At 45.5% G+C, this 72,089-nt stretch overlaps 1 long non-coding RNA gene across 1 annotated transcript; it reads right to left on the reverse strand.

The window, feature by feature from the left end:
* Positions 1-12,895: 12,895 nt before the first annotated feature.
* On the reverse strand, positions 12,896-33,142 carry LOC111770575 (uncharacterized). Its single transcript, XR_011432448.1, has 3 exons — positions 32,875-33,142; positions 14,599-14,854; positions 12,896-13,180 (listed from the first exon to the last, which is right to left on the reverse strand). It is a non-coding gene; the product is annotated as an uncharacterized lncRNA (long non-coding RNA).
* Positions 33,143-72,089: the final 38,947 nt, after the last annotated feature.

A 72,089-nucleotide genomic window follows, 5' to 3' on the forward strand; every position in this document is an offset into this window, starting at 1 on the left:
AGTGGAACCCCACTTTCACCCCCTCATCTGCAACTCTTCATTTCTTAGGGGAATCAGACCGTGAGTGCCCTGGCAGGAACTCAAGCTTTCAGGCTTGACTTAGTTAAATTTTAGCAACCACTGTGTGCCATGGTAGCCCAGATTCCAAGACTGTGAGGTGTGTGTCCTGCACCCGCACACCGATTTGCTGCTCGCACTGGCAGGTGTAGGGAAGACCAATGTGATGCAGCCTTCCCTAATATGCACATGTGTACGTGATGCACGCGTGCTCATGAACACACACATGTGCACATGTACAGAGCACGCACATGTGCATATGCACACATGGATGCATGCACACACACCCATGCACGCATGCATGCTCACATCACAGAATATATTAGCACAAACACATACTTGCATATGCACACACATGCATGTGCACATACACACTAAATTCACAGGCATATATATGTGCACAAGCACACCCACTCTCACACACACACAGACACGCATGCATCCATATGCACACATGTGCCTGCACACACACTCAGGCACACACCTGCACATACACAGACATCTAGAATGGGGCACAGCATCCCTGTCGCTGCCTCTGGGAGTTCTGTAGGGGTGCCTGGGACCCTCTGGCTTCCTGAGCAGTAAGCCCACTCATCCACCTGGCTTCCCCTCTATCACTCTTCCCCAGCTCTGCTTTACTCATGTCAGCAAATGTCTCCTTTGATAACAGCGTTGGCCTTCTGCATTTTCTTCTAGGTGTCCCTGCAGACGGCCGGGTGATTCATGCACACACACCAGGAGCACCGCTCTCCTTTCCAATGCGGTTTCTCTCGTTTCCTTTCTCCCAACTTGGTGTCCTGTCTCTAAACTGTGGCGATGCAAACACTCAGGAGTTCGCTAACTTCAGGGCTCAGTTCCTCCCCCTGCTCACCTCAGGTCCCGTCGGATGGCGACGGCTCCTCGTAGGGGTTCCCCATCTGATGGAGTCACCTTCTTGACACCTGACCTCAGGGCTTTTGTAAACCCAGTCATCTTAATCCGGAGTATTCAAAACTCCCAGTTATAACCCCAGCTCTGCTACTGGGACAAAGTTCTAACCTCTCATAGCACACATTTTCACCTCTGGATAACGGAGATGATACTCTCCATCCCATTGGGTGATGGAGAGAACTGAGCGGGGCTCAGCACAGTGCACGCGCCCAGAGCAGCGTCTGGATGCTCAAAGGGACCAAAGCCTTCCTGCTCTTCAGTCCCCTCCAGCCGCGCCAGGGCTGGGCTGAGACCTGAATGCCTTGGGAATGCTGGCACTACGGCCATCCTGTCAAACAACAGGCTTTAGTATTTATTTGACACTTGTTCAGAGAAGGGATGGGGTGGCCGGGCAGGGGCAGAACAGACCCTCTGATGGAAGCCATGGACTAGGGTGGAACTGAGGAATTCAGCTCTAGCCCAGACTTGCATATCTAACTTTTCTAGACCATTGACACCCTTGAGGAGTGGTGACTGACTCTCCTCTTACTTGAGAATGTTCCTGGAGCATCATCCTCCACCCAAGTCGTCTCTCAGAGTCTTCCTTCTAAGCTGCTCTTAGAGTTTGTGTCCAGGAAGCCGCCCGGCTGGCCCATCGTTCTGGGCTGTGGAGTGAGTGTAGCAGGAGCATGGTCAGCATATTCTGGGGACATCTGGGGGTGGGGTAGACCCACACCTGAACAATTTTGTTTCTTGTCTATAGTACAGCTCTGCGTCACTCCCCTCCTCAAACACCTCCGGGGGCTGCCTGCTGCCCACAGAATAAAGTCCTTAGGTTGGCATTCAAGGCCCCATGACCTGGGATTGGCATGACATTTTATGCTCTTTTTCAGCCCCTGGAGGTTGAAGATCAGCTGTCACCACACCTGCCTGACTGTGTCTCTACGAATGCTGTGCCTCTGCACTGGGCCTGTTGGGGCCTGTCCTCATCTTCTCCCCCCACCACTGCAGTGCATATGTCTGACTTCTGGAACCTGCATTGCTTCCCCGAGTCTTTCTGAGGCTGCCGGGGCCCACTTTGCCTGCCAGGATGGACAACAGGCTTGCTGAGAATTCATGCTCCCCGTACCACCACCATAGCCCTCGGTCAGTGACTGAGGAAGAGCTGGTATATAAATATGCCAACTCCCTTGCCCTTTGATGGGATAAATGTGAGGCTGTGGACTACACTGGCTCTGGAGTTCCCCAGGGGGATAAAGCTCCAGTTACTAACAGCGCAAAGGAGCTTGAGAATGATACCAAACCTCTTAATCTCAAATTCATGTGCTCAATGTGCAATAAGCCAGTCACTGAGGCACAGTGCTTGGAGATGGAGAAAGGTTTATTCGAATTGGCCAAAACCAGAAGGTGACAGGATAGGTTCTCTCAAATCTACCTTAATGAAAGAAGACAGCAGGGGGTCTTTATAGAGCTAAGGGGCTTGGGAGGAGGAGTTTTGGAGAAACAAATGGGGAAATCCGTTTCTTTCACTCCAGATAAGCCCTTGGGCAATCAGACTTCTGGATGTCTACGGCAGCTGTGGGCTGGTTATCTGGCGATTGTAACCTCCTTTAAGGCATTCTTTTTCTTCTGCAAAACAAGCTCATAAATCCTTGTGACCCTTGAGTCACCCCTCAGGTTAAACACGAAAACAGCAAATTAACAAGATTAACTTCTTTTCATCTAACTTCTTTTCATCATTCATGTCTGTCTTGGCAATCATGTTCTTATTGGATATTTACAGTGACCCCCAGGTACCGGGCTTCAAGAGCACACCCGTCACGGGCTGCGTTCTCCTCTCACTTCCCCGCTGCCTGACACTGTCTCCTTCGCCTCCCCAATAAACTACTTGCGTGCAAATCCTTGCTTCAGGGATGCTGGGGGAATTCCACCAGGACAGGCCCCCAGCAGGCACCCTTTCCCCTCAGCCAATGCCACATAACGAATGCTCAAGGCCCAGCTCCAGTGAAGGCCCCATCGAAGGATGTGCAAACAATAATAGCTGAGACTAAGTGCCAGACACTGTTCTAAGCACTTGACCTGTGCTGAATCTCCTAATCCTCATGCCACCCTACGAGGAGGGCCCTGTTATTACCGCCATATTACAGATCAGGAAACTGAGGCACAGAAGGGCTAAGCAACTTGTCTCATGTCCTAGAACGTAGTGGAGTTGGAACATTGTGGAGATAATACCTAAGTTTGTGGGGACAAAACCAGGGTGAGCTGGCAGATTGGTTAACGCCTTTGCGTGCCGACATGCCATGTCTGCTTCCTTATGTCACTTCTCCCTTTGGGATCTTGGATCAACTCTATCAAGCGGAGCTTAAAGGCCTGGCCTGGGGCCCAGCATGTCTTAGGCTGGAGAACATCCATTAAATGACTCTCCCAAACATAATTGCTGCTCGCATCACGCCTCTCATGGCAACTTGCTAGTTTCCTTCATGGCTCTTATCAAAAGCTGTATTTATTTTTCTTTTGCTTTGTTTATTTGTTTCCTTTACAGTCAGTCTATTGCACATGTCAATAAGGCACAAGAGAGCAGGGTCCTTTCTACAGTAATTCCACTGTATCCTTAGCACCTACTGCAGTGCCTGGCAAATAGAAGGTGCTCAAAAATAGATCTTAACGAGGGAATGACTAAATGAATAGTCAGAGGGAACTGGAGCCTTCTCGGTTGTGGGAGGGTCCGGGCTGGATCATCCTTCCCTTGACCCGGTTCATCCTCCTAGAATATGGCTCAGATTCAGTAGCCACCTTGCCCAAGTCACTAGTGAATTAGGGGCAGAGAGCAGTTTCCAAATGGGGGCTTTTCATCCGGAATGCGCTTCCTGGAAGGTGCCCCCAGATTTCGGCTTTGTCAATCCAGGGGCCAGACTCCCAGGTTCCCAGTTGAAAAACAACAGCTGTGAATCCTAAACGAGACGCATGCACCAAGAGTCTTCGATTGGCAGAACGTGTATAAATTTCAATAATAATGGGGATGCATTCATCAGACCTATCCATCATTACCCCCGTGCTGCTAGGACATTTCTCAATGTCAGACACACGCCTTGCAGATAGAGTCTCTAGGATCCAGCTGCATGGCCAAAGGCCCGAGGCCCCCACTGCGGGCACTCCCCTCCCCTCCCAGGCCTCAGTATTCCTTTCTCCCAGGGCGGGGGTGTGGAGTGGGGAGCTTTGCTTTGACAATCCAGGTTTCAGAACTGAGTACCGAGGTGGTACATGATGAAACACTGATTCTTTGCTCTCTGTTCGTCTAGTTCCTACACATGCCTGCATGTCTAATTCTGTCTCTCCTCTCCTAAAAATGCCTGCTGGGGTTCCCTTTTGCCTGCAGAATGGAGCTCAATCTCATTACAGGGCGTCTGAGACCTTGCTTGGTCTGACATTGAATCTCTTCTCACTCACTCTGTGGTCCCTCCGGGTAGGAGCCCCCGTCATGTCCCCCTCAGCCCCCCTGCCTCTGCTCCTGCTGCCCCCTGGTCCTCACTCATCTCCACCCTTCACCTCTCCCCACTGTACTCATCCTGAGCGCCCGGCATAGTGCCCGTGACACAGCAGGGGCTCAGACACGTGTTTCCTCTTCCTGTTTAGGAGACTGAGAAAGGCTTCAGGGGCACGGTGACATTTAAGTTGTTTCTTGGTGGTGAACATGGAGAATCTGAACAGGAAGACACTGCGATGACAAGAGAGCAGGAGGACATCTCAGATCGTGGACATAGAGCGGAGTGACCACCGTGTAAGAAGCGGGAGGGAGGGTGGAGGTCGGGAAGCGGGGATCTCCTGACTCGGCATTTTAGGAATCCACCTGTTAGCACTCCCAGGACTGGATGGGTCCTCACGGCCACCTCTACGGTTTCATAGAAACATTCTCTGGCCGTCTATTCTGTGCCCGGCTCTTGGTGAGGCACTGGCGGTGGAACTTATAAAACGTATATAAACAATCAACTACAGTAAAAGGCAAATGAACTGTGTGCTGAGAAGAAGGATGGGGACCAGCATGTGTTGGGCACTTGCCACGGGCTGGGCACTCTGCATTCACTCCTCTTGTCCAAAGATATTGCAACGATATCCCATTCCACATGCTCTTTTGCAATGTCACCATACCACTTGCCCATCAAGAATGGGTGTATATTTCTCCTCCCCTTGAATCTGGGTTGACCGTGTAACTTCTGAGACTGGGCCTTAAGACAATGGCAGCATGTCCACCTTCCTGCTGGGAATGCTCTTCTTGAGGACCATCTGTGTCTGACCACCAGTGACCATGCTCTGAGGAAGCCCAAGCCAGTCACGAGGGGAGAGGCTGTGTAGACGGGCCCTAGTGTCACGTGCGCTGAGCTGTCTTGGGCCTTTTAGTCCAGCCCATCCACCAGCCAGGAGAATGAGCCCAGGGGACCCCTGGTGGACTAGGACCATCCAGGCCTGAACTCCTTACGCACAGAATGATGAGCAAATAAAATGGTTGCTTTTGTAAGTCTGGGATCGCTTGCTGGGTTAAAATAGTGAACAAGAACACCTCTTCAGTCCTCCTGCACAACTCCAAGAGGTGAGTGTCGTTGTCTCCACTTCCCAGATAGGAAACAGAGGATGGGAGAGCTGGAGTGACTCGTGCAAGGTCACGTGGGACGCCAAGGGCAGAAGCAGGAGTCAAGCGCAGGCCTCTGTGACCCGGAGCCTTTGCCAGCTCCCTGAGTCATGGTGCCCTCGGAGAGCAGGGGATGGAGGCCGTTCCCTCTGGGGTGGGGGAGCTGGGGGCGAGCAGGGGGGAGGAAGACTTTCCCTCTACCCTTTGTACCTTGAAAATTTTTTAATATATTACCTACTCCAAAGTGAACAAATAAAGGTAACATTTTTATTTCAAAGAAAAATAATTGTAGCGTGTATGTATGTAGGTTAGGGTGGGAGCAGATGAAATTAGAGGCCACTTTAGAGAACAGAAGCATTGGAGCTCGGCTTAGAATTGGGTGGTCCCACCCCTGGCGGCACATGTTGTCACCTGTAGAGGTATAGCAGCCCGCTCCCGCCCCACCCCCAAAGCGGCTGGTTTAATTGGCCTGGGGTGAGGCTGAGGCCTCAGGACTTTTAAAAAGCTCCCTAGGTGGTTCCCACGTACAGCCAGGCGTGGATGGAGGACCAGGATTCCGCTAGGCGGTGAAAGGCTGAGGAGGGGTGGGGTGGGCTGTGCAGGGCTGGAGTGGATGATTTGTGTAGGAAAAAATGGAAAAGAATTGTTTCGGGGTGTAGATGCTTAAACAAAACAAAACAGAACAGAATAAGACCAAACGGAGCGGCCCTGGTGCGGGGGATCCCTGAGTCGCTTCACAGAAACGCTCAATATTTGTGGCCAAATTGATCAATCTCAGATGGAGTTAATTTGAAGGATGGTAATAATTAGGTTTGGTTGTGGGGAGAAATGCTAAGCGGTGCAAAATCCATTACCACAGGGGTCTCCTTTCCTAGTCCCAGCTTTGCCAGGATCCTCACCCCGCCGCCAGCCATGGCTCAAGCATCCTTACCTCTAGGGGGGTCTGGGGCTCCCGATGAAGCAGGTGCAGCAAGAGGCTTTCCTTGAGTTTCCAGGGAAGGAAAGTCTGGTGCAGGCCAGGCCCTCAAGGCTTCAGGCTGGACCCACCTTCAAACCACCTGGGAACTTTGCAGACAGACCTCATCCTGGGTCGGGCGCCTTGGGTTGTTTGCGGGGCAGTGGGCTTGCTTGTTGAGTGGTGGTCCTCTGGAGGTCCCAAGCAGATTAGAGCTGTGGTTCCCAGACATCAGTGTGTCAGAATCACCTGGATGGACAGAGGTCCAGGATGGTTGAAAGAGGCCTGGGCCTCTGCAGGTTGACCAAGCTCCCAGGTGATTCTGGGGGACACCGAGGTTGGAGAACCGCTACGTGAGAGCAGCAGTTCTCAGATTTGGGGGGTTAAAACTGCTGCCACCTTGGTGGCACGCCTAGAGATTTTGATTTAATTAGTCAGGGTGTGGCCTCGGGGCGGGATTGTTTTAAAAGCTCCCCAAAAGGCATCGAAGTTTGAGAAGCACTGCATCAGGGGATCTAGAAACTGACTCGGGAGATGGGGGAGTTTAGGATATGATAAGAATGAAATTTTAAGATCACTGAGGAGATGGTGGGTTTTCAGTAATGAGGCTGGGCCAACTGGCTATATATTTGGGAGTAAAAACAGTTAGATCTTTCCCCACGTCACAAACAATAATACATTCTAGATGGATTAAGGACATAGATATAAAGGATAAAATAAGAAAAGTGCCATATAGACAAGTACTTCCATAATTCTGGGGTGAGCAGGTGCTCTCAATACATGATACAAATCCCAGAAGCCACAAAGGGAAAGATTGACAGATTGGCTGCCCCCCAAATTTAAAACTATATTTGGCAAAATGAATAATAAACAAAGATCAAGACACATGACGTGCTAGGAGAAAACATCTGTAATCTGTATAACAAGCCAAAGATTGATATCCACAAGATATTAACTATACTTACAAATTAATCAGAAAAATACAACAGCCCAATAAAAATGGGCTGATGACATGAATAGGTAATTCTCAAAAATAATCCAGAAAGATACAGATTTATATGCCTATATGTATATAAAAAGATACTCAATTTCATTAATCATCAAATAAATATAAATTAAATAATAGACATCTTTTTCACCTATCTGGGAAAAAAATAAAAAAGGTTGATATTGCCTGAATCGGGAAGGGTGGGGAAAATGGGTGATCTCAAATATTGTTGGTAAAAGTGTAAATAGAAATTTCGGGGAAAGCAACTGGCATTAATTATCAAAATGTTAAACGTGCCTCCCCTTGCCTAACAATCCCACTTCTAGGAGTCTGCCCTGCAAGAACACTAACAGCAGGGCATGAGGACGCTGTACAAGTGCAGCTCTGGGTACTGACACAGTGAGATGTGCACATAGGTTGGTAAAGCTAAGAAAGCAACTGAAGCCAAGATGAGTAAGAAAAAGCTCTGACTACATGCAGCATTTTGGAGTAGCCATGGGTAGAGAGGGATTGTCAATGATGGTTAGCAGTTTCTACTGTTATGACACACTTTTGGCAACACTGTCACCACGTGTCCACTAGGACCGGTCAACCTGACCCCATCTTATCGACAGAGTAACTAAGAGTTATTTTCCAGGAGCTGAGAGTTGACCACTTGCCCATTTCAGGTGAGTTGAGACCACCAATCCATCCACTGGGCCTGCGTGAACACCCCGTAGGTGACCCTTTGATGTCAGGGGGCCAAAAACTCCACCCTCAGATCATGCTAAGTCCGCCATTTTGTGCATGTGCATCCTACGAAGAGCCATGAAGCTTGACGATGCTTGCGCAGATCAATTACCTCCCCTCTCCTCGTCTCCAATCACCTGTCTCCACACTCCAGACCACCCTGCCCCTTTATCCCATAAATTTTGCCCCAAATCCTGGATCAGGGAGACAGACTTGAGAGCCTTGCCTCCTGTCTCCCTGCTGGTCAACCTCACAATAAAGCTATTTGTTTTCTCCAAAGGTGGTGGCATAATCATTGGCTTTTTTTTTTTAATGTGCATCAAACAGAGAATTCCCTTTTTTGTGGTAACAACCCATCAACTTGAGTTTGCAGAATAATTGAGGTAACTTTTGGGTGACAACCACAAAGAGTGTTTTTAAGAGATCACACTAGGAAGACCCAGGAGATCCTAAAGCTTATGTCTTAGGCTTTGAAGTAATAATTAATAATAATAATAGACAGTGTGGTTATAGTGCTTGCTTGTGTGCCCGGCACTGTTCTAAGTCCTTTACATGTGTTAATTTAGACAGACTCAGGTTCAAATCGCAGCTTTGCCACCCACAAGCTCTGTGCCCCAGGGTCTCGGTCGTCCTGTTGGTAAATAAGGACGCTGCTTTCCAGGAGGTGAGCTGGGTGCGGGCCTACTTCGTGCACACAATAACCCTCCACAATTCACTGCCAGCCTAAGGGTCACTTCGTTTCACTAACCCTCATAACTTGGATTCAAAGTTTAAAGCTGGCTTATTTATGGGCTTCCTTTCTTTAAAGCTGTGCTATCAGCTTTCCTAGGATTTATTCATGATTTGGTTTCAGATGTTCTATTCCTGACCTCTTAGGCAACTCTCTGGGTGTTGAAGTCATTCGGTGTCAATTTTATGACTCCCCAGTATAAACTGTCCAGCCCTCCACGACCCACCGAGACCTCTGGCTGCACGTGACATTTTAAATGCTAACTTTGGGGTTCTTGTCTTAAAGGGAGGAGGAATTAGGTTCAACCTGTGACTCTTTAGAAATACATAAAACATGAGCCGGGCTTTTAATGGAAAAGTCACTTTCTTATGATCTCTGCCAGGCATGGCTGGGACGGGCAGATCCAATCCCCTCCGTTTATCAAAATCAATGCCAAATATTGGTTGGCCCTTAACCAAGATGACCTCGGTTCCATTCTTGTTGCAAAAAAAGTGCAGAAGATACTCAAATGCAAAATGGAGTGGTGACTGACCCCGTGATTTGGAGTCATCTTGTGTAGCTAGTTAGGCAAACGAACGCTCTCCAGTTAAAATGGTCTCAGGAAAGAATCCTTTAGCCAAAGGAAGGAACACAGAAGTGTGGAATGTCAGGAAGCTGGGGAGTCCTGGAAGGAGGGACCTCCCCCACGTGTTTATAGGTTTAGCGCTGGGCTGACCACAGGAAGGAAATGGGTGGCTGAATGAATTTGGATTGTCACATGATTACCCCAATCTGGTTCAGAAGGTCCCCCAAAGTGCATCCTCTGGAGGACACAGGTCATGTGGCTGACTGTTTAGAAACAAACACTGAAATTCTGGCTGGACAGAACCAGCTGAGACGCCATCTTAGTGTTAGAGTGTCAACCGTGAGGCCAGGCTGCCTGACTGTGTGAACTCGGGCAAGTTACTTAACCTCTCTGTGTCTTATCTGTAGAAAGGGAAGAGAAATAATAATACCTCCCTTAGAGAACTGTTGTGAGGATCAAATGAATTAATTTTTTTTTAAAAAATGAGAAGAAATCTTGCAATATGTAAACAAATAAAGCCAAGGACTAGGAAAACCTCACGCTGGGCACCCTTGTTGAGGCGACTTATTCCTATTGAAACTCAGTAACCCTTTCCCAGCTCAGGCCACATGAAGTCAAATTCCCCTTCTTACAAGAATTGCGATTCTGGTGGGAAATCTTAAGATGGCGGCCTTCCTCTCCAAGCACCACGGAGAACTCGATGGCCTGGCTCATCGCTGCACAATTTGTGGGCAGAGAGAAAGTTCTCCAGCTCCCAAAATGGCCCCCTCACCTGCTCCTGGACGCTGGACACCCCTCTCGGCGCCTCCGCCTTTCCTTCCACCTTCAAGCACAAAGGATTCCCACACCAGCAAGGACCACGTACTGCGAGGACCTCAGTCTTCGGCCCTCTTACCCTCATCCCACTCGTGTTTACTTCCTCAGCTCCCACCTTCCCTGTTAGGATGCTACGGTTAATTGTACGTGTCAGCCCGACTAGGCCACGGGACCCCCGGATATTGGTCAAACACTATTCTGGGTGTGTCTGTGAGGTGCTTCCGGATGAGTGTAACATCCAAATGGGCAGCAGCTTGCCCTCCTAATGTGGGCGGGCCTCATCCCAGCTGCTGAAGGCCTGAGTAGAACAAGGCTGACGTGCCTCCAGCAGGAGGGAACTGCTCCTGCCTGACTGCTTGAGCTGGGACGTGGGGCTTTTCCTGCCTTCAGTCTCGAACTAAAACATTGGCTCTTCCTGGGCCTCGAGCCTGCCAGCTTTCAGAATGGAACTGACACCATCGGCTCTCCTACGTCTCCAGCTTGCTGACTACAGATCTCGGGACTTCTCAGTCTCCAATCACTAGGGCCAATTCCTTATAATCTATCTATCTATCTATCTCTATCTCTCTATTTCCTATTAGTTCTGCTTCTCTAGCAAACCCTAACACAGGCTGTAAATTCAGTGATAACAGGGGGAAAAAAATCTGTGCCTCAGTTTCCCCATCCTTAGAGCCTAGTGAAGGGCTGGGATTCAATCAACATTTGTAGAAGGGAAGAGTGCCTGAGGGAGAAGGGACCCTGGTGGTAATGCCGCATCCCTGAACCCTGAGGGTGCTGTCACAGGATCTGTGAACTTGGTTACTCTGAGCTTTGGGTCTTTTCGGCTTTCCTCTCAGCATCCTTCTCTCTGTCCTGGTGGATCCCTGGGCTCCTAGGTTCTAAATCTATTCTCTGGTGGAGATCCACTCCACACGCTAATCCACACTAACGCGTGAGTGATGAGAAGTGGGCCTTCAAGGGATGAAGAGCTAATGGGGGCTAGAAAGCACTTCCCCTGGTGCTGGACACGTGGTGGGAATGCAACTGTTATTTGTGATGATCAGTCGCCCAGGGATCCCGAGGGAAAGGTTTCAGCCCCATCTTACAGAAGTGGCTGCGGAAGTTCAGAGGGGGAGAGAGGCCTGACCAGGTTAGAGCTGGGATTCGAACCACCATCTGTGGGACTCTAAGCCCCATGCATTTCCCAAAGAGCTGGCATGGTGATTGGGTCATTGCTCCAAATCTTTCCTTCCTTCCTTCCTAGAACTGTACGTCCTCATGCCTGCCATGGCTTCATGGTGGGCAGAGGGCACCTCGCCATCCTTGACTTTGGGTTTGGCCAATGGAATGTCAGCAGATGTGATGGCACAGAGGCCTTCCTGGGCTGGCGTGGTTTGGCCTCATGTGCTCCTCTGAGCCACCGTGAGAAGAACACACCCAGAACAGCTGCTGATCCAAGGAGCAGACTGAGTCCAACCCAAGGCCTGTGGCCAATCCAGGCCAGCCTGCAACCTGGAGCACAGCCACACTGGTCAATCTGCAGACTCATGAGCAAGAAAAGGGAATGCTTGTTGTTGTAAATCACTGCGTTTTGGAGTGGTTTGTTATGCAGCATCAATGCAGCATTGCTGACTAATACACTTCCCTAGATGAGTATCTTTAAAAATGATTCACGTGGAGGGGAGATGGAGAGAACCCCAATGTTTGGGTCCTTGGAAAGAGTGTAATGGACATCCCTGGTGTCAGATGCCCTTTTACCCTTGCCATACGGGAAACTTCCCAGCTTCCTTGCAGTTGTCAGGACGATGTAATGATTTCCAGCTTAGGAAATAGGAGCAGAAGTGCCATGTGGCACTTTCAGGCTGTGGTGGTGTAATTCCAGCACAATTTCCTGTGCAATTGTATCTGCCTCTGCCACAGTGATCATGGAGGGGGCCTCAGACTAAGATGTGAGCCACAAGATCAAAGTAGCCTGTATCACGGGGTCACTTCACTGGGACCGCAGTGGACGTTCATGAACAAGAAATAAACTTTTGTAGTGTTAAGGCATAGAGATATGGGGATCGTTTGTTACTGCATGACCCACCATCCTGACTAATAGACACAGAGAGCAAAAGATGAGAGGAGGGGCTGTAGCTGCCACCTGCTCAGAACCCCAATTCCAGCTCTCCCAATGAGGGAGAAAGTCTCCACCACAAGCTTGCTCCAAGACCCAGGAGCATCCGTCACCCCTCTTCCTCGGCTTGCTCAATGGTCATGGGGGGTCCACTGGCCCCTTCCTGGGAGCGTGAGCTGGCGGACCCCTGGCTTCCTGCCGGCCATCAGGTGATGTGAATGTCTTCCGTGTGAACGCACCCAGGAGGGACCGCACTGGTGCCAGCAGGCTCTGGCTGGGAGGTGTGACTTCATTGGCTTTCATGAGGGCTGTTTATGCAGGAAGCCAGGCTCTGCAGACTCGCTGCAACACTTGACAAACCTGTAAATATGTATTTGGAGTCACTCAGGGCCCGGCCTTTCCGTGAAATCTGCATTGCAAAGCCACGTCCAGAGAACAGAACTTTTTAATCAGCCCAGTGTGGCCTGGGCCTGGCTGCACTCTCTCTCCCGCAGCCTCAGTTCTCTCGTGAAAGACGGAGATCCTCTCCGCCCTGCTTACTCTTGGGCCATGTTACAGATCGAGAGGGAGAATGGACTCGAGGGTACCCTGGAAACTGTGAAGGATGAGGTGCTGGCTCCTCAAAAATGCACACAGTGTAGATTCTGTCCTCTTGTTGCTAAGGAGCCAGGCAATGAAAGAGACGACCCGCCACCCAAGGCAGGAGAGAGAGCTGTAGGATGCAAAGAGAGAGATCCTTCAGCAAGGGGATTGGGGGGACTTCCTGGAGGAGGGGTAGTTGTAGTAGGTTCTGAGGGTGGGGGTAGAATGCCAACAGCAAAACTGGAAGCAGCATGAGAGACTGCATGCCCCTATCATCCAGGTGCACAGGAACAGCCAGGGGTCGTTGTCCCTGCCTCTGCGGCTGGAATACTCTGCAGGAGCTAAGAGCAGAGCCTCTGGGTAGACCAACCTGGGATTAAGTCTTGGCGCCATCAGTTCTTGCTGTGTGACTTTGGGTAAGTCACTTTACTTCTCTGAACTCTGGTTTATTTACCTGTAAAACTGGGCTAATAATGCCCACCTCACAGGACAAAACCATGAGCAGTGGGTAAAGGCCTTGGTGCTCTGTCACACGGTTTGCACCCCATGAAGCCTAGCTGACGACAGTGGCCTGGTCCAGGAGGCTAGACTGATACAGGAGAGAAGGAGCCGGTATCGCTGGGTGGCGCTGGCCCCTTTGGGGAGCTGGTAAACCCTGTGCTGAGCTCCAGAAAGATCACGGCTTGTGGAATCAGAGGGTTCTGGGTTGAGGTCTCAGCTGTGCCACTTCCTACCCGTGTGACTTTGTTTTGAACCTCCCAGAGCCTGTGTTCTCTCATCTGTAAAAGGAGGTGTGTTAGAACCTTGGCTGCAAGGACCGGATACCCCCGGGTCATCTTGAGAAAAGGAGGTTTATGGAGTGGGAGGGCATGGGGATTTGAAGGAGCTTGGGGATGAGCCCCTTGGGCCCGCCGTGTCATGGGTGCAGCCTACGGGTGGGCCCTCCATGGAGCAAGCGCCCCTTGGACCAATCCCCTCTTAGGGAAGGAACTGTCTCGTTTGGGGAAATGCCCTGTGAGGTCCTCTTCAGGAGAAGGGGAGCCTGTGGGTGTGGACCTGGCAGGAACCAAGCTGTCAGAGATGGGGGGCTGCTCTGTTGGTGAAGGCATTCGTGGTTTTGGTTCTGGGGGTGGGGAAAGGAGAAGGGGAGAGGAGGGAAGAAGTGAGAGAAGGGAGGGGTCACAGGGAGGAAGAGATGCTAAGACAGTTAAGAGAAGGTGAGTGAAACCCAGTATGGGGGTGCCGGGATGAGCAGTCCCAATGCAGAGACTTCCTGCTCCACTTTCCTATGCTCACTTGTGCTTTCTCCGTCCCCCCACCTCCTGGACTTAGGAAAGTCTCCTGCAGTCATCAGTGCTGTGGGGGGAGAGTCTGATGGGAGTGGGGGGCTGGAATTCTAAGTAGGGACAGACTTTCACAACTGTGGTAAGCGGTGAAGATCAGCAGAGGCAGCAGGGATGGCTCTGGAACTTGCTGGAATCTTGAGCAGGCTCTGGGTTTGCACAGCTCCCTCTTCCCACCCCCTTTGGGAGATGAAGCCGAGTTTACCCTGAGGAGCAAGGGGGTACCCAGCCAACATCCGAGTTCCACTGGTATGTCTGTGTCAATAGCAATAACATCTCCATTATCGAATCCTTGAATGTACCAGGTACAGAGCCAAGAACTCTACACACATCCTCCTCCTGAATCCTCAGAACTGAAGTTCAGGGTTTAAGTGACTTATCCAACTTGGAGAGCTTGTCAGGAGGGCGAACAGGCTCAAGACTTGAGTCCCTTCAGCCACTGCAGTGGACTGGAGCTGGTTCTGTAAATGAATGGACAAAGTCACAAAAACAGAAAGCCAGAAACATATCTATATAGATTTTTCACATGCTAACTATCATTTCCATGGGCAAAGGATGGGGTATGACTGAGAACAACTGGCTACGGGGAAAAAACCAAAATCTTCTATCACACACTAAAATAAACCCAAATACTTATAACATTTAAATGCAAACAAATAAATGATAACAAATGAGTAATTTGATCTTCATTGTGTAAGATCTTTCTAAAAAGATGTGCAAAGTCAAAGACCATGGAAGAAAAAAGACTGATATATTTAACTAAATAAAACTTTTAAAATTCTGTAAAGCAAGAATACCTAAACAAATTTGAAAATGTAACAAGAAAATAGCCAAAATATTTGTAATCTATATGACACAGAGCAAAAACTCTTTGCAAATTAATAAGAAGAAAGGAGAAAAGGTATAGGATATGAAAAGGCAGTCCAAAAAAATACAAGTGACTGATAAATGTATGAAAATATTCACCTTTGTTAATAACAAACTAATTCAGATTAAGATAAGCATTTCTTCTCCCACCAATAGTCCAAAAGTAAACATACTCAGTACTGCCGAGGGTAGATGGAAACAGGAACTTTCAGGCTGAGGGAAAATCACTGGGACAGCTGTTTTGGGAGTAAATGAGAGATGGTGCACCAAAAGTCTTAAAACCACACTACTGCTATCAGCCCGCAATTCCATGACAACAACTTTATCCCAAGGAAATAATCGCGGAGGCATGCAAATGTTCAGCAACAAGAATATGCATTGCAGGGTGTGTGTGTCACGAGAAAATAGAAGAAAATAACCCAAATGTCTAATAAAAGGTAATCGGTAACATAAATTATGGACTATCCACACAACAGAATAAATCCTTGACTGCCATTAAAGTTGACAATGTAACTCTAGTCCTAATAACAAGGAAAGATGTTCTAATTTTATTATTTAGATAAATAAAGCATATTACAAAATGATAGGTGTGACCTCATTTTGTAAAAATTTAAAAATCCATATGTATAAGTTGGCAAGGGAAAAATCTAGAAAATGTATGCTAAAGTATCAGTAGACTCACTGGGAAATGGGATTTCAGGTGATTCAGTTTTTTCCTTTCATGTTTGATTGTTTTTAGTTTTTTGGGTCTTTTTTGTTTATCATTATTTTTCCTCTAAAATAGTTCATTTCTCTATAAAAACATATCTGAACCAATCCCAAAATAATAAATGGATGATTTCACAGGATGCAGACATAACAGTATTTACAGGAAAATTCATAGCTTTAAACAATGTTATCATCAAAAAGAGAAAAGCAACCACCTTAGCCACTAAAAAAAGGAAGAAGAATAACCCAAAGGAAAATGGGAAAAATAATATAACAATAAAGATTAAAATTAAAGTAAAAAATTGGAGAACAAAAACCAGAGGAACTAATAAGTAAGACCAAGAATTAGTTCTTTAAAAAGATTCACAAAATATTCAAACTTCTGGCAAATCTAATCAAAGGAAAAAAGGTCACAAACAAAATGAGAAAGGGGCATAACCACCCATTTAAAGGGATTCACACCAATAAGAAAATGCCATGCACAGTTTCATGGTCATACATTAGAAACATCTTAATGAAAATGGCTCATTTTTTACAAATACATGAACTACCGTGGGCCTCCAAAGATGCACCTCATTCGTAGGACAACAATCGGCCACCAGGGAGGCCCAGGCAGAATGAACCAGCTTTCCTGTGAAACTGTTCTGAGCGTCAGCTTTTCTTTCCTCTTGACAAAGTAAAAATTAATCAACTTAATAAATAGAAAGGGAATCAGCTGCCGGAAGCTCCATCAAGCTCATCAAGATCAGCCTTAAAATATTAAGACGGATCATAGTTGCAGGGCAAGATGACATCATTTGACAGAAGCTGTGATTTCCTTCTAAGCCACAAACCAGCTCAGCCATTTCTGGGGCGCTGGCTCCCCCGGGGCCTCTTGGGTTACATGAGTGGCCTCTTTCGATTGGTGAGGTTCCAGACCTTGGAGCGATCTTCTAGGCAAGGCTTGTGTGTCCAGGCACCTAAGTTCTGGTGAAGCTGCAGGCTTTAAAAACGAGCCTTCTCTCCTGGAAAGACCCCGTGCTGAGGACCGCTGACACGATGGGCTCCTTTGGTGCGTGGGCTTTTTCGTGCTTTAATGATCACGAACTCGCCCCACGAGAAGCGCTGAGCCCTGAGTATCCAACAGGTTTGTGGACGGAACTAAAAACCGAAGGCTGTGGGTATTTCCTTGTACATTCTTTGCTCTGACATTTTCTGACTTAATCTGGGTCCTCTGTAAACATTAACAGCTGTTCATAATCATCACGGCAGAGTAAGTCAAAGTATGTCTTTTTTAACATCTATGTACAGGAAACTATTGTAGATGCTAAAACCCAATGATAGTGATCACATGTTACTGAAGCCTGTAGACTCCTGCCCAGCACACCGTACTTGTTGGGAAAGAAATATTCATTTGTCATACACCATTTTTTTTAACAAAGACTAATTTCAAAATACACTACCAGGAAGGAAATCAAAGAGAAAACATGAATTAGGCTCTCTGGATTTAAAGTCTTCTCCTGAAGCTCATCTTATTCCAGGGAGCCTGAGTTACGAATCTTGGATCTTATTCTGTCCTACCCTGTCAGCCGAGCCAGGGGCACCTGCATGGATCCACAGGGCGAGGGAGCCCATAGCGACTGTGGAGATGGGGTCACCAGTCACGGATGAGAAGACAGAGTCCCAGAGACGTACAGAGACTCCCTCGGCACTTCAGTGAATTAATATAAATGACCCTCGGGGAGGTGTTTCCCACTGGTAGTTGGCAGGTCTTACTTTGGGTTCCTGGGTGTATTATCATGGTTCTCCAGAGAAACAGAACCAACAGGATGCATGTGTGTGATATAGTTACAGTTACAGACGTAGATAAAGATGTAGACATAGATAAATTTATTATAAGGAATTGGCTCACGAGATTACGGAGGCTGGCATGTCCAAAAGCCGCGGGGCAGATGGGCAGGTCAGAGACCCAGGGAAGAGTGGATGTTGCAGCTCGAGTCTGAAGACAGTCTGGAGGCAGGATTCCCTCTTCTTCCGGGGACCTCAGCCTGTTTTCTCTTAAGGGCTTCAATTGATTTTATGAGGCCCACTCATGTTATGGAGGCTAATTTGCTTTAGTCAAAGTCTATTTATTTATATGTTAATCTCATCTAAAAAATAGCTTCACAGCAACATCCAGACTGGTGTTTGACCAAATATCTGGGTGCCACGGCCACGTTGACACGTAAGATTAACCACTGCATTGGGGAATAGATTCTGAGCTGGGGAGAGGCACGCAGAGTGCTTACAGGGGAGCGCTCTTGGAAATAACACCTTGGGTGAGTGAGGAAAACAGCACAAAGAGGAAAGTTGGGTTGCAAGGCAGTTGCAAGAGAGGCCTCAGCCCAGCCCCCTGGGAACTCTCAAGCGGGCACGGCTCTCGTTCCAACTGAGTCACAGCAGGGAGGCATGGCTCCATCCGGCTGCACAGACGCCTGGCGCCCCGAGCATGAGTGCCCCCGCCTGGAATGAGGCGGCTGGATGAGGCTCACAGCGGCCACTACACAGGCAGGATCTCACTTTACCCCTTGAAGAACCTTGTAAAGTGGGCTCGATTATCCCCATTTTACAGATGAAGAAACTGAGGCTCAGAGCAGGGGAATAACTCGTTAAAACGTACAGGGCTGGTGGGGAGATTCAAATCCAAGCCTGACGGGCTCTAAATTAGCCCGAGCTTTGCAGTCACTCAGCTCCGGTGTTCGGCCCTCCATTAGGATAAACGGATTCTCATGTCGGGGACTTTTCCTCTTCTCACTGGTTGAATTGGCGGGGGGTGTGTGTGTGACGCATGGCAGCTGGGTTCAGGGACGTATACGGCTTATAAGAAAGAGGAAACCGATAGGGGGTTGGAAAAGAGGAGACCCTCTTTTTAGCTCCATTTCAATACTTTTTGCCTTTAGCCCAGCTGCCTCTGTTGGCGAGTATGCCCTCTGACCTCTCTGGGGTAGGGGTCCAGGGCGCAGCAGCTTTGTCCCCCAGGGCCCATATGTAAAATATCTGCAGTGCGTCACCTCCCTCCGGGCATGCCCACATCCTGCAGGACGTCCTCGGCAGCCCCAAAGTCAGCTTCCACAGGAGCAGCTTCTAAAGCGTATTTCTAATCACTTGTTGAAGAATTTCGCAGCTTCTATTAAGTGGGGGGGTCCAAGAGGGCCGCTGGAAGCTGCTGCTTTGGATACAAGAGCCAGCCCATCCCCTGGCAAGTATACATGAGCTCCTACTGTGTGCCCAGCACTGTCCGGGCAGCTTTCAAGTCCCACAGCTTTGGGGTGGGAACTCCATCCTGCCACTCCTATGCCCTGATCTTAGGCTGGTTGTCTGGTAATACCATTCAAGGACCTCCTGTGAGTGTTAGGGAAAATGTACATAAAATGCCTAGGATAGTGTCTGGCACGTGCAAGGGCTTAACAAATGCCAGCTTTCTTCCAGTCCCTGCAGGGGGCACGCATGGATGCGCAGGACGCAGTCCCTGCCCTTCGGGGGCTTAACGTCACCTACTGATTAGTTTCAATAAGTGGAGCAAGGGGACAAAGACACCGTCAGAGAGAACCAGCTGCTAACATGTCCCAAGTTCCCCCGGACTGGGTATACAGGGCGTGTGACCACCGGACCACAAGCCTGCAAGCCCCGCTCTTCCTCAAGCCGGTTGCGGAACGAGCTGTCGCAGATGTCCGGCTCTCTCCTGGTTACTGTCAAGTGACCTTCATCAAAGGCGGCACACAGGATTATTTCCAGAACTGCACTGGAAGCACAAAGCACTTGCCTGTCCTCAGGAACGACTCACATTGGAGAGGGAAGCTCTGCTGTCGCGTGTGCACACAGACACACACATATGCACACAGGCACACCAGACAAAAGTCCAGGAAACGCGGACTTCCCGAGTAATAGCGGCTACTGAGCACTTCGCATTTGCCAGGTACCATGCTAATACTTCACAGGCATCGTTTCACTTAATCCCCACAGCGGCTCCATGGGGTAGAAATATTACTAACAGTGGTTAACAGATGAGAAAACCAAGGCACAGAGAGGTTAAGTCATTGCCGAGACTGGCTGCTGGGAAGTGGTGGAACTACAGTTTGAAGCCAGACAGGCTGAATCTGGAGCCTGGGCTTCTAACCTCTAAACTCTTCTGTCTGCCTCAGGTGATGGATTGCAGGTGCTTGCGGGGAGGAGGGAGGTTGGGAGAGGCAGGGAAGGCTCCCTGGAGGAAGTGGCAGTTAAGGAAGCAACGGCTAAGAAGGACTGAGCACTGACTTGATGCAGGCTCTGAACATGGAGTAGGACGCGGATGGCAGAGAGCCCTGGAGAAGGCATCACAGAGGATAGCTCTGCAGAAGCAAAGGCAGGAGGTGGGACCCGAGTGTAAGTGCACTGGGTGCAATGAGGAAAGGGAGCCAACTGGCACAGAAGGTACATGTTAGGCCTGGGAGCCTGGCAGGGCATCCGAGCTGTCATCCCCTCCCCTCCATCACTGCTTGTCCCTTAGCCATGGAAGCAGAGAAGTGAGCTTCCTCCTTCTTGGCTCCTTTCTGACTTTGGCGTCTGACATACTGACCCACATCCCAAGCAACAGCACGCTCTGTTCCAGCTGCCTTGGCAGGGCCTGTTGGCTTCATGGCTGCTGTCACCGAGTCTTACACTTGGGCAGGCAGAGAGGAAACCATCCGGGCTAGAGAGCTCCGTGCTCCCCGATTGGTCCTTTCAACTGAGGTTTCCTCAGAGCCTAGGCCCTGCTCTGGAGGCCCTCCACCGAGCCTGTGTCCAGACCAAGGGAGAGCGTACGAGTGCTCTGGGCCCTGCAGCTGCCGGGGGATGAAGCAGCCAGCCGTGTGTCACTCCCTCCTCCTCAGAGCTCCTCACAGCTCCTGCCTTGGTGTCTGCAGACTGGCCAGAGAGGTGTTGGCTCCTGGAGAAGGTGGCTCTTGATGGGATGGGCAATATTGAAAACGGTAATGGGAAGAAGCAAATGAAAGGAACAGGACAAAGCAAGCAAGGTATCTATGCAGGCTGGCAGTCAGTTGCTCATTTATTCAATCCACAAACACTTGTTGAGTACCTACTGAGGTCAGGCCATTTACAGGAAGGAAAACAGGCAAAATAAGGCTGGAGCTGTCTTGTGGGACCTCTCTCCTCCTGGATGTTCCCCAGGAACCTCCACTTGTGAGTGTCCCAAACCAACCTCATCATGTTTGTATTCTCCTCCTTTTGGATTCCCTGTGTCCATGAATGACACCACTGGGAACCCAACTGGTGCAGCCAAAAGATTGGGTGACATCCTTGAGCTCTCTCTCCCTCACTCCTCATGCCCAGTACATCAGCGCCTCCTGTTAAGCTGCCCCTCTGAACAGCTCTCAGATCCGTCTACTGTTCTTGATTTCTCTGCTGCAGTCGTGGTAAGGACCCACCATCTCTGCCTGAACGTCTACAGCAGCCTCCGAACTGGTATCTATGCCCTCACTTTCGCCTCCCTCCTGTCCATTCTCTGCACCTCGAACGGAGGCATCAATCAAAAGCATCAGGTCCATCACAGCACTTCCAGGCTTAAAATCCTTTGTTGGTGGCTCTCCCACTGCCCTCAGGACAAGTCCTGCATGACCTCCACTGCCTACTCCATCCAGCTAATTTCTCTCCATTTTCTGGATGCCTTCATAGCTGCTCCTCTTGGGGAGCTCCCCTCACCCTACAGGACACGCCATTAGTCTCTCTGCCACCTCCCTTCCCCCACCTCCAACTGCAGCGGTAGCCCAGGTGGGCCCTTGCTGAGGACACTGCCGATGTCCTACCATCAGGCTTCCACCTTGTAGGCCTGTTGGGCCTCTCTGATTTTTTGGCTCCACCCTCCCACCCTTGGAAGGACAATTCTGAGATATATTCTGAATAGTTCCTCAGGGGGTCCCCTCAAATCGAGTCCTGGTTACCCCCAAGTGTACCCAGCTCAATTTCACACCCTCATTGGTTTTCCCTCTTTCCTTTCATGCTCCAGCACCCTCACTCCTGGGCCAGGGATCACCATCCAGATAAACTCCCTGCTCCTAAGTCCTTGCCTCAGGCTCTGCATTCAAAGGACCCAAACCAAGGCACTCCTCCTCTCACTCAGACAGGAGCAGGCGCACTGCCATTCTTTCACTGCTCAGATACTGACCATTCTGTGTCATAACTGCCTGTCTGTACGTCCATCTCCCCCCACATCAGTGAGAGTGGGAAAAGAGAAGGGACCATGGCTGTCCCTTCCCAGCACACAGCACAGAGTACCTCAGTAGGTGTTATGAAGCGAATGGACAAGAAGTAGGGTGTTCATGATAAAAACACGCAACAAACTGGGAATGGAAGAGAACCTCCTCACCGCGATAAAGGGCATTTGTGAAAAACCACAACTAACACCATACTCAACGTGGAAAGACAAAGCTTTTCTCCTAAGATCAGAAATAAGGGGAGGATGCCCACTCTTGCCCCTTATATTCAACAGTGAACTGGAAGTTATAATCAAGGCAATCAGGGTAATCTCTCAAATGAAATAAAAGGCATCCAGATCAGAAAAGAAGAAGTAAAATTATTTCTAAGCACAGACAACATGATCTTATAGATAGAAAATCCTACAGAATAAAAAAAGACTCAACTATTAGAGCCAATAAACAAACTCAGCAAAGTTACAAAATACAAGATCAACATGCAAAAAATCTAATGTATTTCTACATACCAGCAGTAAATAATCCAAAAAGTAAATTGAGAAAACAATTCCAGGCTGGCCCGGTGGCACAGCAGTTAAGTTCACACATCTGCTTCAGTGGCCCAGCATTTGCCAGTTCAGATCCTGGGTGTGGACCTATGCACCACTTGGCATGCCATGCTGTGGCGGGCATCCCACATATAAAGTAGAGGAAGATGGGTACGGGCTAGACAGCTCAGGGCCAGTCCTCCTCAGCAAAAAAAGGAGGATTGGTGGTGGATGTTAGCTCAGGGCTAACCTTCCTCAAAAAAAAAAAGGAAGAAGAAGAAGAAAACAATTCCATTTAAAATACCTTCAAAAAGAATAAATATTTAGGAATAAATTTAACCAAAGAGATGCAAAACTTGTACATTGAAAACTATAAAATATCACTGAAAGAAATTTTAAAAGATCTAAAAAAATGGAAAGACATCCCATGATCATGGATTGGAAGATTTAGTATTGTTAAATGTCAATACACCCCAAAGTGACCTAGTGATTCAACACAATCTCTATCAAAACCTCAGTGGCCTTTTTTGCAGAAATGGAAAGGCTGATCCTCAAATTCATATGGAATTGCAAGGGCTCCTGAACAGCCAAAACAATTTTGAAGAAGAAGAACAAAGTTGGAGAACTCACACTTCTTAATTTCACAACTTATTACTAAGCTACGGTAATCAAAACAGTGCATTATCAGCAAAAGGATAGACATATAGAGCAATGGAAGAGAATTGAGAGTCTAGAAGTAAACCCACACGTCTATGGTCAACTGATTCTGACAAGGTGCCAAGACCATGCAACAAGTGAAAGAAGAGTCTCTTCAACAAACGGAGCTGGGACAGCTGGTCTCAAAATATAGAAGAATTAGACACTTTTCATATCAGATACAAAAATTAACTCAAAATGGGTCAATGACCTAAAGGTGAGAGGTAAAACTATAACTCTTAGAAGAAAACATAGAGGCAAATCTTCATGACCTTGGATTCGGTAATAAATCTTAGAAATAACACTAAAAGTAGAATAACAAAAGAAAAAATAGATAAGTTGGACTTCATCAAAATTTAAAAATTTGTGCATCAATGGACACAGGACACTATCAAGAAAGTGAAAAGACAACTTACAGAATGGGAGAAAATATTTGAAAATCATATAACTGATAAGGAAATTGTATCTAGAATATATTTTAAAACTCCTGAAACTCAACAAAAAAAGCCAAATAACCCAATTTAAAAATGGGTCAAGGACTTGAATAGACATTTCCCCAAAGAAGATAGATATACAAATGACCAACAAGCACATGAAAAGATGGTCAACATCACTAGTTATTAAGAAAATGAAAATCAAAACCACAATGAGAAACTGCTTTACACTTGATAGGATGGTAGCAGTAGTAGTAATGATGATAATAATGGAAAATAAGCGTCGATGAGAAATTGGAGCCCTTGGACAGTGTAAAATGGTACAACCTCTGTGGAAAATAGTTCAGTAGTTCTTCAAAAGGTTAAACACAGAACTACCATAGAACTCAGCAATTCCACTCCTAGGAACATATCTAAGAGAAGTGAAAACAGATATTCAAACAAAAACTTGTACATATGTCCACTGCAGCACTACTCACAATTGCCCAAGGCAGAAGCAACACAAGGGTCCATCAACTGATGAATGGATAAACAAAATGTGGTATGTCCATACAATGGACTATTACTCAGCCATAAAAAGGAATGATTACTGACACATGCTACAACATGGAGGGACCTCGAAGACATTATGCTAAGTGGATGAAGCCGGACATAAAAGGTCACATATTGTATGATTCCATGAATATGAAATGTCAAGAACAGGCAAGTCCAAAGAGACAGAAAGCAGCTTCATGGTTGCCTGGGGCGGGGGAAAAGGGGAGGATAAGGACTGTTTAAAGGGTACAGGGTTTCCCTTTGGGTGATGAAAATGTTTTGGAACTCGATAGAGGTGATGGTTGCATGACACAGTGTATGTTGTAAATGCTATTGAACTATATACTTTAAAATGGTGAACTTAATAGCCAACACTTGGAAGCAACCCAAGTGCCCATCAATGGATGAACAGATGAAGATGTGGTACATATATACAATGGAATACTACTCAGTCACAAAAAAAGATGAAATCACGCTATTTGCAACAACATAGATGGACCTCAAGGACATCATACTAAGTGAGATAAGTCAGACAGAGAAGGACAAAAACCGTTTAACCTCACCCATATGTGGAACATAAACAAACACACAAACACACAGTTATGGAGAACACATTGGAGGTTACCAGAAGGGAGTGCAAAAGGGGTAAAGGGACACATACGTGTGTATGGTGACGGATGGCAACTAGACTTTTGGTGGTGAATACGATGAAATCTATACAGAAGTCGAAATATAATGATGTACACCTGAAATGTATATAATATTGTAAACCAATGTTATCTCAATAAAATAAACAAATAAATAAAATAAAATGGTGAATTTTATGTTATGTGAATTTTACCTCAATCAAAACAAAAAAGAAGGGGCTGGCCCAGTGGCATAGTGCTTAAGTTTGTGCACTCCACTTCAGCAGCCTGGGGTTCCTGGGTTCAGATCCTGGGCGTGGATCTAGCACTGGTCATCAAGCCACGCTGCGGCAGCATTCCACATAAAATAGAGGGAGACTGGCACAGATGTTAGCTCAGGGCCAGTCTTCCTCACAAAACACAAAACAAAAACCAAAATCGAAGCAGGGCAGATTAGCCCGTGGCGCCTGGCTGTCTCGGTCTTCCCATCCCGCCTTGCGCCTGCGCACAAGTCCCATGCAGGCAGGACCCTCCTCCAGGGCCTTCCATGCTTCCCATGCAGCAGCTGCCCAGGGCTTCAGAGGCGGAGCCCCCAGGACCTTTGTCCCTCTCTGCCCTTTCCTGTGGGGGCAGGGAGGGTCTCACACTGTGAATGCTCCATTTCTCTGGGAGTGCCCACCAGAATTTGGCCAGAACTGTGGCTCGAGGCAACAAGTACGTCTGCCAGAGGTGTATGAATATTGATGACTGCTCTTATGCTTTATGTTTACCATGTCAGCAGCACTGTTAGCATTTGTGCTGATAATAAAAACTCAATTTATAATAAAAACAAGCATTTGTTGTGGAATCGGGTTTTAAGGATCCTATAAAGGCTTTGCAGATTTATTTTAGCCTGGTAAATGTCTTGCCCCAGGGTGAGACTTCAGAGACTTCGAACAGTTCATTTTGAAGGATTTGGTTATTAGAAAACTTTTATAGTCTCTTTAATCGAATGGGAGAAGAATAACAAAGGAAACAGCCTCCAACAACAGTGGATTCGGGCGTGTCTGGGCTGTCTTGCCGTCCTCACGGGCTGAGGGGTAAGATCACGGGGTAGCCGGGAGCTGGCAGACCTGGGTCCTAGGCTACCTAAAGGCTGAACACTTCAGGCAAGTCCCTTCTCCTCCCCAGGCCTCAATCTTCTCTTTTAAACAATCTGGGGGTTGAAATTTTTCCACGTAAGAAGCACTTTTGATTCCATACTCGCATTCTTAGGAATTCTTCCTGAGGCGGAAGAAAGTTCAACAGAGGCAGAAAGACATTTTCTAAAACTGTTCAACACAGTGTTATTTATACAGGCAAAAAAGGAGAAGTGAAAGAAAGAATCCACGAATTGGAAATAGCTGATAGAATTATAGAACAATTTATGACAGAATAATAAAATGACATTAAAAATAGTAATTGCCATATACACTCCCCACCCCAACACCACCCAGACCTGGGACGATGCTCACTGAAAGGAAACAACTGTCACCCCCATGATGGGGTTATGGTTGAATTTTGTTTTCTACTTTATGCTTTTCTGTATTTTTCAAATTTTCTATAATGAACACATGTTACTTTTATAATCAGAAAAAATGAATGTCATTGAAATAGCAATTAATTTTATAAAGAACAGTGACAAAGAAGAAAATGCCTTAGTTATAATGGGAAATGAGAAGGAAACAGAACATGAAATGAATGTTCAGATTGCAACTTGGTTGAAATGGTAACAGACCAAATCTCTGAAAATCACTTCGCCTAATTATCAATTCATCTAATAACCAATTCTCTGCAAACTCACCCCTCTGCCTTTAGGTGTTTTTGTGCCTGTTCAATTATCATATTCTTTTTCATCTTATCATCTTTTGACATGTTAAGTGTTTGTTATCCAATTGTCTAAGGGCACTTTTAATAATTTTATATTTCTAAGAGTTATTTTACACATTTGTACCATCCCTTGAGTATGGGATTGTTTTTGTCCTCGTTTGTGTGATTTGTTCCTTTTAAATGTACTTTTGAATAATTTAAGGACTTGTTAGGCTGTTTGCTAAAATTCCTTTCTCCAAAATTTAGTATTTCTAATATACTTTTCCATGGTACCCAAGACACTCAGTACAATCAATTGTACAGCCGGCTCCTGTCACCATCGTTCACTAGAATCCCATCACCAGTTATGGATCAAGTAAGATGTGGACGGATGTCCTAAAAGATAAAAGTATTGTTTATGAAATGCTGAGGATTTAATTGGTATAAAATGCAATAAAAATTAAGATACCCAAATGGATTCAGCGCAGGGTCAAACTGTAGGTGAATTCATCTTAGGGAAGTGGCTATAGGTGAATGGATCTAAAGCCTGTGGAAATTGAAGGGAAATTGCAAAAAAAAAAATGCTGTTAGCGTGGTGCAATTTTTGATGTTTTTATCCAAAATTCTCTTTGATCTAGTTCATTTTCCCTCTTTCCCTCTTTGTCTGAAAGAAAGCATCTGAGTATCTTATTTTAATTTCTTTCACTAACACGAGTCCATTGAAAACACTGAGGATGAGAACTGACAAGTTTTGTGGTCACTTAAGTCATTTCTTGTTATGAAGGGAAAGAAGGCAATTGTTACTCGCAGCCCTTGCTACTTTTTATGGGAGGGCATTCTGGTACTGGGAGCTTAAGTAACTTTGCAACTTTGCTTACTTAAGTAACTTTGCTGAGTGGGGCCATGGGTATAAGTAAGGAGAATTTTGGAAGGGCCGCAGCAAAGCTAGATTGCCCTGAATAAGGAAGTGAAAGAGGTTGAGCAGGCAGGACTCAGGGAGCTAGCGTCAGACACGGCGAAGACTGAGATGGAAAGAAAGGATCCAGGGAAGCGGGAGTCCTTCCTGGTTGATTGTGGGACCAAAGAAGGCCATGAGGATTGTCTGATGGGGATTTGTTACGTTGTTTGTGGTCTCGTGTGCAATAAGCTCTCTCTCTCTTCTATCAAACCATCAGCAATGTCTACTTGGCTCACAAATCCTTTGGAGTAAGTGGAATTCCTAATGACAGACCCAAAGAACTTCTGGGTCTTCCTTCAAGACTGGCCCAGTGCAAAATTCACAGCTTCCTGTAAGAGCAAGCAACATGTGGCTGACATCTGACTATTTTAGCATCTGCATGTGAATATACCAAGAAAGAAAGGAGGGAAGAAATGGAGGAGAAAGAGAGGAAAGAAAGAAAGAATTTTATAAGAACAACTTTACACTGTCCATGCTGGCTTAAAATTGAAATTATTAAATTGAATTATACTTAAATTTAACAACAGAGAAAGAAACAGAATGGAACTTCAGATAAACATTTCTTCAAAAAAGCAATATTGGTTGCTAAAGATTCCTCTAAACTTGAGATGAAAAGTATGAAAAACTTTAAGTTGCTAGAACCATTGTGATTTTCTTTAATTAACTGATACTCTCTGTTGTTAATGTCAATTTAATCTGTTAATATTTATTGATCTCTGGTTTATGGACTTATTTAGGTCTTTTTTTCTTTTTATTATTTTCTTTGTTTCTTTTTCTCTTGAATTAATAAAATTTCCATATATCTTCCCCCTTTTTGCCCCTACTAATTAGAAAGCTTAAATTTTATTTATATTCCTTTAGTGGTTGCCTTTAAAATTTTACTGTGTATATTTAATGGCTAATTTCTCTAATATGGTCTCAAGTTATTCTGTATCTTTATTCATTTTTTGAGCAAATTGAGGGTGTTGGTACACTTTTTCCACATTCATTAACCAATCTTCCTTGTTACTGAAAATCTAGGTATTTAGTTTCACTTCAGTTTAAATACAAGAAATGGTGTGATTATTATTATTATGCAGTCAAAGGTTTATTTAATTTGGGGCCAGCCTGGTGGTGTAGTGGTTAGGTTCACACACCCAGGGTTTGCAGGTTCAGATCCTGGGCATGGACTTACATGCCACTCATCACCCCATACTGCGGCGGCGGCCCAATGCAAAGTCGAGGAAGATTGGCACAGATGTTAGCTCAGTGACAATCTTCCTCAAGCAAAAAGAGGAAGATTGGCAACAGATGTTAGCTCAGGGACAATCTTTCTCACCAGAAAAAAGAAAAAAAAAAGGTTAATTAAATTTGCTAACATATCTTATCAATTTCTGTGTTCATCATTTGCTTTGCATTCTCCTCTTTGATTTCAAACTTCTTCATGATGCAAAGGCCAGTGGGAGGTGAATGGTACAGCTGGAGAAAACACCTGTCTTTTGGCCTCCCTCTGAAATGATAGTTCAGCTGAGTATAAAATTCTTGGTTGGCAGTTATTTTCCTCAGTACTGTGAGCTTTGAGTCAGATCAAATAAAGGCAGCCTATTCAGTGGGGTCTTTCAGGCAACCATCAACAGGTCAAATGATGACAATTCTCTGGATTTTGAAGGAACTTCAACTGTCTTTGGCTCCTCTGGTGGCTGTCAGGCTGCTGGCTTACTGTGATTGCAGGCAGTTGATTTTCAAGACTGCTGTGGAGCTGGAGGGCACAAGATGGGAATAAGGCAAATTAAAATGCCACAACCCTTGCTTTCCTTGCCAACATTTAGCTGTTCTTCTTTAATAATGCTCCTCAAATCACTGCCAGCCTCGGATTAACTTCCAGAGTTCTGAAAAAGTGGATTCTGAGTTTTCTCATTGCTTTTATGTGAGAGAGAATTTTTGGAAGTCTTTCCTCTGACATTTTCACTGATAGTTTTTCGTGTGTTCTTTGAATTTTGGTTTACAGATTCAACTTAAGTAGGAGGCCTTTCTCTCTCTCTCTGCATCCCTCCCTGTCTAGCAGTTGTGTGTCTGTCTCTACCCAACCTTCTGAAATCCTTAGTTCAGAAGACGCTCTTGCATTAACAGCCTGGGGCTGTAGCCCAGTGATGACACTGCAGATACTGCAGATACTGTCACTGAATCAGCAGCTTTATTGAGGTCCCGGATGAAGGCTCTGTCCTCCCCCTGCCTCACTAAAGCATACAATTTCACATGGGGTGTAACCCTTGGAAGCTGTCAGCAGACTTTTTCAGCTTCCTTCCAAGAGCAGGCAGCACCCATTCAAACCCCTGGTGGGGAGCAGTGAGCCTGGCTCTGGTGCCCCATCTCATGTTGGAGCCTGTAACTCCTTGTTGCATCCTAGGATCCGAATTCCCAGCCCCTCTGCTTGCTTCCCAACCTTCAGTCCTGGGAGGTTCACTGTTACAGCCCCTTCTTCCCACTTTTTATTTCTGGTCCATGGAGATGCTTCTCTTAATTTTGAGCAGGCCTATGTCTTTTCAATTTTCTCTATATTTTATTTATTGTTGCCGTGTTTTTGGAGCAAGACGGCTGGTGGTTGTGGGGCTAGCCAAGGCATGAATGAACAATGTCATCGTGGCTAGCCATTGTGTAAGATCTGCCATAATTTAAAATTTTAAACTATTTTCAACCTGAGATAGCATCTTTTGACTCTCTGCCCTGATAGATGACAAAATCAACCTAAAATGATTAAAAATGACAATGCATATCTATGGCATGCTTGCACATGGTGGGCAGTATACCTGAGTCTGTTTCTCTAGAAAAACTACTGCTGCTGCCTTCAAAACTGTAAATACACCAAGCATCTATCTTGCTTGTGCTTTCCAGGAAAACACAGAAATAAGGCACCAATCACCATAACAAGGAATTTTTCCTTTTCTTTTGTCAAGCATGTTTTATGAGAGTGAAGAAGTGGCTCTGTGGAGGATAGAACTAATCCTCAGCAAAACCATGATTCCATCCAATTTATAATATTTGTAGGCATATATATGAACCTGGATGAAAAACTGTAATGCCCAATTGAGTAAAACTCCGCTAACTAGAAGTTTAAGGAATAGACTAACTTGATCCAATTTGACCAAGTTTTATGGAACTTCTACAAGCTGCAACCTGTAATCCTAGGCATTGAGGGGATTACAGAGGTGAGCAAGTACCAGAAAAGGGGGACGGGGAGTTAAATAACTTGAAGGCATGCTCTGTGGTCCATGCTGGCTTGCCAAACTTCGGTGAAGTTGTTTCTGAGTACAGGCCTGAGGATCAGGTGCCTTGATGGGACCTGAATGTTTGAGAACAAACTTCACAATATTGTTGAAGGCCCAAGGATGAGGAAGCAATTAGTGATTTTATTTGAAATCTTCCCATTGCTTTTTTATGGATCAATTCAGTGTTCTAGAAATGGAAATAATAATAATCAATTGGCTAAGGACATGGCTCTGAAGGGTACAGAAATTCAGTTATTTTAATGTTGAGATCTAGAGGGGATGCAGACACAGTTTCAGAGAAACCCTTTCTACCAAACAGACAACATTGAATCTCTTCAGCTGGTGAGTTCTCTCTCATTAAGGGGCGGATGTTGGAGAGGAGTGTGGGATGCGCCTCTAAGGGCAGGTGAGCAACTCTGGCCTGGAGGTCAGGAGACCTGCTTTGGAGGCCTAATCTGGCTCTTCCAACTCCCTGAACAGTGGGGCAGTCATTGTCTTTATAAGGCAGCCATTCACCTGTCTAAGACACTTCCATGGCTTTCCATTGCCCTTGGCATAAAGTCCAAATTCTGTAACCTCCATAAAAAGACCTGCATGGTCAGGACCCTGCCAGCCTCTCTTTCCTTATTTCTCACCACGCATCTGCACCCCGAACTTAGTCCCAGACATACTCAGCTACTTGCAGGTCTGCGGATTCATCCAGCTTCCATGCCTGTATCTATACTGTCCCCTCTACCTGGAGATGCATTCCCGTCTTCCTCCTCCAGGAAGGCTTCACTCAAATAACAGTGATAAGCAGCTAGTATTGGTTAGGATAATTCTGGCAGCCTATGCAGAGACCAAATAATGGTAACTTACATAAGGTAAAAATCAATATCTTTCTCATCTAAAAGTCCCAGTAGGTATGGAGGCTCTGCTTTACCAAGTTGTCAGTAGTGCAGATTCCTTCTAGATTGTTCTACATCCCGAGGACACATCCTTTGTCCCCATGGTCCAAGATGGCTCACTGTTCGTCACTGTCATATGAGGTGAGGCTTCCAAGAGGAAGAGCAGGGATGGGTCTTCCAACACGGAAAGGACAGGTGAGCAGGAAGGGTAGGTCCCCATCTGTAAGGGCATGACCGAGAAGTTGTACACATTACTTTCACTCACATCCCATTAGCCAGACCTGACTCCCAGGGTCACACTCAGCTGCAAGGGAAGTAGAGAAGTGCAGTCTTCATCGTGGGAAGCCTCTATTGTTATGAGAGAGAAGGGGAGAACTGTTATTGGGGAATGGCTGGATGTGGATGGTGGCTGTGAGAAGAGAAAGACCAGCAGTGTGGATGAAGATGAAGACCTAACCTCTCCAATAAGGAAGAAGGTAAGAGCAGAGATGAACAAAAGGCACGGAAGGCTGAGGAAATGAGAAGCAGAAGCCAGGTTACCACGCACTGGAAAATGTCCCCACACCCACACCTTTACTCATATAGGTCTTCCTGTCTAAAATGCCTTAACACTTCTTTCTTCATCTCTTGAGGCTCAATCTGTACTTGATCTCCCCATGGAAGCCCCTACAGGGAACTTGAATCTTTCTCGGGTGTACATAAAGAGCCTTCTCTCTGGGTTACTAACTGGGTCACAATGACTATAATAATCTTCTATGGATGCCTATTATAAGCAGATACTTTAAATACATATCTCGTTTTCTTCTCACCATGCTGTTAGTGGGTTTTTAGGGGCTCAATAAAAAGCACTTCTCTCTTTCCCTTCCAAAATGAGGACCAAGTGAGAAACAGGATCCCGGAGACTGGCGAATGGGGATGGATGTTAGCTTTACCTTGATAAACTGATAGGAGAACGCGGCTTCTTACCTGCGGTCCAAGGGCTTCCTAAGAATCTTCCAGAAGCTCCGCTTTCCCAATATCGATCTTGCAACAGCCCATCAAGGGCAAGTTTGGGCTTCAGAGTCACCACTCACTCAGCACTCCTGCCTTGCACTAGCCTGGAGCAGAGGCACGAAAAAAAGGCATATCCTCAGTCTCACGGCCTCTTCATAAACTAGCTCCATCCACCGAGAACCGTGGTCCAAAGGCTGAGCCTCCACATCCGGTAAGTTGTTCCTCCTCTCGGGGTGGAAGCGGAAGGGCGGGGCAAGAGGTCAGAGTGTTACTCCCTGATGTTCCGGCCACATGGAAACGCGAGGGAAGAGAAACAAAGGTTCCGCCGTAACAATCCCTAACGGGAGGAATAGTTTTGCCCACGTGGTAGACCAGGAAGCCAGCACTGGGAGAAGTACCATGACTTGCTAAGGTCACCCAGGTAGGAGGTGGCGGAGAATTTTGGAACCAACTCTGTCTGGTTCCAAACCGTGGCTTTTAGTGACTAGCTCTAGTAGCTTGTAAGCTCTTTGAGAGAGAGGTTACAATAAAAACTCCACATTCCCAGCAGTACCTAACCAAGTATTTAAGCAACGACTCATGGCAGAGTTTGGTGTAAAGGCTTGGGGGTTCTGGCCCATGTTTGTTGCTTCTTTGTCCTTGTCTCGTGTTCAGACAAGTTTCTTTACCGGGACAGTTCACCTGGGAGCAGGAACTAATGATGCTGCCTGGGGCCTTTCCAACTCTGCTGCTTCTGGAGGCTCCTTTGTTGGGTTTATAGTTTGAGACACTTTGTTGGACTTTGTCAGAATCCGCTTTCTCCTTCGAGCCTCCTGCTGTCTGTGAGGAGGCAAGGACAGGGTGGGGAAGAGACTCCCCTAAGGGCAGAGGGCGATTAAGGACCATGAGCGGTCCAGGCCAGTGGTTTAGTTGGTAATCCTTCAAAGTAACATCCGTAAATATTTGTCTAACATCTATTTCAAGAGGGCAAGGAGAGACTGGTTTTATATGAATAGAAATTGTGCAAAAAAAGAAATTCACCTCCTAATTTGCGTCCTGGGCAGAAGTGGTATCAACACTCTAAAAAAATACCTGCCAAACAGTCCCCACTTTTCTGTGGTTCCTACACGCTGCAAAGTTTTCTTTTGCAACTTGCTGAACTGTACAACTTTTTCGCAGGTATATTAAAGGGTTTTATATTTAGATAATGAAATAAGCTGCTGTTTCCAGTAAACAGCCGTACTCCATGGAAGAGAACTTTGCAGAATTGTAGGCCAGCACCGTCTGTCCACTGAAGGCAGGGCTGTGCTTGGGAGAAACATTTTATTTTTATTTTCCACTGGAGGGCGCTGTGTACTTTGGTGGAAGTGGAAACGTGTTCCATTTTACCAGTTTATTCTAGCGAGCTTTAATCTTCCCTCGCGGATTTGTGCCCTGGGCAGTTGTCCAGCTGTCCACTTCTTAATCTGGCTTTTCCCAAAGTCACACAGGAAGCAGTGTCGTGGTTCAGATGAGACCCCAGTCAGTCTGATTCCTCCTGGGCAAGGTCTCTGCGCTCAGACTTCTCATCACTCCAGTGAAAACACCAGGGCTTACCCCAGCCTCCCCTCATCTATGTGTGTCAGCTACATGTCTCCATACTATCTGTGACTTAATTTCCATGACTTTGCATCATTCGCCTTTGAGAAAACATAAACTAGGCATCTCTCACACAGAACCTGCTTTCTAGGTCACAATTTCTACCTCTGGACCAGCAGCGTGATCCTCAAGTTGTCAGCATTTGGCTTCAGACTATGATGTCTCCAACAGTAATGTGCCAAGGACTCACCTGGGCATCTCGTGAAAATGCAGACTCTGATTCAATAGGCCTTGGGAGTGGGCCTGAGGTTTTGCATTTCTAACAAGCCCTGAATGATGGCACTATGGGTTGACGTACCACACCCCAAATAGCAAGACTTTACCTATTTGTCCCATCCAGGACTTTCCCCACTCAGTTTTGCATATGGGGGTGGATAAACTCAAGGATGGAGGTCGGTCAATATCTCTTTGGAGCTTTGCCTCCGACTTAGTTTTCATAAATTGTCCCTGCACGGCCCCCCTCTCTCCAGCTTTACTCCGTCTCATCTATTTCTCTTTCCCTGGTTGGACAACCATGAGGCAGTGTCTGATGCTTGTGTCTGCCACATCTGTGCCCTAATTTGTCTTTCACTGTCATACAGAATAATTTCTTTTCATTTTCTTTGATTTCCCCTTTTCATTGAGAAACTGCATCAAGATACAATGAAGGATATGATAATGGTAACGACAGCTCTCACATGTGTGTGAAGGGCTTTAACACTACAAGACAGTATAGGTGGAGGCTATGAGCCAGGGCGCCAGAGCCTGCCTGCCTGCATTCAAATCCTGCCTCTGCAACACTCTAGCTGGGTGGCCTTGGGCAAGTTGCTTAACCTCTCTGTGCTTTAATTTCCTCATTTGCAGAATGTGGCTAATGATGGTTCATTAGGTCGTTCTGAAGATTAAATGAGATAATGTGTGTGAGGCCTGGCACACAGTAGGCACTTGGCAATAATCAGCAGTGTTATAATTCCTCAGTCCCCTGGGGACGGGGAGGGACTCCAGGCCCAATGAGGAGAAATGACTTGCACTCAAGATCTCACAGCAAGAATGGTGGGTGGCACAGGGGGACTAGATCTGACTCCTACTCCAGTGCTCCTTGCACCCCTACCCCACTTCCAAGTGAGGAGTTTTACTGGCATCCATTCACAGCCTCGAGTGTGCTGTTTTCCCAGCATCCTGTGGATTGTCTGTTCTCTTTCCTTCTACTGGAGCTTTTCCAGCTGGGGTGATTCACGGGTCTGGGGCCGCATGGCTCCCATTAACTTTGAGGAAAGTCACAAGCCAAAATCCACAGCCATCGAGCCTCCAAGTTACTCATCCATCTTTACAGGTGACACGTGGATTAAGATGAACAGGGAGAGAAGCGAGTATCCTACAATAACTATTAGATTTATGAGAATCACATAAGAGCTTACACCAAGTCTCAAAATTGAAGCTCGCTCTGTTTTCACAGCAAGGTTCAACCTCAGGGATAAGAGACAGGATGTCACAATAGAATGGCCTCGAAGCCTGAAGTCCGAGGGACTGGGGTTCCCGGCTTCACTGCGTACTACACTTGTGATCTCAGGCAAGCCTTTCAACCCCTTAGAATCTGTTTCCTTATTTTATTATTCATCCTTACAACAAACCAAGGAGTTAGTTATTATCTATCCCCATTTTACAGGTGTGGAAACTGAGGCACAGAGAGGTTAAGTGACTTGCCCAAGGTGACATGACTACCAAGGGATTTATCCTTTAGGAGGGCTTCGTAACCCTATATTTGAGTCCAAAAAGCTACGTCCTTCTATCACTCAGTCTCGTAAATGAGCCGCTGAGTCTAAAAGCAGCAGGCGCAGAGTCGGGCTTAATAAACATTTGTGAATCTGAATCTCGAGGAAAAAATTCATGTCTCCTTAATCGCTTATTCTCTATAGTATATTTACACCTAGTAGGTTCTCAATTAATAGAGTCCAGTGGCCTTATTCCCCCCCGGAAATGGTTCTGTTTTTATTTAATGATTTGCTGAGGTGCATTTTAATATGCAGACCACAATGCTGCTTGTACAATATCTTCTGGACTGCGAGGCGCGGGCCTTCATTATTTTACGAGACGCATATGTCATGCATAGCACAAGGCCTTTGCTTAAACCAACACAACATGCAAATAGAAATATCATGTAAAATCACATTCAGACAGTCTCAAAGCAGAAACAGATGTCTGAAAAATACGAACGCCAGGCTTATTAAATATTTTATCATCAAATATTTCATACATTTCAAAAATGTCATCTGTGAAAACACAGAAATACCGCCTCAGGAGAACCAAAATATTTAATCACTTTCAAGAAATTCTTAAAAATAAGTCTTCACCTCAGCACTGTTCCAGGCCGAGAACAAATTTCCAGGTGCTGCAAGCTATATTTATTATATTTTCATCAAAATCAGTAACCTAGTTGAAGGAGATACAGTAATCAGTTAGGTCATTATTAGGGAAGATAATGACTTCTGAATGAATTCTCTCATTAATCTCATTACGAAATGGTAATGGTACCTGACTAATCATGCCGGAGGGGAGAGCTGTGCTGAATCAGAGCAAAATTAAGGTTGTAATCACAGAGCTGGGCTCGCCGTTTCTTCATGAGAGCCTTGCTCGGGGTTTGGGGACCGGCTGGAGTTCCTCTGACCCAGTGGCCTGTTGATCTTTGAAGGCTGGAGCCCCCGATATGACAAGGGGCCCGGTGAAGAGCCCTGGACAGCAGCTGTCAGAACGGTTCCTCTTCCTGCTTCTGTCCCCTGATTCCTGTGTGACCTTGGACAGGTCACATCTGTCTCTGGGCTCCATTTCCAGTTTCCCTGACTTAGTCTCCTGCTTTCTCCCTTGCCCCTTAAACATGTAAGGCAGATCGCATCACCCCCAGCATGGCTGCCCATCTCACCCCAAGAAGGATCCAGATCCTTACACGAGCCCCGCGCCCTACGTAATCTGCCCCCATTGCTTTTCTCACCTTATCTCCTCCCGCCCTGGCCATCCCTTGCTTTGCTTCAGCACGCTGACCTCCTTGCTGTTCCCTGTGTCTGGATTGTCCGCATCCCCAGCCCCTATATCCGCATGGCTCATCCCGTCAGCTCTTCCAAGTCTTTGCTCAATGTTACCTTCTCAGTAGCGCCCACCCTGACAACTCTGTTGAGCCCTGCAACCTCTCTATGGGCACTCCAGTCTACGTCTTCTTTCTCCACGTCCTCATTGCCTTCTAACACAGTACATAATTTACTGAGCTTCTCGTCGGTCTCCCCACCTCCACCCCACTCAAATGTAAGCCCCACAGGGGCTGGGATCTTTGTACACTCATACATATGCCTGGCACACAGCAAACGTGCAGTAACTCTTTGATGACTGTGCAATTTATCACAGGCTCGTGGGTTCCCAACCCTGCTGGACGCTAAGGGAGGAACCTCAGTGTGTGAGACTGGTGGCCAGGGATGATGAAGTGCACATTCACTGCAATGAGCCCCTCTGGTGGTGGGGCTGGCCTCGCTTTTCCCTCTTGCTGGCGATCAGAGCCACGTCGAGTCTCTTTATTTCCACGAGGACCGGCCTGAGAACACGCATGCTGAGTGGCAGAGTGCAGAGTCAGGGAAACCTCAACAGCTGGGGCGGGGGGGTGGGGGGTCAAACTGAGTAAGAGAATTGACAGAGACAAAAGGGACGCCCTGGCCCCAGTTCCAACCCCAGTGTAGGGGTCCAGGGCTGGGGTGACAGGGCCCCACAGTAGCAGGCATACAAAGACCTCGGGGTTTCAGCAGATGGGGATTCAGATGTCTTAACAGGTTCCTGATGACCAGAATCGGACAGGTGGCAGTCTCACATTAACTGTCACTGTTCAAACCACAGACACAGGGTAGGGCTGCCGTCTCACTCATCACACTGGTGAGAATCTGAAACATGGTGAGCGCTCGTTAACTGCTCAACGAGTGAGTGAAGAGCTCTGAATTCAGCTTGAATTGTTCGTTTCTGTGTGCCCTATTCTACAGCGGGCCAGTAATAAACTGTCCACCGCTAACAAGGAGTCTGGAAACTGTATCACTTAGGGACAAGGCAAAACCCATGGATGTTTAACCTGAACCACAGAAAGCAGGATGAAAATAAGCCGAGTCTACAATAATGGCAGGACCAGCATGTAGAAGCTGGATTACTTTTATTTTATGCGGCTTTAGAGCAGGGGTTGCAGATAACTGGCCCAAGTGCCACCACACACCCCTCTCAAGTCCATAACATCACTAATTGATCATGGACGCTTTCCTTTAGAGCGAGACCAAGCCTCAGAATCCATCTCAACACAGTACCTCAAACTCCCCCCACCAATTGAATGGAGCTGACACATGAGATAAAATATTTGCAAAACTTCGTCTAGAACACAGAGGTAGGCCAATGATGGAAAGCCCATCAACATTAAGAAAAACCATTGTGTTATAAACAAAGACGGGGTAAGTTTCCCTGGGGGCCAGTGAGTTTCTCATCTCTGCTCAAGAAGAGGCTGCTTCTCTCCCTTCTTTCCCATGATGATGTCCAGTGGCAAGGAAAGCATCCGAGTCCTCGTTGGTATGTGGCAGATGCATTCCCAGTGTCCAGAGTTCAGATCTGGAGTTGCACCCAACAGGGCACTAAGAGCTAAGGACAGCGACTGGTGCTTCAAGAGCAGGCAGGATAAGTCATCTCGATACAGAGGATAGTGCCCTGGAAGTGCTTCATGGTTGCTCCCAGGAAGTTCCGCCATTTTCCCCTGCTAACCAGGTTCCTACTTCAATGTCTCTAGCTAGAACTACATCCCCTGCATTTTGGCCCAAATGCTATTTAATCTCCAGATTCAGTGGTTCATCCCATAGTCCCCCTACCATTGGGTCTCTTTGCCCCTCACTGTGGGCACCGGTGAGCTTATACCCCAGCATGCTCAGCTGTGTTCCCAGCTATGACATGGGAACTGCTGGGTCCCCTACGTGATACACAGAGGGAACTGGGCTCTCTCTCCCTAATTATACCACAGCAGAATTCCTTACAGCTGCCCCTGTGGGTGCAGGGGTGCCATATAAAGCTGTGACCTCCCGGAGTAACAAGGGGAAACAGGCGTAAGTGCACTTTGCTTCAGCCCTCAACCCATCAGAGATACGGGACCCTTCTACCACCTAGTGGTTCCCAGCCCACATCTTGCATATTTCCACTCTGAAGGAGGAGTCGGACCCTTGATTGTCTCCTCAATGTATTTTCTCTTCTCTCCTCTTCTTTCCTCCCCTTCCTCTTTCCCTCTGATGGGAACTTATCTCATTGATACGCATCATCCTCTCTACAATATGACTTTATGGAAAAATTCCATAATCTGAGACCGCCAGGCTCTGCTCTTAATAGTAAAAAAAGTATTTAGAACTTAAAGAACTTTAATCCTTCTCAACAAAGCCTACCGTTCAAGGCTACCATCCTGCTATTGCCTCAAAACTCTAGGTTGATTTAAAGTGGGACGATGACTTTTTTGGTCTAGACTCTAGGTAGTACCACGCCTCCCCCCCCGAAGCAATAAAAGTCATTGATTTAATGGATGGGGAGTTACAGGACAACACGACTCAAAGGAAATGAAAACCATATGATTTTCCATTTTAAAAAGTTATTTTTCAATGGATTAACCGGAATGAACAAAAAGATTTGTGTTCAAGGGTGTTTATTACAGCGTTATCTGTAATTTAAAAAACTGGAAACAAATCAAATGTCCAACAAAAGGAGACAATTGTGATTTTAAATGATACCATGGAAGATTATTTATTTACATGTGTAAAATTTTATAATATATTACTAGGTGAAGAAAGCACATTATGAAACAGCATGTTCAATATGATTTGAATTTTGTAAAAGTATATAGTTGTCTATCTCTGGATGGTAAAATTATGAAGAGTGATTTTTATTTTCTTCTTTGTGCTTTTACCTCCTTTCCAAATTACCAGCGAACGTGCGTTGGTTTCGTGGTCAGAAATAAATAACAATACGCGCTTTGTTTGTTTGTTGATTTGTTGAAGAAGGAAATGCAGGTTATCCCTTGAAGGGGATGATGAAGGTGGATTCAAGGACCAGATGGAGGATGTGGGGACCGTTTTGGCTTCTCCAAGTCTGAGACTCTGGTTCTGTGAACCGCTCAGCTCCTCTGGCCCAGTGGTGTGGTGAGAGGGTGGGAGGGGCCCCCCCAGGCTTGGTGGCTCCCAAAACTCTTGGACAATGACCAGTGCTCCAACCAGCATAGAAAGTGTCTACTCCCCATGAAGCCTTCCCATCATAGAAATATTCCATTTATTAAAGAACCATGGTGCCAAGAGAGCTTTCTGCCTGCTGTCAAACCTTGAGTACCCTGGAGCTTCAATGTTTTATGAAATGTTTCATTTCCCCCTTTCTACTAAGGGCTATTACAAGCCACTGAGTGATTCTTCGTACATCAATTTTTAATCTTGTTAAGGTTTTATTTGTTCATTGACCAATGCTCAGTTCATAAATAAAACATCAAAATTTGCTCCAATTCCTTCTGTAGGTTTTGTTTGTGTTTGTTGTAGGATGGTCTCCTACTGGAGAGGAAGAAAGTGGGGAACACATCACTATCTGACCATGTCCTTCACTTGTGTACACATCTTCCATGGCTCTCTATTGCCAACCAGAGAATGCCTATACTTCTCAGCATGGCACACAAGGCCTTCCATGACTTGGCCCAACTACCTTTTCCAGCTCGGTTCCTCTCCTCATTCTTCCAACACACCCCAGAAGCCATGAACAACTGCTATTCCAGAAAATACTCCACTTTCCAGTCTTCCTGCCACTGCTCACCCCACGCCCTCTATTGGGAGTAATTGGAAAAGACTTGGAGTGACTTCAATTTCACATGTTTCTATGCGGTTCTCTCCGAATTGTGTTAAGTTTCTGCCTCACTAGCTTTGCCTGGTTCCTTTGTAGATAAGGCTGCAGCTTAATGAATTTTGGGCTTGAGGTGAGACGGATCTGGGTTTGAGTTACACTTTGTGACACTAGTCAAGAATTGGTAGCTGTATTTATTTAGTCACAAAATGGAGAGAGTAATGCCCACCTAACAGGGCAGTTATGAGAATTAAATACAATTGCACATATAAAAGTGCTGGGCAATGGATCTGGCCTATGGTAGGACTCCAATAATCATGAAATCTGAGTCTCAGGCAATATTTATGTACCAAGCTGCACAAGTGTGTTTGAAACCCCTGTATGTACACCACCTAGATTCAACAGCTGTTGACATCTGGCCCTACATGTTTTATTTATCTACCTTTATCTATCCACCTATCCATCCATTCATTATCTACCTATCTATTTATGTACCATCTAGATCTAGATAACCATTTATCTTTTTTTTTTTGGCTGAAGCACTTGAAGGAAGTTGTAGACATAAGGATTTTTCATCCCTCAGATATCTGAAAATAAGAAAATCATCTTATATAACCAAATGCCATTTTGCACTCAAGAACATTCGCAATAATTCTGCATTATGATCTACTGTCCAGTCCTCATTAACATTCTCCACTTGTCCCCAGAATGTCTTTTATAGTGTTCCCCCAACCAAGAGCCAATCAGGATTCATATGTTACATTTGATTGTTATATTGCTTCTGTCTCTTAATCTAAACCTTCTCTCACACATAGGCCTTTACTGACTTTTGGAAATGCTACACCTCCGTCTTGTAGAATGTCCTACATTTCAGTCTTTTCTGATTGTTCCCTTCTGGTATAGTTTACTCTTTTTCTCTATCTCTTGTATTTTCCATCAACTAGTTGGCATAAGCTATGGGATCTCCCAAAGTGATCAAGTAGGGGCTTAATTCTTTCCCCTTCATTACCAAGTTTCAGAGAAAGGAGTTGGAGTAACGGTCCCTTTTATCGTTAGCATCCGAGTCTCTCTCTTTCTCAGTATTCACTAAGAACTCATGGATTTTTTACTTAATGCATTCTGTTATAATCTGTTACTTTCATTATTGGTTTCGATGCTCAAATTATCCTAATTTGGCAAATGGGAGCCCCTTCAAGCCAATTCTTGTGTCTTTTTAAAAAATCTCCCCCATTTTCCCTTAACATATTATTATGAAAATTTCAAACATCTAGAAAATTTGAACAATTTTACCAGTGAACACCCATATACACGACACTTAGATTCCACCACATTTCACTGTGTGTGCTCTATCAGATATCTATCCTTCCATCCATTTTTCTCTCCATCCATGAATTCATCTAGGTCTGATGTCAGAATCCAATTTTATGTTTTCTTAAGCGACTGTCTTGTTGTCTTGTATCGTTGTTATAAATGTCTATGTTTCTCCATGGATTTGAGGTTCTTTCTTTAATAACAACTTTCCACGTGTGGTGGGTCTCTTTCTGGTCTTTTAAACCTTTACACTGGTGCATCTGTCAAATTATGTGTCAAAACCATGTTATGTTAATTTTAGAGGCTTTCTTATATGTTTTAAGATCGAGGGGAACTAGTTCCCCTTGCCATTGTGCTAAGGTTTTGGCGTTTTCCTGGCTGTTCTTTCTTGTTTCCATACAAACTTTAAAATCAAGTTGTCTAGTTCCAAAAAAAAAAGTGTCATTATTTTTACTGCAGTTGGGCTAAATTTACATATTACCTTTGGATATATTAAGTTGTATTACTTAAGAAGGGCATCTATGGAGATGATCAGATTATTTTTCTTCTTAGAATTGTTAATATTTAGAATTATATTAATTTCCTAATATTGAACCATCCTTGAATTGTTGTGATAAAATTGGGTCATAGGTATTCTTTTAATGTGCAGTTTGATCCGTTGATAAAATTCTGTTTAGGATTTTTGTATACTCATTGAGAAGTGAGATTGGTTTGTAGATTTTTTTTTTTTTTGCACAATATTTATCAGGTTAGGGATCGATATTATTTTTACTTTATACAAAAAATTAGAATTTTGTGTTCTTTTTCTGTTATTTGTAATAGTTTAAATGGTATCAGGATTATCTGATCTTTGAAGGAATGGTAGAAAGAATTTGAAAACATTTGAGCCTGGTACTTTTATGAGGATTAGATGTCTCATAACTTTCTCAATTTATTATGAAAATTGATCTATATAGCTATCCCCCTTTGTGTCAATTTTGGCAAATGACATTTTTCATAGAAAATTATCTTTTTCCTCTAGGATTTAAAATATCTATGCATACAATTGTGCAAAGAGATCTAAACATTTCTTCTGTTTCAATGGTTATTTCTTGCCTTTCCTTATTTTGTGTATCTGTTCTTTCTGCTTATTTTTCATGATCTAGTTAATTGTTTGTATACTGTTCAGTCTGTCTGTATTTATATTTTATGGAACTTACTAAGGTCTCCATGTGACCTAAGCTGTTGTTAACCTTTGTGAATGTTTTGTGTGCACTTGAGAAGAAGATGAACTCTCTGTTATCAACCAGGATGTAAATTTTGAAGCTATACGTAAGATTTACCCTATTGATTACGTTGCAGAGGAGTGCTATCCATCTTTATCTTTTGTCTACTTCATCTTTCTGGAGCAAGAGTGGTATGTTAAAACCTCCCTTCATTAGTGGTTTCTGTACACGACACGTTGCATCTCCTAGAGTTTCTGCTTTACGAAGATTGCTGTGTGTTCTTTGATACAGGGATATTCATAACTGTTACATCTTCATTATGAAACACAGTGTAACATCAAGGTTTCTGCTTGTCTCACTTAATTTTTTTGGCCTCAATTTTCCCTCTTTTTAGATCAAGGTATCAGTCTTTTTTGTCTGGCATGCTTTGGCCCAATACTTTATGTTTAGCTTTCCTGAGTCACTTGGTTTCAAATATGTGTCTTTGTAAGCTAACCTGAAAATCTTTTTCTTTCAGTAGGTGAGTGCTATAGACTGAAAGTTTGTGTCTCCACAAAATTCATATGTTGAAACCTAATCCCCAGTGTGATGATATTTGGAGGCAGGACTTTGGGAGGTGATTATGTTATGAGGGTGGAGTCCTCATGAATGCGATTAGCGTCCTTATGAAAGAGACCTCAGAGAGCTCCCTTGCCCCTTCTGTTATGTGAGGAGACAGCCGTCTATAAACCAGGAAGCAGGCCCTCACCAGACACTGAATCTGCCAGCACCTTGATCTTGGACTTCCCAACCTCCAGAACTGTGAGAAATAAATTTCTGTTGTTTATAAGCCACTCAGTCTATGGTATTCTGCTATAGGAGCCCAAACAGACTAAGACAGAACTGCTTGTGATGGTTAATTTTATGTGTCAACTTGACTGAGCTGGAGGATGCCCCGATAGCTGGCAACTCATTATTTCTTGGCGTGTCTGTGAGAGTGTTTACAGAAGAGATTAGCATTTGGATTGGTAGACTGAGTCAAGAAGATTACCTTCACCAACGTGGTAGACATCGTCTAATCTGTTGAGAGTCTGAATAGAACAAAACGGCAGGGGAAGGACAAATTCTCTGTTTGATCTGGGACATCCATCTTCTCCTGCCCTTGGATATGAGCACTCCTGGTTCTTGGGCCTTTGGACTCTCCCTGGGACTTGCACCATTGACCTTCCTGGCTCTAAGGACTTTGGGTTTGGGCTGGAACTACACCACCGACTGTCCTGGGCCTCCAGCTAGCAGATGGCAGCTCATGGGACTTTCCAGCCTCCATAATCACATGAGGCACTCCCTCATAATAGCTCTTTCTCTGTATCTATACATATCCTATGTGTTCTGTTTCTCTGGATAACCCTGAATAATACAGTAGGTTAAGCCTATTCACATTTATTGACCTGATTTAAGTGTAATCTCAGTTCTGTCATATTGTTTTGTGTTACGTTTATCGTGTGTCTTTTGCTAAGTATTCTATTTTCTTAATTTTGTTTTGTTTTGTGTTTGTGTTTCTTTTGGTGTTCGAAAGGTTTGTGTTTTGGTTTTAGTGGTTATGTTCATACTAGTACCTTTACTCAGGGCCCTTAGTCCTCCTGTCTTTACTTGTGCTTTCTGCTATTTGGTTTGTTAACTTTAAATGATATTCTTTAATTCTCATCTGTTAGCTCTGCAGCCATAGTGAACTTATCCCACTTACTTTTTCTCTCTCCTTTCCCCCTTTTTAGTTATATAATTTCAACTTTCTCAAAATATGTATTTACATTATATTCTTCCACCTTTATGGAAAGCTGTGGTTTAGTCATACATCTGTAGTTAAATAATCCGATGATCAAAATCAGTCCTTTGACCAACGTTTCTCCGATCACCTCCTGGTTGGATAAAGTTCTTCCTTTGGCAGATTCCTCAGGAGGGACTCATGAATACAATATTCTGTAAATTTTTGCCTATGTAGAACTATTTTTATTAGTTTTGATATCAAAGGACAGATGACTGGATATAAAATTCCTTCCTTCCATGTTTCTATAAACCTGAGTTTCTTGAACGTCCTACTCTTGATGACTAGCTTTATATGTTGCTATTGAGAAATATGATGCCAAGATTATTTTCTTTCCTTGGTCTCTATGTCTGAAGGCTCAGAAGGTGTTTCCTTTTACTTGAACATCTAATATTTTCACTAGAATATGACTTAGGTCTGACCATTCTGGGTCAATTTTCCCTGGCAAACAGAAGCCTTTTCATATGTAGATTCATGTTTTCTTTTATTTCAGGAAAGTTTTCTTGAATTATAGTTTTAATTAAGAGTTCTTGTCCACTGTTTTCTTTTTCTAGTTCAAGGACTCCAATTATACATGTATTGGTCTTCTTTATCTATCTTCTATATCTATCACTTTCTCTCTAATCCTTAGAATTCTTTTTTTGGTTTTATTTTCTTGGTTCTTTTCATTTTCATCCTCTTGGTTATATCTATTCTCCATTGGGTATGTTGTAATTTATTCTTTATTTCTCATATTATTGTTTGTTTGTTTTTAAAGATTGGCACCTGTGCTAACAACTGTTTCCAATCTTTTTTTTCTGCTTTTTCTCCTCAATTCCCCCCAGTACATAGTTGTATATTTTAGTTGTGGGTCCTTCTAGTTGTGACATGTGGGATGCTGCCTCAGCATGGGCTGAGCAGTGGTACCATGTCTGCACCCAGGATCCGAACCAGCAAAACCCTGGACTGCCAAAGCAGAGTGCGTGAATTTAACCACTCAGCCATGAGGCCAGCCCCGTGATTGTATTTTTCTTTCCATTTATTTCCAGACTTCAGCTAGCTCCCATTTTACATCTTCCTGTTGTTTATACCCGTTTATTTTCTGAGTTTTGAATTTGCCAAAAAATGTTGATCTTTAATCTTTAAAATTTCTTGTTTAATTCTATTTTGCTCCTATTAGTGTGTTGTGCTATAGTTTCCCTCTGTGTCATGTACATTTGTGTGTGTGTTTTCATCTACTGAAAAGTTTTGCTTCTCCTTTTCTAATTTCTTCTTAAACTTTGTGTGGGTTTTGTGTTCTTTTTAATGTTTATTGTTATTTATTTAGGTTGGACTTTCCCACCAGCTAAGCATAAAGAGAGGAGAAAGGGATTTGAGTGGCTGACTTGGTTCTGAGTTCAAAATCTCCTTCCTGTGTTGCTACAGATAAGGGCAAATTCTTTAATAAATAGTCTACCTGACTTAATCTGATTCTCTGATACTCTCTTGTTTGAGTTTGATCATTTTTTCTTTCTTTCCACTTCCAAGAAGCCAGGAATCTTCCCTCTTCATAGAAGCAGTACAGTCTCATGGCTGCCACTTCTCGAACTGTGCGCTTTATAGATCTCTCTCTTTTTTTTGACTCCCCATAGCCAATATTTAAGCTACCAGGTGTTAGACCCATTTTTGGTGTTCTCTTACTCAGGATGGAGAAAAACCTCTCCCTATGGGGGTGAGATCTAGTTGGTGTCATCCCGGTTCTGTCACCCTAGGACCTTGCTGCATCTCCTCTATTCCATGCCATCTCTGCCTGAAATTCCACTCTACTGTGGACTCAGAATCAACTCTGCCGGCCTTAGATGTTTATTTTCTCACTTACACGTAAACCAAAGCTTCTAGTATTTTCTGACTCCTAGTTATCATGCACAGGCATGGGCCAAGAGTAATTTTATTTACTCTCTTTTTTGTTCTGTTTTTGTTCTTTTGGGGTTAATGTGTGTGAGATTTTCAGGAGGATATATGGACAAGTTTGAATTTAAGCAGCTGCCATTATCCTTGGGAGTCCTGAAGCCCAAATATGAAACTTTGAAATTTATTGGTGAATGTAATAAAGGTCTTATTTGGCCAATATTTGCCAGCTCAAATATTTTCATTCTTGCAAAGGAAGCACTGGATCATTCACTAATTCACTCAACTAATATTTACAGAGCAATTATTATCTGCTTGGTACTCAGAAAAATCTCATCTACCACTTGCCACTTGTTAAGGACCTGAGGGGTACCTAGTGAAAACATTACCACACTCATTGCACACGTGAGGAGATTCCCCCTTACCAATTATTCTAGGGGCATGTTGGTCTTCTCTCTATTTCTCAGTTACATGTGCCCCAGGACCATTGCACCTGCCATTACCCATCTGCCTGGAATATTCCATCATTAGCTTTTTTGTATCCTTCAGACTAAAATATCACCTCTTCAGTATCTAACTAGGTTTCTTCCACACTTGGCCCCATTATTCTCTGTTATATACATTATTCAGTTCCTTTGTAACTCCTATCACAATTTATATTTAGATATTCATTTATTTATCTGGCTGTTTGCTGATTCTTTGTCTGTCTTTACATTAGACCATGATTCTGGGAGGGCAAGAATCACGTCTGTGCTCAATCAGCCCTCTCTATCTAGTCTCTATCAAAGTGCTTAGAACATGGTAGGACTGCAATAAATATTTACCAAATGAATAATGCCCAGAAAGAGTAGGCGGTTAGCCCAAGGTCACACAGCAGGTTGATGGAGGAGCCAGAATTAGAGTCCTGGTCTCTCTGGGATAAGCTCTCTGTGCATTAGCAGCTCTGCCTCTGCAGAGAGGATGTCATCCTCTCACTGGGAGGAAAAGACAGATGTTCTCTATTTTTGTCTCAATTAACCTTCCAAAAAATATCCATTTGCAGAAGATGAATACAGGGAAATTTTTTAAACTTTTAAAAATTACAAAAATTAATTAAACTTCAGGTCCCAGTGTTCCAAAGTCATCCCTGAAACCAAGTGCCTGCACTCAGCCAGGCAGCCTGAGGGACTGACCAGAAGGGTCAGGGGCAGAGGGCAGCATGGTCCAGCGGTTGCAGACGTTCAGTCACTTCAAAATCGACAGGTTTCTATTGCGAGATCCCTGGGTGCCAGGCAGGGTGCTAGGGATTCAAGAATGCACAGCTGGCATTTCCCCATCCTTGGGTTGCTCCCAGTGTCTGAGTCACAATGACAGAGCAGTGTGTTGGGTGCTGTGAAGGACAAGGGTCTGCAGAAGCCCAGAGGAGACCCCTCATTCCTTCTCAGGGCTCAGGGAAGGGGGCCTCCAGGAGGAAGGGACTCAAAGGATGAGCAGGAGTTAAGCAGATGAAAGACACAGGAAGTCAGTCCTAAGGGCCCAGATGCAAGAGGGGACAGAGCCCTGGAGATGATTCTGGGGCTTCAGGATGGAACCCGGAGAGCCGGCAGCGTGGTGGAATGACAAGAGAGGAGGTGGGGTCACAGATGGCCTCGGAGGAAGCTTCAGGAGTCACAGCGTGTCCCCAAGTGCAATGGGGAGCCATGGAAGAGTGTTCTGCAGGGGTGCGACCTGGACAGACACTGAATCACAGCATCCCAGTGCAGACGGGACCCCCACCCGTGATCTAGTCCAACCCCCGCTCTGCACAGGAAGCCCTGCTGGGGGCTGCACGCCTCTGGTGACAGGAAGCTCCTCTCTCCTTGAGAGCCTGCCTCACTCTGACTAGAAGAGAATTCTTCCGAATAAAGAGCTGCCAATTGTATCTCCGTAGTCCCCACTCAGAACAGTTCTGCTTTTTCTTATCTTATCCTTCTCCGGGCCAACACCTCCCAAGCGTGTTAACCATGACAACACTGTGAGAGGTCCATGATGCTGGAAGGTGCTCGACGTGCCGCAAATCCTAAACATGTTTCTCTTGGGAGCAGAAAACCACCCCACGGAGCTGCTTCGCATCCCAAGAATTCCAGTGGAGACGGCAGCAGGTTGCTCCCCACCAAGGACTCTGACAGACAAGCATGTATGGCTCTAAATGTAGTGGCTTCTGTGGCAGCTGTTCCTTCAACCCAAAGGCCAGAATAACAGCAGGTGCCCTTGTCTCAGTCCCGCTCTTGAATTCTGCTCATCTCTAGCCCCTCCCAGCCTTGCTTACCCTGACTTGAAGTGTATGAGCTTTGTACCTATCCAGCCACCTCCAGGTCACCCCAGTTCCTGGTTCTTGGTTGATGTAGAGACCCCAGTTTCTAGCTCCCTGTATCTTGGTCCAGACCTGCTCCCACGGGCCCTCTCGGGGTCCTAGCCCCGGGTCTCACTTCATCTCACAGGTCTGCTCAGCTGAGCGCCACAGGACGCTGAGTTATTAAGCAAATTCCATCAAATGGAGGTATCTGCTGCCAAGCAGATTTCACAAGGGAAAAGGGAATTTTCATCTACCAAAAGCGCATTTATTTCAAGGGGGCCTATCACTCACTGAAATTCACGGGAGAAAGAGAGTCTCGAGAAAATCAAGGGCATTTGCATCACAATCCACCTCGATGCCCAAAAATATCCCGCTGAACATGCAGAATTTCAAGGAAAAGAGTGTGTCTTGCTTATTTGCAAGAAAGAAATGAATGTTCGAGAGAGGAGGAGCGGAGGTTTAACATCTCAGACATGCAAAGGATGGCATTTGGTAAACATTGACCAAAGAACCACCTTGGAGCAGACAAGTCTTGGAGCTGGCCCTGGCTGGGGTGGCACAGGATCCACGCACAGTCCAGAGGGAAAGACACTGCACTTGGGATGAACCTAAAGCAGCGTCCAAAGCTGGATGATCTTGACCTCTTAGTGCCTCTGGCTCCCTGTCTTTAAAATGGAGGTGATGGTAACAGGTCATGGTGAAGATTCCAGCTGTGCCGTGCAAAGTCATCTCCCAAATGTCCCTAATGGTTGAGGAAAGTAGGCAAGAACTTGACCCCCACAGCTGCCTCCCCTGCACTCCTGACCCCCTAGGAGTGTTTAGGGGCAATGCCCACCTTGGCTATCGCTAAGTGGAAATGCCTTTGAGGTTTTGTGCTTGAGGCTAAAATTCATGCAATTTGTACCCTGCTCTATAATAGTCTGTCTGTAATATGAAAGTGCTTAAAATGATCCCTAAAGGGAGGAAAGCAGAAATCAACCACTAAAGACTTCCTACCTGGCTTGCAGGTTACCAGGGAGTTGCCTCCCGTAACTGAGCCCATGCTCGGCTCCAGGTATCCTGCCAAGAGCTCGCCAAACAGTCCTTTATTTAGAGGGAATAGGTAACTTGCCCAAGGTCACGTGGTTAGAAAGTGGAGAAGTAAGACTCAAAATCAAGCCTGTGCGACTCCAAAACCCGAGCCTGGAAACAGCGCACTTGACCACCCCGCTTTGGCGGGGCGGGGAAAGGCGCCCACATGAAGGAGCATGACATCCGGTCACCAGGCCAGTTCCCGTCTCTATCTTAGAGTCACAATATTTTAAGAATCCAGATTGAGGCGAATGTGGATTCAAAGATTCCCTTTTTAAGTTTATTTTACGAGCCTCATCCGCGATTTGCAAGGGGAGAGCCTCAGAAAGTTGTAAAGAGGTGCGTGGTGCAGCATTCTCAAGGTGACCTTGGACAACTCTCCATGAGGGCCCCATGCTGTGGAGAAGTCAGGTCGCTTGGCTCGCTGATCCCCGGTCATTCTCTTCTCCCATCTCAGGGTGACGCTCAGCAGAGGATATACCCAATGAAGAAATCTGACTGGTCTGACTGTCTGGCCATCAGTGCTAAATTTTCACTGCATGACCTCCCTCCCCGCCATCAGCTTTCTTCATCGACTCCTCAGACGTGTCTTGGGCTGTAGATAATTCAGTTTGCCTTGCAGCTGTCGTCTGAGAGTGACCAGCTTGAAAAAAACATCTGGTAAATATTTTTGGATATTAAATATCTGTGAATCACATTTTCCAAGGTTTTATCCCTTCTCCTTTTGTTCTTAAGTCTGTCCGTGGAGAAAAGTCATGAATCGTGACTGGAGGGTGTAGTTTTCGTTGGTTTTGCCCTCCAGCATCTGAAGCCCCTCCGCCATGTGACGGGTGTGTGGAGCAGCGTGAATCTGTAGGACTATAAGAGGTGAAGTGGGTTTATTTCCCCATGACTGCCCCAGTAGCAGATCCCTTACTGACATCTCAGAAAGTCCCCCTGGCTTTGGGGGCCCGTGTGGCTGTTAGAAGACAGGCCAAGTCCAAGCCCACTTCCGAGTCAGGGCTTTCTCCCACCTCACGGCAGCCAGACCTGTGGCCCATGGACTGCAGTGGACTCAGTGGGCTGCTTTCTTCTCCTTCTCTTGCTCCAGCATCAGAGCGGGGGGAGCAGGATCAGGATGGACCTCTGGGACACTTCTTCCTACTCTCCTCTTTGGACCTGATGCCTCCAGCATTCTGGGCTGAGAGGAGAACAGGAGACGGGACAGCCTTCCCTTTCCTTAATCATATTGGCTGTGGTCCTCTTGTTTGGCTGTTCTAGCTTCTCTGGCTAACCTTGATGAAGGTCAATGCCCTTCTGGGTAGCAGCCCCACACAGTGCAGACAGATGTCCCCACTGTCCCTTCTGGATGTGAGAGACCCAGCTTCAGCTTAATCCCTTTGGCTCCTTCAGCCCTCCCCCTGGTCGTACACCCTACAACGTCCTGCTGCTGCTGGGGTCCCCTTGCCTGGTGGGCAGACATCTCAGGCGGGGTCCTGGCAAGAAGGCAAGACCTTGGCCACCATCGACAATGTCCACCTGATCTACCGGAAATTCTGCAGCTCACTCTGTCTCTAGTCTACCTTCTCATGTCTTCTTCCTGCTTAAATAGCATCGAAAGGCAGCTTAGCAAGTCTTCTGCCTGAGTAAGTACCAACTGGGGACGTGAGATGCCTGTCCCTCTTCGTAGCACCCTCAATCTCTATGAGCAAATCTCTTGGTGTCCTTCCTCAGCACTTGCTCCGGGGATGGGAGAGTAGCCCCTAGCTCTCTCCCAAAGAGTGAACAGAAGTGGGGGGAAAACGCTGTCTTTTTAACTAGTCCAAAAACATATATTCCAATAATTTCCTCTCCCTCCACCTTGCAAGGCTGCTTAGATGGGGGTGGGGTAGGGCCTGTCCATCTGCCTCTTAAATAAGTCCCGACTGTTGCTGGCTCTTTGGAATTTGGAGTGCTTGATACTAACTCTTCCCTCTCCTTTTGGGGCCCTAATTGCACTCCATATCCTATGATGTGTAGTTGGAGAGTTTTCATCTTTACAAGACTAGAGTCCACGTCTCAACAAAAAAAAGATGAGTGGCAGAAATTCATTTTCCCAGCCTCCCTTGCAGCTAGGGTACACGTATGTTACCCAGCTTTTGATGATCAGAAACACAATCCCAGACTTTGAATTAGAAACCAGCAATAAAAAGAATTAGGGTCTTTGCAGAAATCCAATATGGCTGCTGTGGCAGCAGTTACAGTAGCTGGACCCAGTTCCTAGGGGCACAGTGAGAGCAGCTGGAGGGTCTAGTGTCACTGGGGTCAGCAGTGAAAGCCGCAGGGTCTGTGCAGCAGCCATGTGGGTAACGTTTTCATGGACCCCTTCCAGAGCCTGACTTGGGCCACTGCTCTGGGCTGCCCACTCCGAGCCCTGTTCTCAGCCCTTCCTGAGACTCTGAGAATATTGGGCTTCCCCCATATTCTTTTAGTAAATTTCTTCTCTGAAATCTAGCACTCTCCCCTGCCATAGCTAAAACAAATGTGTATCTGTGTAATTAAGAGAGTTTTTAAAGTTACTTCCTTTCATTACATATTCCAAAAAGATGATGAATCAAACTATGCTATTTTTGGCAAAAGTTGCCCTTTTTAATGCCTATTGAAAAAGTGGACTGAAAAACACTTCTAGGCAAAATATCATTAGTGACTAATGTGGTAGGTACTTCTGCCCTCATATTTTTCCCTGGCTTTAATAAGAGCTTTCTCACTTAAGCTTTGACCACCATAGAATTGATCCCATCTTCACAGATATTCTTGATTTTTTTCTAGCTGATACTGTCCTTGATGAAAAGAATAATCTCAGGTAATATTAAAATTTTTTCACCACTTCTTTTATGATCCAGAAATTATATCCACAACCATTATAGACAAAGCAACCACAGATAAATAAAATGGCTAAATTATTAATACCTAAGATGTTGCCCAGATGTAAGGTAAATAAATATTGATAATTCCTAAAAGTTTTAGTGAGCACTTGCTCTGGGTCAAATCCCAGGCTAAGTGTACATTATTTCATTTAATACGACAACCCTATGAGACCAGAAAGATCATCCCCATTTTATAGATAAGAAAACTGAGGCTGAAAGATGGAATGTCCTCCGTCTTTTAACTGGTTGTCCAAGTACGTTAGTTCTGTTGATGATGTCATTTGATGGTAGCAAATTCTCTGGTTTCTCTTTGACTCTGAAAGATTTGAGTTTATCTACAGAGGAGGGCATAGCATCTCCTCTCTCTGCCTTCCCACGTGTGTCTGTCATGGTTCCCCCGCAGAGAACAAGACCCTTTCTAGCCAGTTGTACAAACAGAAGGAGTCGGGTTATCAAGTTAATAGGGAAGGCCAAGGAAAGAAACTCAAGGATGGGTCTCCAGAAACAGCTGCCAAAGCCACGTGGCAGATCTGGGCCACCAAGGGAGCTGCGCCCCTGTCACTACAGGAAACAACTTTAGAAACAGGCTTCAGACACATGCCACCTCTGCCACAAGCAGGAAGCTGCCTCTGCTGAATTGTGAAGCTGCTCCAGACTAGGTCACTTCCACTCGAATCTGTGCCAGCGACCGGACGTCTGGTGCCTGCTCCTCTCCACGTTGAACTCGGTTCCCAAATCAAGTCTAGTACCTACAGCAAAGACAAGATCCATATTCCTACTTCTTTCTTTTGCCTCAGGCTCTAATATGGCTTGCCATGGCATTATTAGTGATCCTGCTTTTATTGAAAATTTTGGTATTTTGTTCATGACGAATTTTTTGTATTAATGTTGAGCTTTTAAAATACTCTGTTAAAATATTATTTATCTTCATTACTGAGTATTTTGATGCTCCCTTACATTTGGGGCCCAAGGCAAGTGCCCAAAGTACCGACCCTGATAGACGTATCTAATTGGCATAACCCAAATCACATTAGGAATTCTATTACAAAGGAGTTTGGGAAATGGGATGCTTAGCTTTCCGGCCTCTGTAATATGGGAAAGTCTGCTAGAAGGGAGGTGAATAGATATTGGGGAAACCAATACCCAATATCAGCCACACGTGGAAACCTTGAACCTGACCTTGTGGAGGAAGCTACAAATCTTTTGTGTTTTTGTACTCTTAATAGTACATTTCACTCGCCAAATTCGCTCTCTCTCTTTCTGTATGTATGTGTGCACTCATTTTCATTAAAAATTTCCAAAATTTCCTTTTAAATTTCACTGGATGAAAAATGGTTTCTTGCAGCTTTGGGTTTTTTTCCCTCACAGTAGAGATGCCAAAGTTTTGGTCCTTTTGTGTCTCCACAACATGAAGTTATATTTAAGAAATAAGCAAATAATACATTCTATGTTTTTTTAGGTTGGCTATGAATGTTCAGTGGCATTTCCCTGTTATGGCATCAGTGTTACCAGCATGTCTGAAGGACACTGTGATGCCACCCAAACTCTAGATCATTTCAAGTCATTCTAAATTTCTCTCATTGTATTGTGCATTTTCTTTGGTTTTTATATTATACATCAAACCTTTTGTTTTTATCTATGGATCCACATACGCAGTTGAAAATGTAATTTTCAAAAGTTTATACTTTAAAAGGTAAATAAAAGGCTACTAAAATCACAAAATCTAGAGCTTGGGCACTTTGTGTGCCTGGAAATTCACTGCGGTTTAAAGTGGAATCAGAAATAATTCCGTGTTGTGCATTTCATAAAGTAACAGTTGCATTGGTTGTTTATTGTGTTCTTTAAAGAGAAAAAAAAATCTGTTCTTAAAAAGTTAAACTCCCAGTTATTCTTAGAATGTCAAACTTGCTTTTTTTAACAAAGATGAAAGTAGAAAAATGCTGAAAGAAAACATGAATATTTACCTTAATAATTCAGCAGAGCGAAAGTTTTTCTAAAAATAACACTAGTGAGAAGCCATAAAAAATTTTTAAATTCAACTAAATAAAAATTTCAGATTGTTTCATGGACAAGCTATAAACAAAATAATAGGCAAACAAGGGCAACGACAAAATCTTTGCAACATGTATAACAGACAATAGGCTAATCTCCTTAATATTTAAAAAGTTTCTATGAGTAAGTAAGAAAAGGATTATCTATAATTTTATATACATAAATTTGATAATATAAATTTTATAATTATCTATAATTTGCCTGACAGAAATGTGGGCAAATGACAGATAGGGACAATTCCAAAAAGGAAATACAGGCATTTTATTTTTTGGCTTTGGATCCCATTTGATTCTTTTATATATTTTTTATTTCTCTGCTGAGATTCCTTACCCTTTCTTTCATTGTGAACACATTTTCCTTTACAACATTGTGCTTAGTTTTAATAGCTGTGTTTCAATCCTTGCTTGATAACTCCAACATCTGGGTCATCCTGATCTTGGTCTTTCTTGATCATCTTTTTCTCAATGAGGAGATGCATTTTTCTGGTTTATTGTAAATTGGGTAACTTTATATTACATCCTGGACATCATGAATGAAACACTGTGGAGATCCTGGATTTTGTTATATTCCTCTAAAGAGAGTTCATGCTTCCATTTTAGCAGACAATTAACTTGATTATACTCAAATTGGAAACGTTGTCTTACCTGCAGTGGACAGAAGCTCAAATTTCATTTCAGTTCTGTTACCTTTAGTTGGGCTGGTTGAAGTCTACACCAAAGACACATCGTTCAACTGTCAGTCAGAGATGCGAGCAGAATTTGCATATGGAATTTGGGCTTCCCTTTCCAGGATTCTCCCAGTTCTATCTGTGGTTACCTCAGGGCAGAAAGACAGCCAGTTTTCTGTTAATTTAAAATACTTCTAGATTAGTACTTCTCCAGAATGTCTGGCAGAGACAAACCAAATCTTCTCTGTAGAAGCAAATCCTCATTCCAAGTCTCATATGTTTCCTGCAAATTAAAATCAACCAGATAAGGACCTGACTTAAAGATGATAAAATAACTGAGGAAGCCACCACGATCAAGAGTCAGCAACACGATCAGCAGTATTTGCACACTGAGTGCTTTGGATATTAGATATGTCAAATGTAAAATGAATATAGAGTGTTTATAGAAATAGAAGAGAATTAAAAACATAAGCAAGGGGGGGGCCAGCCCTGTGACATAGTGATTAAGTTCGGTGCACTCTGCTTCAGTGACCTGGCTTTATGGGTTCAGATCCCGGGCGTGGACCTACACCACTCATCCACCATGCTGCGGTGGTGACCCACATACAAAATAGAGGAAGGTTGGCACAAATGTTAGCTCAGGGTTAATCTTCCTCAAGCAAAAAAAAAAAGAAGAAGAAGATTATTAGTGGATGTTAGCTCAGAGAAAATCTTCCTCAGCAAAAAAAAAACCAAACAAACAAAAATAAGCAAGGAACACAGAAAATACGAAAATGATGTGCCATATTTTGAAAAAACTCAAATAGAGCTCCTAGAAGTGAAAAATATAATTAGTAAAGTTAAAAATTCAATAGAAGGATTAAATGGTAGATTAGATATAGTTAAGAGAGAATTAATGAATTAGACTATAGAGTTGAAGAAATTAGCCAAAATGCAGCATGAAGATATGAAAAATATGGAAGAGAATATAAATGACTAGCGTATGTCCGATTGAAGTTCCAGAGGAAAGACGAGAGAGAATATTCACAATGTATGTTGGGAATGGCTGAGGAGGTCGGCCCCATGGCCAAGTGGTTAAGTTCTCGTGCTCCATTTCTGCGGCCCAGGGTTCACCAGTTCGGATGCTGGGTGTAGACCTACACACCACCCATCAAGCCATGCTGTGGCGGCATCCCACATAGAAGACATAGAATGACCTACATCTAGGATATACAACTGTGTACTGGGGCTTTGAGGAGAAAAAAAAAAAACTGGAGCCAGGAAGAGAGATCAGAGCTGGAGATACAGAACTGGGAGTCATCGGCCTAGAGATGGAGTGCGGAGCAGATCATGGAGGCAATGAGAGAGAAAGAACTCAGGGAGCCACAACTCTTTAGACTGAGTAACGGGAAGAAGAGTTGAAAAGGAGCTCAAGAAAAGATGGCCGGAGAAATAGGAGGAAAACCAAGAGGGTACAGAGTCTCAGAACCTGGGGAAAGAGTCTTTCTAGATGGAGCAACTGGCCTGCAGATCAAATGCTGCGGAGAAGGGCTGAGGAGTAGACATGGCAGATGACCTTGATAAGAACATTTTCAATGAAATAGTGGAATTTGAGTGGGCAGAGAATGAGAGAAAGGACATTCCAGACTGAGGAGACTGAATTAGCCAAAAAGGGAGTCAGTGAAGAATGAGCCATGTTTAGGGAACAGCGAAAAGAGAATCGAAACTCCTAGAATCTCAAGTCCTAGGTAGGAACTCCTGCTTTATTCTGTAGACATTAGAGAACCAAGGTGTTGAGTAGAGAAGTGACCAAGAGAAGATAAACATTTTTTTTTTTTAAAAGAAGACTGCATGTATGACTCCTCTCTTGGAATACTGAAATCCAGACAGATTTCTTTGAAGGTTAGCGTTTCAAGAATTAGGCCCCAGTGCCTCTGTCTCAGTCCTTGTTAAGACTGAGTGGGTGAAGAATTCATTTCACGTGATTCCGCGGAACCCAGCCATTTCCTGACGCACCTACACTTGACACTTGGGCAAATGGGATGTGGAAGATACGGGTGCTAGTAATTCTGATGAGGATTTAATTAAGAACTCAATTTTCCCAGACTTCCGGTACTTGACTGCCTGATGTTTCTTTAACAGGAACTGTTGATATGTTCTAATTACGGCAGGTTATTTATGGGATTGGGTCTCATCTCTCTGCTCAATTATGTTTTGTCTGGGAGATTTGCGTTCTTTTATGACTCTGGTTCTTAATTGAGTCATTGTCTTCCCCAAAGATGTGCTTAGTCTGGGGACCTGCTCATTTGTGGCTTTTCCTCTACGGGAGATGCTGCCACTCCTTGCCTTTCTCTTCCTTTCACTGATGAAATCTGAAGCCGTAGGGAAGGTGACACCCTCCCCCTCCATTCTCAGCACTACCTGGGGTTGTGCTCCTGGCCCATGGCTTTGCCCTGAAACCTCAGCTTAAAGACTTCCTTTACATTTTGGAGACGGGATTCTTTAAAACTGTGTCTAGGCATTATATATCTTTGAAATTCTGAGAAAACTGCAAACGTCAGGCGCTTGGAGTCAAGAGATGCATTCGATATTCTGAGTTGGAACTTACTGATGGATACTTCTTCATGGAGGAAAGACTTCTGGTTCGCTATCTTGGAGATATTCTCAGCTGTGGGTACGTTACCATGGGATCCTAGAACATTGTGATATTACATTATTTTGCAGACCGGATTCCTTCTAGCATTACAAGATGACTCTGTTTCCATAAGAATAAACGTGGATCTACAATATTTTGAGTGGCTACATAGATATTCAATGTTATGGATACATGATAATTTGTGTAACCAATTTCCTATTAGTGAATATCCAGGTGGTTTCCAGCCTGTGATGAATAACTTTGGACATGCATCATTGTAGACATCCATAGTTATTTCTAAAGGATCAATTCCTGGAAGAGAAATTGCAGAGTCCAAGGGCACGTACTGTGTTAGGACTTTAAAAGACCATAGACTGTCAAATTCCAACAGATCAGATTTCAGCTGGAGACAGGTATGAATAGTAGATATGCTTGCCCGAGGACAGAAACAGTACAAAAGAAGGTAGGAAAGCTAGGAGGTATAGTGTGTGTTTCAATCCTTGCTAATCTATTTGAAAACACACTGGTCATGGTGAGATCAAGTCAGTGATGGAACTGACACGAAACCTCAGCTTCTCTGTGATTTTCTAGATGCCCTGACCCCACTTCCGCTTTGCTCGTATAGTGCCTGGCACACAGTGGGTGTGTGATAAATGTTTGTTGGGCTGAACTGAGCCAGCATAGAAGTCCCTAACCCTCCTGTGCCTTCAAAATCCTTTCAGCCTAGATTTGAGGGATAAAAACGCAACAAAGGAGAAATTGACGAAGGGGCTTGATTTATCACAATTTTGTGATTATGAAAGAAGAATTTCATCCTACAAACGTTCTCTTTTCCTGGTCATTTACACCCCCAATTTTGATTCCTAGCCTTTCAGATGTGGAGGAAATATGTAATGGGATGAAAATAAGAGCCACGAGTACAGTCATTTATCATGTTCGTTAAAGAGAAGTATTGATTCCCTGGGATGCTCGTGAACCTGACGATGCTTCCAGGATGTAAAGATTGCTCTCCCGTGACATAGACATGCCCTTCTCTGCCTGCTCATCGGGGTCAGCTCAAGCCCCCAAATGTGCGCCTTGGCACTAACGCAGGTGCTCTCTGGGGAGCAGAAAAAATACCCCCTGCTTCCAAGGAGGGTGCTCCCCTTCCTCTTTTGTCTCCAAATCTGACTGATGCCTCAAGGTCTGATTCCTGAGTAACCCCCTCCGCTAAGCCGGGGTCCACCGCTGTCCTTTTCTGAACCCACTTCTCTGCACAATGGAGAACCTCATGAGGTCTTACACTGCCATTTTCTCTCATTGATTTCCATCTGCAACAAGAGGTCTGTTTCTGTTTTCTAGGGCCGCCATAACAAATTAACCCAAACTCAGTGGCTTAAGAGAACACTCATGTATTATTTCACAGTTCTGTGGGCCAGAAGTCTGGGCATAGCACCCAGCTGGGTCCTCTGCTGAAGGTCTCATATGGTGGTGGCTGGGCTGGGCTCTTGCCTGGAAGCCCTGAGGCAGATTCTGCTTCTAAACCCATTCAGGTTGTTGGCCGAATACAGTTCCTTGTGGCTGTAGGACTGCGGTTCCATTTCCTTGCTGGCTGTCAGCCAGGGCCCAGTCTTGGCTGCCAGAGTCTGCTTGTATTCCTTTTTTTCTGCTTTCCCTATGGTCCCTTCCAGCAATGGTGGGTCACATGCTTCTCACACGCCCAGTTTCTCTGACTTCTGCTGCTGCTGCATCTCTCCAAGTCCAGCCAGAAAAAGTTCTCTGTTTTTAAGGGCTCACATGATTAGATTGGGCCACCTGAATAATCCAGGATAATCTCCCTCATTTTAAGATTTGTAACCTTAATTACATCTGCAAAATCCCTTTGTCATTGGAACCTGACATACTTACAGGTGGGAGGGCTTAGCATGCTAGAGTGTGGACACCTTGGGAGCGGACGGGCATTCTGCCCTCTGCAAGGGTGGATGGCCGGAACCCAGCCTTCCCCACTACTGTCTCTCCCGTAAGGTCTAGCTAGGGGCCCATCCCCCCTGGTTTCACCCTTTCTTACTGTGCAGAGCTCTCTCTGTAGTCCATGATCCCAGCCACAGTTTAAGAGGAAATTGGCTTCTGTGCAAATTATGCCAATTGCCTTTTCTTTTTGTATAACACTCTGAAATTGCTAAAGGAAGGGAGACGAGGAAACTGAGGCTCAAAGAGGGCAAGTCACGTGCACAATGAAAGCACCGACAGGGCACAAAGTCACTCTGCAAGGGCCAGAAGTAGGTCTCTGGTCTCCAGACTGCCAGGCCATCACTCTTTCCAAAACTGGAAAATTCTCAGTAACCAGAAGCCAAGTAGCTAAGGAATATATCTACTAGCTTTCCAAGACAATCCCAAAGGAGATGCTGGCAAGCCAGTTGGAAGTTTGGCAGGCTGTCGCTGGGCTCCAGCTGCTAAGCAGTGGCCATGGCAGACTCCCCCGTGATGAATGGTCCACTCTGGTCACTGGCACAGCCTAAATGAAGAGGCTGGTTTGGACAGAGCTTTCCTGCCTTTTCCAAGCTGACGCATCACTCTGACTTGGCCAGGGTGCGTCTCCCGGTAGCAGTTTGAAAGACAGGAGAGAAAGTCAGAGAATCACAGAACAGTCGAGCTGGGAGGCAGCTGAGAGATCATCTGATCCAAACCTTCCCCTGCTTTTAGACATGGGAAACTGAGGCCCAGAGGGATGGGGAGGTTGCCTGAGTGAGCAGTAGACTCACGAATAAGACCCAGCCATTCTGCTTTCCAGAGCAGAGCTCAATTCTTGACCCCATGATATCTCAGTCCTTCTATTCAGCCATCCCGTGAGCTACCCTTACAGCCCACAGCATCACGGCTTATGCATGTGTATACACACACGTGCTTGTCTGTGTTCACCTAAACACTTACACACGCCAGCAATCTTAGTAGATTAATGGTCGAGAGCCTGGACTCTGGAGCCAGGCGATCTGGGTTCAAATCCCTACAATGCTAACCTTGGGCAAATTACTTAACCTCTCTGTGCCTCAGTTTCCTCATTTATAAATGAGAATAATAATAGCACTCGCTGCAAAGGGTTGTTTTAAAGATTCTCTGAAATATTATATGTAAAGGGCTTAAAATGGTGTCTGCCATCTAGTAAGTGCTGGGAAATTGCTTGCTATTATTATTTCCAGAACGGTTACTGCCATGCCTGCCTATTGTTCTCTTTCTTGGGAAATAATGATCTAATAAAAATAATAATCACATACAGCAATACTCACAAACTAAAATGTCTAGAGGGACAGAAATGGGTTGGGTGTAAGAAAAAGTGTGTGACCCCTTAGATTTTATTTGATTTTCCATTTCAAAAGAGAAATGATCACAGAGAAATATTTCTCCACTAGAGGAAAAACAAGAGTGCAAGCATGGTGATAAATGGCGACTGTGCCTTGGCCCCAGTGTTAGGGACAATAGGGAGTGGTGGGGATTGCGGTGAACTGGAGGGTGCGTACCTTGTGTCAAGGGGTGACTGGTACTCAGTTTCAGCTGATTGCTGCCATGTGGGAATTCAAATCTAGTGTTGTTAGATCTCTTGATTTTTTTTTTCAAGAGAAGCCAGAAATCTGCATTTTTTATGTAAAGTCTTCCAATTATTAAATGTTGGCTTGATTCTTTGAAAACATTGGATGAGCCAAACAAAACATCTGTGGACCAGACTCAGCCACAGCTGCCAGTACTCAACTTCTGCCTTATATTCATGCGCTGTGGTCATCCTACTTAAACCTGTGGTGTCCACGTGACTATCATTGGGTGACTATCCATGGCCCCATCTGGGGACGAAATAAAGAAACACAGAGAGTGGCAGCTCGCAGCAGGTAACTCAGCTGGTCAGAGGGAAAAATCTGAGATTATAAACTGGACTTTCCAAAGATGACCGCATTCTTTTTCTAAAACAGGGCCTTTCCTTCTCTAGGCTTCAGTTTACCCACTTAGCAAAACAGATAAAGAGAACCCAGGTTTTCTCCCGGTGCTTACTGGGTACCATCACCACTTCCAGCTACCCTTTATCACACTTATTAGCTGCCAGGCCCTACACTAAGTGCCTTTCATGGTGGGACGTCTGCTGTTTTTGTCTCCTCGCGTGCCTCGTGTTGGGGTACATTGTTTCCTCTCTCCGTGTGTTTCTGGTGGAAGCATTGATTACGGTACTCAGCCATTGGCTTCATGAACAAGCCGGGCCAATCGTGCTTCTCCATCTTCCTGGCAACAATGATTAATTAGTTCAAGAGGGGAGATGGTATCCCAAGCAGGAGCTAGAGGGACCTTCTCTGGGATTGCCATGCTGAGGCTGAGAGAAGGAAGTACTTTTTTTCTTGGGGTTACTAAGCTGGGGCTGCTGGTGGCGCTGTCCCCACCGTGTTGGGAAGACCTCTCTGCCATGGGCGGGAAAGAAGCCGACATGCAGAAAGGCGGAGACAAGCCGAGACGGACACACAGGGAGAGCCGTGATGCTCAGAATTTCATCCTGGATTCCAGATCCTCGGTTCCAAGGCCCTGGTCCCTACAGCTCTTCCTCAGCTTCAGCAGGCTCCCTCATCATGCGCTGAACGGTAGGAACCCGTGGATTCCTTAAGCAAGTTTCTGTTCATCGCAAACGAAAGATTCAGACAATTCCAAAAAATGTTTTGCAGCCAAAAATTCAGAATCGAAGTTCCACTGGCACGTAAGCGTGCAGGAGGAGGGCCCTGGGTGCCTTGTTCACTCCTGCATCCCCAGTGCTGTGAACAGTACCTGGCCCACAGTAGGTTCTCAGGAAACATCTGTTCTTTTTCTTTTTCTTTTTCTTTTTTTTTGAGGAAGATTAGCCCTGAGCTAACTACTGCCAGTCCTCCTCTTTGTTTTTTTGCTGAGGAAGCCTAGCCCTGAGCTAAAATCCGTGCCCATCTCCCTCTACTTTATATGTGGGACACCTACCACAGCATGGTGTGCCAAGTGGTGCCATGTCCACACCCGAGATCTGAACTCGCGAACCCCGGGGCTGCCAAGAAGCAGAACGTGCAAACTTAACCGCTGTACCACCGGGCTGGCCCCAAGAAATATCTGTTAAAGGAATCAATAATTCGTGAATATAACCTCATAGAAGCCTTACACAAACGCTGATAGAGAGGCGTGATTGAGCCAAAGCGCCAAATGGTAAGGCAGGGGTTGGCTCACCTGCTAGAAAGTGGAGGTTCTGACATTACTCCTAAACCTGGAACTGTTTCACCTCTCAGCCTGACAGCCCCTTTCCAGCTGGTTTCCTTGCCTCCAATCTTGCAGGGAATCAGAAGGGTCTTTCAAAAGCAAAGACTTAATTCAATGGCCCCCTGCTTAAAACCCTCTACTGGTGTCTGCCAGTCTGCCACAGTCCATCGCAGGGGCTGGAGTCCATGGCAGGGCCATTCCCCATCCTCGTCCATGCCTTTCCCGCTGCCCCGCCCTGCCCTTCAGCTTCCAGATGGAGTTTTCCTGCCTGGTGGCTCCCCCCACCCGCCGCCCAGTTCTGTGAATCTGTTCCAAGTTTCTGGTGAGTTCTTGGATCCTCCGTTTTAAATCTTTTTCATATGCAAGTAGTTTCTTCTCATTAAGAGAAATCCTATCTTCTGCTTGTTTAACTCTGTCAGTTAAATCCGTTAAGTTTATTTGTGTTTGCCCAGTGGTAATTTTTATTGAGAAAACATCTGAAACCAGCTGCAGGGAGGAAGTTGAAGAAGTCCACGGAGGAGCGCTGCTCTGTTCCTGATTCTCCTGACGTCTCCACCACCCAGAACAGCCCCTTCCATCCGCGGGAGGCTGACCGCGGGCCTGCTCATCTCTGAGTCCTTTGGGGCTTGGAATCTGCTCGGGAACAGCCTTGACTTTCAAGATTTCACGTTGTCGGTGGGGCTTCAGACGAGGGTAGCCCTGAAGAGCCAGGTTTGATGATTTCTGATGCGCCGTGTTAAAGGGCAGTTTTCAGCCCTCAGACGAGGGACGAAGTGGAAGGGCCCAGGATTGATCTCCCTGGCTGCCATCTCGCCCTCCTCTGAGCTCCCGCTGCATTCTGCGCCTTTCACAGGCCCCTGGAACTTTTCCCTGGGTCAGATTCTTCTGCCTTCTTCCCCTTCTAGACTCCGAAATCCTGGAGTCAGTGCTATGATAATTCGCTCTACCCCTTGGTTTATCCGATGCTGTCTTGAATATACTAAACTCTTTTCAGTGTTTGATGAAGAGTGAGTGAATGAATGAATGATTCCATGAACATCATCCTCCGCACACAGCCTCTGCCTGTCTAGAACGCGTCCCGTCAGAGACAACCACAAGTGAGTGGTCCTAGAGGTCCAGGAAGGTGGGCGTCATGGCTCCTGTTTTACAAGGCTTTTTAAAGATTTATTTTCTTATCTTCATTTTCTTTAAGGAAAAAAAAAGTTCCTCCTCTAGTTAATCAAAAGTTTCCTGTGTTGGTTCTTTCGATGCAAATTGCAATTTCCAAATGATGCAGAAGAAAGATAACCACAATTACAAAACCAGGCAGCTCAAAAAAGATGAACTATAGATTTTAGAGCAGAAAATAAAACTTAAACAAAACTTCTCCTGTCAACGCCCTGTATTCCCACCCAGGTTTTTTAGCATCTCATTTTTTTTCTGCTTTTTCTCCCCAAACCCCGCTAGTACATAGTTGTATATTTTTTTTTAGTTGTGGGTCCTTCTAGTTGTGGCATGTGGGATGCCGCCTCAATGTGGCCTGATGAGTGATGCCATGTCTGTGCCCAGGATCCGAACCAGTAAAACTCTGAGCCACTGAAGCAGAGTGTGAGAACTTAACCACTCGGTCGCAGGGCTGGCCCTAGCATCTCATTTTGACTTAAAAGAACTTCGTAATAGATTGAGCTTTCAACTGTGAATGAGGCTGTCAAGATAGATAGTGAGCTCCCCATCACTGGAGGAAGGCAAGTGAAAGTGGATGACTAACCACGGAGAAAACAGAACAGAAAAGTAACAGACTAGAATATAGTGAAAAGTTCAGTAATGTGCTCTAAGAACAGAAAAATGACGAATCTCACTCCATAACTGGTAGAAAGAAATGAGTAGTAGAAAACAGCATAAGATTCAGGCTCAGACAGCCCTGAGCCTGAATCTTGGCTCCCGTGATGACTAGTTGTGAGACCTTGAGGAAGTTGCATAACTTCTCTAAGTGAGACATAAATTATAAAAAAATCTAGCTGGCACAGAGCATGTTAAAATATGCTTTATTTGTTCTCATAGGAGGAGGAGTATGGCAGATTGCAAAAGTGGTCCAAAATTTCTCCCATCCCTGGAAGCACACCCATCTGCAAAGTGACATTACCTCTCCTCCCATCTAGAGGCAGTCTCTCTTTCTCTCTCCATACGGGAATCTGGGTGTGGTTATGGCGCTTGCTTTGGCTAACGGGACATTAGCAAATATGGCACAAGCAGAAGCTTGCAAGGTACACTTGGGAACCCTGAAACTACGGCCATGGGGGCAAGCCCAGTCTAGCCTGCTGGATGGGCAGACACACGTGCTAGTTTCTCTGCTCGCTCTAGCCAATACGTGACTGAGGTTACTCTAGACCCACCAGCCCCCAGCCCACCCACCAGCTGACAGTTGAACTGCTCAGTTGACCCACAGACACGTGAGCAGGAATAAAATGGTTCCTTTTATAAGCCACTATATCTGGGGGTGGTTTGTTACACAGCAAAATCTAACTATTACAAGTAGTCTGGAGAAGCGATCTACCATTTAATAATAGGAATCAATGAAGAAATGGAATTTGCTTTTCATTTATAGGTGACTTTGCTGGAATGCAGATACGTCTTCTGACGCAAGAACCAACCCTGGGAATAGAACTGTCAAACCATAGCTGAATCGTTTGTCAGGCTTTTAGCCAATTTAATCTACAGAAATGCATGTTATGCCTAGAACAATGAATCGTAATGCTTGGGCTGCTAAATGCAAAGAGAAATTTAAGTCGTATTTACACAAGGGCTGCATTCCTGGGAAAACCCGCAGGTCCGCCTGGAGAGGGGGCTGGATGTTCTTCCGCTGGGACAGATGGTCTGTGATCCCCGGGAAACGCAGAGAAATAGTCAAACATTATTTAGGGCCTGCTTTAATATTACCTAAAAAGCGCCATTCACAGGCTTTGATGTCTTAGCTTGGTAGAAATAACACTTCCCTCATCAAAAAAGTTGTTTGATCCCTGAATTCCATTTTTTTCTTTTAGATATTAACTCAGAGCTTTTCAGTCTCCCCCAGGGAGGAAGCGATGAAAGTGGGCAGTTGATTTAGCGAATACAATTATTTAACGACATGAGATTGCAGCCCTGAAAGGGGGCACGGTCCCCTTCCTGTTGACAGTCCATGGTTCCTGCCTGCTTCCCCCACGGTCCCTGCACAGCGCCCAGCCGCTTCTCCCATCATCTCGCCTGTGATAATGTCCCTCTTCTCCGGTCTCCAGCACTTCCACCCTTCAAGATGTTGGGTATACACACCACTGGAGTGATCTTCAAAAAAAGACCAACTGCACGTGACTCCCTTGCTCTGAAACCTGCAATAGCTCCCTATTGCCTAGGTCCCTGGGACCCATCTCCTTTCCCTGTTGTGTTAGTTTCCTGGGGCTGCCGTTACAAAGTATCACAGATGGGGTGGCTCAAACAACAGAAATACATTGTCTCATGGTTCTGGAGGCTCGAAGTCCAAGATCAAGGTGCTGGCCCAGCTGGTTCCTTCTCAGGGCTGTGAGGGAGAGTGGGTTCTGTTCCTTTCTCCTAGCTTCCAGTAGCTTCCGGCAGTCCTCGGCTTGTAGGTGGAAGTCTCCCTGTGTCTTCACATCACCCTCTCTCTGTGCGTGTCTCTCTCTGTGTGCAAATTTCCCCTTTTCATAAGGACACCAGTCGTAGTGAATGAGAGCTCTCCTTCAAGACTTCATCTTTGATCATCTTCAAAGACCCTTCTTCCAAATAAGGTCACATTCACAGGTACTGTGGGTTAGGACCTTAGACTCTTTTTGGTGGACACAATTCCCTCCGTAACACCTGTTTTTTAAGGTCCTTCTTGGGCTGGGCCCACACTCCTTGTCCTGGATGTTTCCCCAATGATCCCTGTGCCTTCGTACTTCCAGCCACGGCCCCATCAGATGCCGTCCACAGTTCAGGTTTCTGTTCTGCCATCAAGCAGGTCACGTATGAACTCTGTGCCTCAATTTTCTCATCTTTAAAATGAAGATAATCATAGTACCTCTTTCTGGGGGATGATTGTGGGAATTCAACGAATTTGTACAGATAAACCCTCAGAATAGTGCGTAGCTCATAAGAAGCATTCAGTGAATGTTAATTCCTACTATTTCTATGTTGTTTGAAGTCTCCTCTTGCTTCCTCCCTCCAATGAGGGTCACCCTCTCACTGTCCCCAAATCGAAGGTTGTGGCATCCCGAGGTCACACTGCATGCCCACAGGATTAGAACCTGACCTCTTCGCCCGAATCCAGTGGTGGGTGCCCTGGCTTTCCACTCTGTGCCTGCCCCTCACCCTGGTCTACAGCCTGCTCACTCTCTTCTGGCTTCTTTCTGCGGTCCCAAATTGTTCCAAGGTTGAACCAGGAAAATCTTCATTTTGTAAAAAAAACCTAGCTTCCCATCCAAGCTAAATGTGCCCTAAGTGTTAGCAGCCGTTGTTCTGCTCTGTGTTAATTTGTCACTCGGGGATACAGAGGGGACGGGAAAAGTGTTGAGCGCTGGGTAATGGATTTCTCCAGAGTCTGCCCCCGGTCTTCATCAGCATCCTAATTATTCCGCACCTTTTTAATAGAGGAAGCATTAGCATTCCTAAACTGCGTAGGGGTCTGATTGAAATAATGTCTCCTGAATTATCTTTCCATAAACCAAAAAAAATAAACAGGTAGGAAGCTGCGCTGACACTGTGTCCTCCTGGGCTGGTACCTGGCCAGGGTCTTAGTGGGTGTGTGACGGGACAGTGACGGTAGCCACGTTTGACCCACTGAGGGCAGGAGATGTTGTCTTTCTCTTTGCTCGTCCTCCTCCCCATCCTTCCTCACTGTGCTCATCCCTCAGGGCCCAGTTCACGTGAGCCAACCTCCTTCGGGAAGCCTTCTCTGACTTCCTTTCCTGATTGCATGTAGAAGATGTGCCACCCAACTTAGCACTTAATTCTCTCAAGTACCTACCCCGTGGGTCTGTGGGTGCAGCCCTTGCCAGCTTGGGCACGGATTTCTCAAGGACAAAGTTCTGTTGGAATCCGCTCCTGTCCTCTCTGGAGCTGTCAGCATGAGCCCAAGGCCCGTAGCCAGTCTCAGTCTATACCTACTGACTTAACAGAAAGGAAGACAGCCCGAGTCTCCGTCTCTCCTGGTCCCTCCAGCTGTCTCCCATTGCAGCCGCCTCTCCAGATATGACGACTCCAGAGGACTCAGCACACAGCAGCGCAATGCGCAGTGGAGCTGAATGAGCAAGGGAGATCTCCCCAACGGCTGGCGGTCTCAGCGGGGAAGGCGCTGCCTGTAAGACACAAAGTTCGCCATCTCCAGGAGCATCAGAGCGGCAGATGGGGGAGGCCCTCCGTGGCTCAGAGACTCTAAGGTTCCAGGGCTCCAGGGTCCTGCGACACTAGGGTTCCATACTATGTATCATGTCATTCCTTGCAAAAGAAAGCCCAGCCCCTTTTTAGCAGCTCCCAGGCCATGCGTTAGGAAGGAAATCTGTAGCCGATGCCCGCCACTTTGTTAAAATTGCTACAAACAGAACATCTCCGGGTTCGGAGCTGTCACTCCACTGAGAGTCATTCATGTAAACAACAAGGTCCTCGTGGGTTTGATGGCAACACAAACACCACTTGCGACTCAATTAAGGAAGCGGTAATTAAAAAGGGGAAACAACAAGCAGTCTCTCCGGTTGTGTTTTCCCACTGGGGCCTGGGCCCACCCACTAGCAGGATCTCAGGCGTTTAGGGGGTCTGCCCTGAGGCCTGCGCTCCCGCCCCAGGCAGAGCTCACCCTGGGTGAGATACAGAAGGAGAGAAACATGGGCACCTAGACCTCAGGGAGTACCCATCCCTCACACCATCAAGCGGTGTAAGTTAATAAAAATTACCGTAAATTAACAAAATGCACCTAAGGGAATGCAATATTGCCCCCTGGAGGGTAGTCACAATTCCTTGGTTCTCAAAGAATCCTAGCGAACATTTTTAATTTTTAAGTAGGTATTAAGTCAGAACAACCCATGAGACAGCTGCTGTTGATGTTTCCATTTTTCCAGATGCGGAAACGGAGGCACAGGCCGCAGGTCACTCAATCAGAAAGAGGGAAGGCTCGGCTTTAAACTTCGGGAGTCTGGCTCCAGAATCCACTCCCTTAATAACTATTCTTAACTGCCTCTCATCTCTAGGAAATGCTCCTTCCTAGGCCTGGGCCCTCCCAATCCCAATGGGCTTTGCCAATTGTTAAACACCTATTCTGCTCTGGAACCTATGTGATGCGCTCAACAGGCAGGATTTCATCTTATAAAGTGTGTGCTGTGATTTGCCCCATTTTAAAGACGGAGAAACTAAGGCTCTTGGAGATTAAATGCTGTCCTTCCCCCAGCTGAGTGACAGAGCCTAGAATCAAATCCATGTTTGCCTGATTCCCAATAGCCCATCCTGCGTGTCTTACTCCCCGTGTGAGTATTTGGGATGGAATTGGTTAAGGCCAAGTAGTAGACTGACAGATATTTTTCATTTGTATCCTGCTAGGCTGGGTGTGGGGGGAAGGAACCCAATAAGATGCTCCTGTCCTTGAGGGTTGCTATCGATTGAATTGTGCTCCCCCCGAAATTCTTATGCTGAAGCCCTGTCTCTAATGTGACGTATTTGGAGACAGGATTTTTAAGAGGTAATTAAGTTGAGTGAGGTCATAGGGTGAGGTTCTCATCCTACAGAATTGGTGGTCTTACAAGAGAGGAAGAGAAAGGGATTGTTCTCCATGCGCAGCACTGAGGAAAGGCCGTGTGAGCATGCCATGAGGAGGCAGCTGTCTGCAAGCCAGGAAGAGAGAACCAAAAGGTGACTATGCTTACATCCTGATCTCAGACTGCCAGCCTCCACAACTGAGAGAAAATAAATTTCTGTTGTTTAAGCCACAGAGTCTACAGCGTTTTGTTAGGGCAGCCCAACCTGACTAATAGAAGGGTCTTATAAGCTTTTTGAAGTATTAAGACCAATACATTGTGGCAAGCAGGTACTATGGCTGACCCAACCATTTTATGGATGGATAGATGGATGGATGGATGGACGGATGGATGGTAGGATGGATGGATGGATGAGTGGATGGATGGATGGATGGATGGATAGATGGATGGATGGATGGTTGGATGGATGGAGAATGAGTGGGTGGATGGATGAATGAGTGGATAGATAGATGGAGGGATGGTAGGATGGATGGATGAATGAGTGGATGGATGGATGGATGGATGGATAGATGGATGGATGGATGGTTGGATGGATGGAGAATGAGTGGGTGGATGGATGAATGAGTGGATAGATAGACGGAGGGATGGTAGGATGGATGGATGAATGAGTGGATGGATAGATGGGTGGATGGATGAATGAGTGGATAGATGGATGGATAGGATGGATGGATGAATAAGTGGATGGGTAGATGGATGGATAGATGAATGAGTGGATAGATGGATGGATGGATGGATAGAAAGCTGGGTATACACATTATTCACTTACTGAGTTAGGGGCCATGCCCATGCATCAACACTGCTCTGAGGACTGTTCCATACCCAGCTTGGTAGCTTTTCCACCATTTCCTCTCAATTTTCATGGATGACTGAGATCATGGAGAAGAGGCCTCCATGGTATCAAAGAATCTGATGCTTCTCCGTAAACGCAGCACTGATTGCATGATGAGTGGATTAACGTTCAGTC

The sequence above is a fragment of the Equus caballus genome, chromosome 25 (genome assembly GCF_041296265.1).
Source record: "Equus caballus isolate H_3958 breed thoroughbred chromosome 25, TB-T2T, whole genome shotgun sequence".
NCBI classification, from domain to species: Eukaryota; Metazoa; Chordata; class Mammalia; order Perissodactyla; family Equidae; genus Equus; species Equus caballus.